This window comes from Loxodonta africana, chromosome 6 (assembly GCF_030014295.1).
Source record: "Loxodonta africana isolate mLoxAfr1 chromosome 6, mLoxAfr1.hap2, whole genome shotgun sequence".
Lineage (NCBI taxonomy): Eukaryota > Metazoa > Chordata > Mammalia > Proboscidea > Elephantidae > Loxodonta > Loxodonta africana.
Window position 1 is genome coordinate 98,159,454 of NC_087347.1, and position 72,089 is coordinate 98,231,542.

Here is a 72,089-nt window from a genome sequence, read left to right on the forward strand (position 1 = left end):
ACTGCTACAAAGTAGAAACATCCTTCCAAGGCATTGTTACAAGTATCAGTGGAAAATCATAATAAACTGAAAAAGCAAAATAATTTACATATTATTGCCTCAGAAAATATCTCTAAGTGCACAATAATAGAGCGTAATTTTATCTGAAAATTCAAGGCACTTCAAAAGACCAATAAAAAGAAAATGCTAAAAATATAATTTCTTGTATATTTTGAAGCTATATACCTATATTCATGTGTGTGTACATTTATATCATTTCTGAACAGTATTACTATACTCATAAAAATACTGCACTCTTTTTAAGGAAGACTTAGATACTAAATTTTGCACTGAACCCTTGGGGATTTGTGCCAAAGCTAAACCAACATACCAAAGCAAAATTCTAGAAGAAGCTGTTTTTAAACAAAAACTAATTGAGAAGAGCAAGAAAGTATTTATCCATTAGGAAGTTAAATATAAAAAAAATATACATATATATGCTCTTCTAATTTGAAGTCAGAATGTTAAGGTTGCCTTTCACTTACCTAAACAAACTATTAAGGCAGTTGGCATATGAATTCTATTTTGGCCCTTCTTGCCAATTGTCTGCCAGAGGAAAACACCCCTCTCAATTTCAGTTACGTATATGGAAAAAGAAAAGTGATAATTTTTGAAATCCTAAGACTTTTTAAGAGAATTCAGAAGAAAAGGACTCTATGTTGCATGGTATTGTTCTACCACAGTTGATGCAAGTTCAAATAGCCTACTAATTCAGAGGATCCGTATGATATCTGTATTTGTCATTTCTTGGGAAATACTGGACTACTTACACATGTACGTCTATATAATCATTAATTTACTGGCTATTGTCTTCTGTCATAAACTCTGGAGTTCTCATTTTGGTGTCAAGAAGAAAAGTATCACTTTCCAGCTCCATCAGTATCTCCTCAGACACTTTTGCTGCAGGTCGAAATGGAGTAAAAATGGCTGGATTTACCACCCTACCTCACCGTCTGTTATAAACCAGATAAAACGTTAAAAACAATGACTTATAGACAAGAGAAAAGAGGCATTACAAGAACATGATCCCTGAGAGAAAGAAAGCAGACAAGGAGCTTGACAGTTACAACAGCTTATGTCCTGGAGGCAGTTTCAAAGCCACAACACAGAGTTAAGCAGGCCCTCTGAGCTGAAGAATTCAGAAAGGCAAGAGGAGGTGGAATTCGTGGGGCATAGAATAGTGCACAAAGAGAGCTCTGGAGATCTGAAATGGGGTCCAGTTAAGACTTTGGTTGAGTACTGTTATACGTACCATGTATTTTCCAGCACTGGGGGAAGAACTACATACAGGAGTAGACAGAAAAATCCCTGGAGCTCATACAGGGCTAGAAATAGCTCATTTTCTTTCCATTCACAATGGAAAGACCGCTAAATACAGAGGGCACCCAGTAGGATCCTCCGAAGTGGATTGCATGGTAAGGCACAATATAATCAAATTGCAAAAAACTAGTGATGAGAAGAAAAATCTTAAAATCAGCCGGGAAAACAAAGCACATTTTGACATAGTCCATTTGGGGCAATAAAGGAAACAAACCGTATAGCTATATTCGTGTGTGTGTACATTTATATCATTTTTGAATAATCTTGAATAGTATTACTGTACTCATAAAAATACTGGACTCTGACAGTAGATTCCTCATCAGAAACTATGTGAGCCAAATGAACTGAAAGAAAAAAACTGTCTACCTACAGTTCTGTACTTTCAAACATCTTTCAAAAATGAAGGATATATACATGTTTTCATTGAACAAAAGCTAAAATAATTAATTGCCCACAGACCTTCAACAACAAAAAAAGTTAAAGGAAGTTCTCCAGGAGCAAGGACTAGAGGCAGGAGGAGACAGGAAAGCTGGTAACGGGGAACCCAAGGTCAAGAAGGGCAGAGTGTTGATATGTCATGGGGTTGGTAACCAATGTCGCAAAACAGAATGTGTACTGATTGTTGAATGAGAAGCTAGTTTGCTGTGTAAACCTTCATCTAGAGTACAATTAAAAAATAAAGAAAGGATTCAGAGCTGTAATCACGGAACATATTATTGGGGAAAACAACCAACTCTTCCCACAAATAATAATAATAGCTAACTCTCATAATTTGCTTTGTCTACTTGTTCTTTGATTATCTTTCCCTCTGAAATGTAAGCTCCACAAGACCAAGGGCAGTGCCTATTTTATTCTCCATCATAATTTCAGACTCTAGAGCAGTACGTAGCATGTAGAACATCCTCAATAAACAGTTGTGGAATGAGTGAATAAATTAAAAAAAAAAAAAAAAGAGGAGGTTCGCTAGGCAGAAGGAAAACAACACCAGATGAAAAGTTAAATTGACACAAGACTGAAAAAAGGCAGAAATGGTAAATACGTGAGAACATTTTGTCTCATATTTTAAACCTATCTTCAAAATATAATTGATTATTTAAAGCAAAAAATGATAACAGTGTAGTGTGGGATTTACAACCTATGTGGAAATAAAATATACGACAACAACAGCACAAAGGATAAAGAGATGCAAATATATTGTTATAATGTAATATACTACACTTATGTGACGTAATATTATTTGAAGGTAGTGTGTGATAAGTTAAAGGTGCATATTTTAAACCCAAGAGAAACAAAAACAAAACAAAACAAGGAGGTATAAACCAACAATATAAATAAAACAGATTTTTTAAAATAGTCAATCACAAGAGAAAGAAGGGGGGCAGGAAAAAGGAACAAAGGCAGATGGAACAAACAGCAAGATGAGTGATTTAAATATAACCATGTGCTAAAAATTCCAATTAAAAGGCAGAACTAAAAAAATGTCTACAAGAAACATTCTTTAAATGTAAAAACATAATTTAAATGTAAAAAATATGGAAAATTACATACTATCCTAATACTAATAAAAAGAAAATTTGAGTGGCAATATTAACATCAGATACCCAGGCTCCTAAAGAAGACTCCAGAAGCAAGAAAGCCACTAGCAGTAAAGAGAGGGATTTCATAATGATAAAGGGATCAGTTCATCAAGAGGACATAACAATTCTAAATGTGTACCCACTAAAAGAACTTCAAATTACGAGATACAAAACTAATACAGCTAAAAACAGACACAGACAAATCTTGGTGTCATAGCTGGAGATTGATACAACTCTCTCAGTAATTAATAGCTGCTTTGTTATCTAGAAAAAAAAACCCCACTGCCATCGAGTCGATTCCGACTCGTAGAGACCCTATGGAACAGAGTAGAACTGCCCCATAGAGTTTCCAAGGAGCACCTGGTGGATTTGAACGGCCAACCTTTTGGTTAGCAGCCATAGCGCTTAACTACTACACCACCAGGGGTTTCCTATAGAGTCGCTATGAGTCAGTATGGACCTGACAGCACTGGGTTTTTTGTTTTTGGTTTGTTATCTAGTGCTGCTATAACAGAAATACCACAAGTGGATGGCTTTAACAAAGAGAAATTCATTTCTTCACGGTAAAGTAGGCTAAAAGTCCAAATTTGGGGTGTCAGCTCCAGGGGAAGACTTTCTCTCTCTGTCAGCCTTCTCGTCAATCTGCCCCCCCAAACTAGGAGCTTCTCTGCACAGAGGCTCCAGGTCCAATGGACATGCTTTGCTCCTGGCACTACTTTCTCGGTGGTATGAGGTCCCCCCTCTCTGTTCACTCCCCTTTCCTTTTTATCTCTTGAAAGATAAAAGGTGGTGCAGGCCACACCCCAGGGAAACTCCCTTACATTGAATCAGGGATGTGACCTGGTAAGAATGTTACAATCCCACTTTAATCCTCTTTAACGTAAAATTACAACCACAAAATGGAGGACAAACAAAGAATACTGGGAATCATGGCCTAACCAAGTTGACATATATTTTGGGGGGACACAATTCAATCCATAACAACAGCAAAAGTAATCAGAAAGTCTGAAGGATATAGAAGACTTGAATAATGCTATCAACCAACTTAACCTAACTGACACTTACAGACATTTACAGAACACTTGTGGAGAATAGGCTCCTGAAAGCAAATGTAGCAGTAAACAACACGTGAAGAAAGGAGATAAGGAAGATGATACAACCTAGAGAAGATAAGCAACCTTATCAACAGAAGACACTGAGACCAACTAAGTCGTAAACAAGGACTTATCAATACCAACCAAATGGGCTCAAAGAGCTCCAAAGTGTATAAAAGAAGGGGCACTAAGACTCAGCTTTGCTTGTAGTCATGACCAGAGCCTACTCAGTCATACGCTGTGGCCTAGGAAGCAGTGGGCTATGGCAGCTCACCGGGGCTTACTCCCAGGTCCTAGAGACGTTGCTAATTTGGCCATACATTGCAGACTGGGAAGCAGTGGGCTGTGGCAGCTCGCCAGGCTTACTCGGTCATACTTCAAGGGTCTAGACTCAGTGAGCTAGGAGGCAGTGGGCTGTGGCAGCTCACCCGGGCTTACTCTTAATTCACTCCTGACCTGATACATGTCGCTTCGGCCATACATACGTAGAGAGCTAAGGGATAATAAGCCCTTGTGCTTAAGAGATGTGACAGAGAGCCACGAGAGATTTTGGGGGATCGAGACTGATTTGACATCTGAGCCATCGATGACAGCATGGTCAAGAGTTGGCCTGGACCAGAAAACAACAACACCCAAACACCATCTTCATTTGCCATAAGCTTGCTTGCTTTCCCTCTTCTTCCTCCTGGTGAATTGAGATCTCTGGTGCCCAAGGTAGCCAAGAACCTGTGTGCCTAATAACTAATAAAGACATTGTGGAAAGACACAAATGATTTGGAGTAGTCGTTGTGACCCCCTCCTCACGACAACACTTTACCCAAAAGTAGCAGAATATACATCCTATCTAAGCACGCATGGAACAATCACCAAACTAGACTATTTTCAGGGTCATATTATGTCTCGATAAATTTAGGAGAACTGAAATTATACCAAGTATGTTCTCTGACTATAGAAGAGTTAAACCAGAAATCAATAACAGGGAGATAAGTTAAAAAAAAAAAAAAAAAAAACCCAAGTATTTGAAAACAAAACAACAAAATTCTAAATAACATGTAAACAAAGGAGAAAATAGGAAATATTTTTTTAATTGAATGGAAATGAAAACAACATTTATGTAATACATCTAAGCAGAGTTTATATAGAAAATTACTGCAAATGCTTGTATCAGAAAAGAAGAAAGGTCTCAAATCAATTACCTAAGCTTTCATCTTAAAAAAAACCCATTGCCATTGAGTCGATTCTAACTCATAGTGACCCCATAGGACAGAGTAGAACTGCCCCACAGTGTTTCCAAGGAGCGCCTGGTGAACTGCTGAACTTTTTGGTTAGCAGCCAAACTCTTAACCACTGTACCACCAGGGCTCCGCTTTCATCTAAAGAAACGAGAAAAAACCAAAGCAAACAGGAGAAAGTAAATAATAAAGAGCAGAAATAAATGGTATTATAAACAGAAAAACAAAAGAAAAAACACTACTAGGAGAAAAATCAATAAAACTGATAAACCTCTATTCAGATCAGGACAAAAAAGAGAAGACACAGATTTCCAAGACTGAGAAAGAAAAAGGGACATCATTATAGAGTGTACAGTTACTAAAAGGAAGATCCCTGTCCCTGAAGAATTTGTAGTCTAGTTGGTAGAACAAACTCTAAGCACAGGAAGTAATTAACAATCTTATACAAGTAATAACAGCAACAACTAACATCTCCTGATCACTTTTATATGCCAGGAAAAGTTGTAAGTACTTTATATGTAAGAAGTCATTTGATCATCACAACCCTAAGAAATAGGCACTCTTATGAACCCCACTCTATAGACATGAACTTAAGGCACTTGCCCAATGTAAACACGATAAAGGTAGATTTGATAAGATGCTTTAATAATTCCAAATCAGAAGGAGAAATAAGGATTTTACGAGCCTGGAGACATTGTCATGGGAGAGATAAGGCTTTAGCTAGCTCTTGTAAAGTCTATACCCATGACTACCATGTTTTTCCCACTAGATGTCAGAGTCTAATAAGAGATCTAGTACTTAAGCAGAGTGGTTGAAACCATTCCTCAGTTGTCTTAACACACATTTATGGAGCACCTATTATGTTCCGGAAACCCCAGTGGTATTATGTTCTGGTTTCTTGAATCACCAATACAGAAGAAAGATGGATATCTATTGAGTATTTATATGCAATATACACTATAGTTCGTTTATACACTATAGTACTAGTTGCCATTGGTGCTGTCCCTGTACTGAATCTAATTATGTGTGTGTGCATGTATGTCTGTGTGTGTGTGTGTGTGTGTGTGTAAAACAATTAGACAGCAACTGACATCAGACTATAATCATGAGCTAAACTGGGTAATACAGACAAAGGAGTTCAGGAAAGTAAGAGACTAGAGTGAATTACCCAGAGATAGCTACTTCACGTCATAGAAAGCATGACTTGGACCTGAATACTGAAAAGGCAGTCACATTTCTACAGGTAAAGGAGGGAGAAGGGGCCTACCACTAGTTAGCAGTAACAAGATGAGAAAAATTCAAGTGGGAATAAGCATAGTCTGCTTGGCTGGATGTGGAAAATGTTAGAAGATAGCTAGAGATAAAACTGAGCATGTAAAGGGAGCAAGAGTGGTAAGAGTTGGGGCATGGAATTAAGTAGAATCCCAGACGGTTGTTGAGAATACAGGCTTAATAATGTTCATGCCCAAAGTCTAGCTCAATCATTCTGCTTCACTCACGCAGGGGAAAGGGCAGAAATACAGAGTGAGAGCAGAGAACACCCAACATAACAGGAAAAAGGTTTCAAAGATCGTTTGATATGCATGTCATTTCCTTGGAACATAGAGATATTAATAAAAATTAAGGAAAAACTTCATGTCATTCAAGATCTGATTGTTTTTTTTTAAAAACCAAAAGCTGTTTACGTTTATTAATAAGCACAACCTGATGCCACCAAACATCCAACCCCATAAAAAGAAAAAAAAAAACTTTTTTTTTTTTTTCTTTTTATGGGGTTGGATTGTTTGGTGGCATCATAGAAAGGTGTAATTACTGAAGAAGTCCTGTTTTATTCCAAGCAATCTTTGGAATAAAATGGAAACCTTCTTCCAAAGAACAGTGTAATCACTGACACTTCTGTAGGCTGGCGAAGCCTCTGCTCTTCTCTAATAACAGGGCCCTGGGCCTTCAGTGGGTTCAGGGATCTTCCCATTACAATCTGTCAGCAGATAAGCAAATGTTCCTAGTGACAAGAGCACACAGCCCAGGAATATATCCTTACCCGTACACACTGCTCAAATCACCTCAGTGCCATGTCACTCTGCTCTCCTAGCTGCCTCTCATGGCCCCAAGTACCAATTAAACCCCTTCACCAGCCCTATATCTAAATTTGGACATAGGTATCAAATTTGGGTGCCTGATGAGACTAATTAAGTACTTTACAGAAGTGGGAAGTAAGCAGTCCTGGAGAGGTAAAGAAAAAAAAGAAGGAAATCCCCAGAGGTGAATCCGACACGGTTCCTGTCCCTATTGAAGTTTCATAAGATCATAGCCGAAAGAACATTCTACCATAAATTGAAGAACTCTGTGTTCACAACAGGAAACAAACCTCGTTTCTCAACTCTTCCTCCACTAATTCAGCGTAACCACCGCAAGGCCTAAAATTGTCACATAGGCCTATATCGCCACCTAGTGTCGAGAGGCTGGTATACGTTAACACTAACCCACCCACCCAGTGCCTTCCAGTGGATAACACTAACCAGTTGCCCTCAAATGGATTCCATCTCATGGCGATCTCATGTGTTTCAGAATAAAACTGCACACCACAGCGTTTTCAATGGCTGAAGATGCCAGGTCTTTCTTCTGAGGTGTGTATGTGTGGATTTCAACTGCCAACCTTTTGGTTAACAGTCAAGTGTGCTTAAATGTTTGCCCCACCCAGTGGCAACTCCACTTTAACAGTCCAAAAAAAAACCAAACCCATGATCCTAGAGTTGATTCTGACTCATAGCAACCCTATAGGACAGAGTAGAACTGCCCTCATAGGGTTTGCAAGGCCGTAAATCTTTAGGGAAGCCGACTGCCACATCTTTCTCCTACGGAGCAGCTGATGGCTTATTATAGCCAACTCTTCAGTTAACAGCTGAGTGCTTAACCACTGTGCCACCATGGATCCTACTTTAATATTAGCTGAGCCCAGACACGACATTTTTCAGCAGTTACCCTCCAAGAGCTTGCTGTTAGACTGTTCATTCATTACATCAGGACTTCTATTGTGAGTCCTCGCTCTACTTCAGGGGGTACCCATGAAAGTGTAATTATGCATTTATTTTAGTGTAAATTTCCATTTGGGGAATTACTTCAGCTTTGCAGGATGACTCCCACTTTTCCTTCCCCCTGCTCCCCTGCATTATTGAGGTATGGACTCTCTATATGTAAAATCTATATATTTTAATAGCATTATTTGATGCAGCAAAATATAATTATGAAAAGGAATCTGTCCCAGAAATGCATCTGGATTTTTCATAACACCAGCACTTGAGTACCTTTTGAATTGTTTCATTTTGGAGTTTCACCTTTTCCCTCCTTTCATTCGTACAACCACATAGAGGAATGAGAAAGAGATGATAATGAAAAATCAAACATTGACAGAAATCAAAAATAATCCCAAGGAGTAATTACTTAAGAGGTCCTGTTTTCTTCCAAGCAATCTTTCAAGTATAAGCTTGAGGTATTTCTAGACGGGAAGTATGAACTCTTTTGAAAAGGTAAGCTTTCAGGCAGTAGTAGTTTCTCTCAAAGCATTGTTAGACCTACATTCTTTGAGGTCTTTGAGTCAGATTTTTTGATACCAGGAAAAATAGAAGATTTGAGCAATTTGATGAGGTTGGTATGTAGAAATATGAACATGGGACAGCCTTCTTAGTTTGCCCTGGTGGTAGGGCTTCCAGAATTTAGGGTTGCCTAGAAAAAAAAAAAAAAGTTTTTCTCTTTTTTTTAGGAGTTAAGAGGAAACCCTGGTGGCTTAGTGGTTAAGTGCTCCAGCTGCTAACCAAGAGGTGGGCAGTTTGAATCCACCAGGCACTCGTTGGAAACTCTACGGGGGCAGTTCTACTCTGTCCTATAGGGTCACTGTGAGTCAGAATCAACTCACTGGCAGTGGGTGGGAGGAGTTAAGAGTTGCCAGATTATCATGCCATCTTTGGGACATACTTATACTAAAAATTATTCACTGTTTATCTGAAATTTGAATTTAACTGAGCACTTCATCTACCAACCCTACTTGGGGTAGAACAAAACAACTAGTTGGGAAAAGTAACTAGTCTCCTAGCAGAGTCATTTTTTTTTTTTTTTTTAAGTTATGAATTGTTCTCTATTTCTGCATGCCCATTGGTCATCTTCCCAGCAAGATCTTGTGCTCTTTGAGGGCAGAAACCATGTCGCGGGCTCTTTTTTTTTTTTTTTATTAAGCTTCAAGTGAACATTTACCATTCCAATCAGTCTGTCACATGTAGGTTTACATACATCTTACTCCCTTCTCCCACTTGCTCTCCCCCTATTGAGTCAGCCCTTACAGTCTCTCGTTTCGTGCCAATTTTACCATCTTCCCTCTCTCTCTATCTTCCCATCCCCCCTCCAGTCAAGAGTTGCCAACACACTCTCCCGTGTCCACCTGATTTAATTAGCTCACTCTTCATCAGTATCTCTCTCCCCCCCACTGACCAGTCCTTTTCATGCCTGATGATTTGTCTTCAGGGTTGGTTCCTGTCCTGTGCCATCAGAAGTTCTGGGGAGCATTGTCTCTGGGATTCCTCTAGTCGCAATCATACCATTAGGTGTGGTCTTTTAATGAGAATTTGGGGTCTGTATCCCATTGGTCTCCTGCTCCCTCAGGAGTTGTCTGTTGTGTTCCCTGACAGGGCAGACATCGATTGTGGCCGGGCACCAACTAGTTCTTCTGGTCTCAGGATAATGTAGGTCTCTGGTTCAAGTGGCCCTTTCTGTCTCTTGGGTTCTTAGTTGTCGTGTGACCTTGGTGTTTTTCCTTTGCCTTTGCTCCCGGTGGGTTGAGACCAATTAATGTATTTTAGATGGCCGCTTGTTGGCATTTAGGACCCCAGGCGCCACAATTCAAAGTGGGATGCAGAGTGTTTTCATAATAGAATTGTTTTGCCCATTGACTTAGAAGTCCCCTCAAACCAAGTTCCCCAGACCCCAGCCCCTGCTTCGCTGACCTTTGAAGCTTTCATTTTATCTCGGAAACCTCTTTACTTTTAATCCAGTCCAATTAGGCTGACCTTCCTTGTTTTGAGTGTTGTCTTTCCCTTCACCCAAAGCAGTTCCCATCTACAGATTGATCAATAAAAAGCCCTCTCCCTCCCTCCCTCCCTCCCCCCTTTGTAACCACATAAGTATGTGTTCTTCTCCGTTTTTTCTATTTCTCAAGATCTTGTAATAGTGGTCTTATACAATATTTGTCCTTTTGCAACTGACTCATTTCGCTCAGCATGATGCCTTCCAGATTCCTCCATGTTATGAAATGTTTCAGAGATTCGTCACTGTTCTTTATCGATGCGTAGTATTCCATTGTGTGAATATACCACAATTTATTTACCCATTCGTCCGTTGATGGACATCTTGGTTGCTTCCAGCTTTTTGCTATTGTAAACAGAGCTGCAATAAACATGGGTGTGCATATATCTGTTTGTGTGAAGGCTCTTGTATCTTTAGGGTATATTCCGAGGAGTGGGATTTCTGGGTTGTATGGTAGTTCTATTTCTAACTGTTTAAGATAACGCCAGATGGATTTCCAAAGTGGTTGTACCAATTTACAATCCCACCAGCAGTGTATGAGAGTTCCAATCTCTCCGCAGCCTCTCCAACATTTATTATTTTGTGTTTTTTGAATTAATTCCAGTCTAGTTGGTGTCAGATGGAATCTCATCGTAGTTTTAATTTGCATTTCTCTAATGGCTAATGATTGAGAGCATTTTCTCATGTATCTGTTGGCTGCCTGAATATCTTCCTTAGTGAAATGTGTGTTCATATCCTTTGCCCACTTCTTGATTGGGTTGTTTGTCTTTTTGTGGTTGAGTTTTGACAGAGTCATGTAGATTTTAGAGATCAGGCGCTGGTCTGAGATGTCATAGCTGAATATTCTTTCCCAGTCTGTAGGTGGTCTTTTTACTCTTTTGGTGAAGTCTTTAGATGAGCATAGGTGTTTGATTTTTAGGAGCTCCCAGTTATCTGGTTTCTCTTCATCATTTTTGGTAATGTTTTGTATTCTGTTTATGCCCTGTATTAGGGCTCCTAGGGTAGATCCTATTTTTTTCTTCCATGATTTTTATCGTTTTAGTCTTTATGTTTAGGTCTTTGATCCACTTGGAATTAGTTTTTGTGCATGGTGTGAGGTATGGGTCCTGTTTCATTCTTTTGCAAATGGATATCCAGGTATGCCAGCACCATTTGTTAAAAAGACTATTATTTCCCCAATTGACTGACACTGGTCCTTTGTCAAATATCAGCTGCTCATACATGGATGGATTTATATCTGGATTCTCAATTCTGTTCCATTGGTCTATGTGCCTGTTGTTGTACCAGTACCAGGCTGTTTTGACTACTGTAGCTATATAATAGGTTCTGAAATCAGGTAGGGTGAGGCCTCCCACTTTCTTCTTCTTTTTCAGTAATGTTTTGCTTATCCGGGGGTTCTTTCCTTTCCATATGAAATTAGTGATTTGTTTCTCTATTCCCTTAAAGTATGACATTGGTATTTGGATTGGAAGTGCGTTATATGTATAAATGGCTTTTGGTAGAATAGACATTTTTACTATGTTAAGTCTTCCTATCCATGAGCAGGGTATGTTTTTCCACTTAAGTGTGTCCTTTTGAATTTCTTGTAGCAGAGTTTTATAGTTTCCTTTGTATAGGTCTTTTACATGCTTGGTAAGATTTATTCCTAAGTATTTTATCTTCTTGGGGGCTACTGTGAATGGTATTGATTTGGTTATTTCCTCTTCAGTGTTCTTTTTGTTGATGTAGAGGAATCCAAGTGATTTTTGTATGTTTATTTTATATCCTGAGACTCTTCCAAACTCTTCTATTAGTTTCAGTAGTTTTCTGGAGGATTTCTTAGGGTTTTCCATGTATACGATCATGTCATCTGCAAATAGTGATAGCTTTACTTCCTCCTTACCAATCTGGATACCCTTTATTTCTTTGTCTAGCCTAATTGCCCTGGCTAGGACTTCAAGTACGATGTTGAATAAGAGCGGTGATAAAGGGCATCCTTGTCTGGTTCCCGTTCTCAAGGGAAATGCTTTCAGGTTCTCTCCATTTAGAGTGATATTGGCCGTTGGCTTTGCATATATGCCCTTTATTATGTTGAGGAATTTTCCTTCAATTCCTATTTTGGTTAGAGTTTTTATCATAAATGGGTGTTGAACTTTGTCAAATGCCTTTTCTGCATCTATTGATAAGATCACGTGGTTTTTATCTTTTGTTTTATTTATGTGATGGATTACATTAATGGTTTTTCTGATATTAAACCAGCCTTGCATACCTGGTGTAAATCCCACTTGATCAGGGTGTATTATTTTTTTGATGTGTTGTTGGATTCTATTGGCTAGAATTTTGTTGAGGATTTTTGCATCTATGTTCATGAGGGATATAGGTCTAAAATTTTCTTTTTTTGTAATGTCTTTACCTGGTTTTGGTATCAGGGAGATGGTAGCTTCATAGAATGAGTTGGGTAGTATTCCGTCTTTTTCTATACTTTGAAATACCTTCAATAGTAATGGTGTTAAGTCTTCTCTGAAGGTTTGGTAGAACTCTACAGTGAAGCCATCTGGGCGAGGACTTTTTTTTGTTGGGAGTTTTTTGATTACCGTTTCAATCTCTTTTTTTGTTATGGGTCTATTTAGTTGTTCTACTTCTGAATGTGTTAGTTTAGGTAAGTAGTATTGTTCCAAGAATTTATCCATTTCTTCTAGGTTTTCAAATTTGTTAGAGTACAATTTTATGTAGTAATCTGATATGATTCTTTTGATTTCATTTGGTTCTGTTGTGATGTGGTCCTTCTCGTTTCTTATTCGGGTTATTTGTTTCCTTTCCTGTTTTTCTTTAGTCAGTCTAGCCAGTGGTTTATCAATTTTGTTAATTTTTTCAAAGAACCAGCTTTTGGCTTTGTTAATTCTTTCAATTGTTTTTCTGTTCTCTAATTCATTTAGTTCAGCTCTAATTTTTATTATTTGTTTTCTTCGGGTGCCTGATGGATTCTTTTGTTGCTCACTTTCTATTTGTTCAAGTTGTAGGGACAGTTCTCTGATTTTGGCTCTTTCTTCTTTTTGTATGTGTGCTTTTATCGATATAAATTGGCCTCTGAGCACTGCTTTTGCTGTGTCCCAGAGGTTTTGATAGGAAGTATTTTCATTCTCGTTGCTTTCTAAGAATTTCCTTATTCCCTCCTTGATGTCTTCTATAACCCAGTCTTTTTTCAGGAGGGTATTGTTCATTTTCCAAGTATTTGATTTCTTTTCCCTAGTTTTTCTGTTATTGATTTCTAGCTTCATTGCCTTGTGGTCTGAGAAGATGCTTTGTAATATTTCGATGTTTTGGATTCTGGAAAGATTTGTTTTATGACCTAATATGTGGTCTATTCTAGAGAATGTTCCATGTGCGCTAGAAAAAAAAGTATATTTTGCAGCAGTTGGGTGGAGAGTTCTGTATAAGTCAATGAGGTCAAGTTGGTTGATTGTTGTAAGTAGGTCTTCCGTGTCTCTATTGAGCTTCTTACTGGATGTCCTGTCCTTCTCCAAAAGTGGTGTGTTGAAGTCTCCTACTATATATGTGGAGGTGTCTATCTCACTTTTCAATTCTGTTAAAATTTGATTTATGTATCTTGCAGCCCTGTCATTAGGTGCGTAAATATTTAATATGGTTATGTCTTCCTGATCAATTGTCCCTTTTATCATTATATAGTGTCCTTCTTTATCCTTTGTGGCGGATTTAAGTCTAAAGTCTATTTTGTCAGAAATTAATATTGCTACTGTTCTTTTTTGCTTATTGTTTGCTTGATATATTTTTTTCCATCCTTTGAGTTTTAGTTTGTTTGTGTCTCTAAGTCTAAGGTGTGTCTCTTGTAGGCAGCATATAGATGGATCGTGTTTTTTTATCCAGTCCGTGACTCTCTGTCTCTTTATTGGTGCATTTAGTCCATTTACATTCAGCGTAATTATAGATAAGTAAGTTTTTAGTGCTGTCATTTTGATGCCTTTTCATGTGTGTTGTTGGCCATTTCATTTTTCCACATGCTTTTTTGTGCTGAGACATTTTTCTTAGTAGCTTGTGAGATCCTCATTTTCATAATGTTTAACTTTGTGTTTATTGAGTCGTTACGTTTTTCTTGGCTTTTTTCTTGAGTTATGGGATTGATATTCCTTTTTGTGGTTACCTTTTTATTTACCCCTATTTTTCTAAGTAAAAACCTAACTTGTATCCTTCTATTTCGCCTTGTATCACTCTCCATCTGGCAGTTCAATGCCTCCTATATTTAGTCCCTCTTTTTGATTATTTTGATCGTTTATCTATTGATTTCCATGATTTCCTGTTGTGTGTATTATTTTGTTTATTTATTTATTTTTTAGAATTAGTCTTAATTTGTTTGTTTTTGTGTTTTCCCTATTTGAGATGCGTTGATATCAGGACGTCCTGTTTTGTGACCTTGTATTGTGCTGGTACCTGATATTATTGGTCATCCAGCCAAACAATCTCCTTTAGCATTTCTTGCAGTCTTGGTTTAGTTTTTGCAAATTCTCTAAACTTGTGTTTATCTGTAAATATCTTAATTTCTCCTTCATATTTCAGAGAGAGTTTTGCTGGATATATGATCCTTGGTTGGCAGTTTTTCTCGTTCAGTGCTCTGTATACGTCGTCCCATTCCCTTCTTGCCTGCATGGTTTCTGCTGAGTAGTCTGAACTTATTCTTATTGATTCTCCCTTGAAGGAAACCTTTCTTTTCTCCCTGGCTGCTTTTAAAATTTTCTGTTTGTCTTTGGTTTTGGCAAGTTTGATGATAATATGTCTTGGTGTTTTTCTTTTTGGATCAATCTTAAATGGGGTTCGATGAGCATCTTGGATAGATATCCTTTCGTCTTTCATGATGTCAGGGAAGTTTTGTGTCAGGAGTTCTTCAACTATTTTCTCTGTGTTTTATGTCCCATCTCCCTGTTCTGGGACTCCAATCACTCACAAGTTATCCTTCTTGATAGAGTCCCACATGATTCTTAGGGTTTCTTCATTTTTTTTAATTCTTTTATCTGATTTTTTTTCAGCTATGTTAGTGTTGTTTCCCTGGTCCTCCAGAAGTCCCAGTCTACATTCTAATTGCTCGAGTCTGCTCCTCTGACTTTCTATTGCGTTGTCAAATTCTGTAATTTTATTGTTAATCTTTTGGATTTCTACATGCTGTCTCTCTATGGATTCTTGCAACTTGTTAATTTTTCCACTATGCTCTTGAATAATCTTTTTGAGTTCTTCAACAGTTTTATCAGTGTGTTCCTTGGCTTTTTCTGCATTTATCCTAATTTCATTTGTGATATCTTTAAGCATTCTGTAAATTAGTTTTTTATATTCTGTATCTGATAATTCCAGGATTGTATCTTCATTTGGGAAAGATTTTGATTCTTTTGTTTGGCGGGTTGGAGAAGCTGTCATGGTCTGTTTCTTTATGTGGTTTGATATGGACTGCTGTCTCCGGGCCATCACTGGGAAACTAGATTTTCCAAGTAGTCGGCTAAAAAAAAATGCAGTCAGATCCCTATCTGAATTCTCCCTCTGGCTCCAGGTATTCGGATGTTAATGGGGTCGCCTGGGGAGGGTGGGGGAGGGATCTGAGAGCTAGGAGTGTAGCACCACAGAATATAGAGCTGAACACCACGTTCACACTCCGCCCCCGTTCGCCAAAATCCGGGCTGGACGGGTCCCTGGCTAGGACACTGCTTTCCTTGCTCGGAAACCAGTCACTTCCTCCTGGGGGCTTCCTCCGGTGCGCGGCACCGCTCGTGGGCACTGGGTGGGCGTTTCCCACACGAACGGGTGGGCCCGCCCCTAGGGTCTATTCAGGCGATTATAATTGGGTCCCGCGGTCACGCCCCGCCCGTGCGCGCACCCAAATCCCAGCGGGATGACTTTCGGGTTGAGACGCTGCTTTCCCCGTTCCGGAACCAGTCACTTCCTCCCGGGGACTTCTCCTTCCGGTGCGCCACACCTCTCGCGCAAACTGGGTTGGCGTCATCTGCACGGCCAGGTGGGCCCGCCCCCTGGGTCAATTCAGGGTAATAAAAATGGACCCCGCGCTCACGCCCCGCTCGTGCGCGCGCCCAAGTCCCAGCAGGACGGCACCCCGTCTGGGACGCTACTTTCCCCGCTTCGGGACCAATCACTTCCTCCGGGGGCTTCTCCCTCCGGTGTGCCACACCTCTCGCGCAAACTGGGAGGGCGTCACTCGCACGACCAGGTGGGCCCGCCCCCTGGGTCAATTCAGGGTAATAAAAATGGACCCCGCGCTCACGCCCCGCCCGCACGCGCACGCGCACCCAGATCCCAGCGGAATGGCTCCCCGTCTGGGATGCTGCTTTCCCTGTTTTGAGACCAGACACTTCCGGGGATTTCTCCCTCTGGTGTGCCGCGCCACACGCGCGGACTGGGTGTGCGTCCTCCCGCACGAACGTGTGGGCCCCGCCCTGGGGTCACTTTAGGGAAATATAGTTGACCCCCCCCCGCTCGCGCCCCGTCGGCTTCTCGCCTAACTCCCGGCGGGACGGCACCCCAGCTGGGACGCTGTTCTCCCCCCTCCCAGATCAGTCACTGCCTCCCGGGTGCTTCTCCCTCAGGCTGCGCATCTACGCCGCCCGCGCCAACCTGCTAGACTTCCTCCCAGGATGGGTTCGGGGGGGAAGGGGTGGGCCCCCTTTCTGTGCCGTCTGCCCCCCTGGGCTCTGCCCCAGATCGGGCTCCGAAGGTCACCTGCCTGGTGCGCTGGCTCCTGGTTCTGAAAACAGTCGCTGTCTGCCCGTATTTGTTCGTTTTCCGTCTCTAAGTCTGTGCTTGTTGTTCAGAGTTCGTAGATTGTTATGTATGTGATCGATTCCCTTGTTTTTCCGAGTCTTTGTTGCAAGAGGGATCCGCGGTAGCGTCCACCTAGTCCGCCATCTTGGCCCCGGGTCCTTCGTGGGCCAGCAGAGTCATTTTTATGGAAAAGGTTCTTTGGTGGGTTTTCAAAGACCAATAAATAGCAAAGCAATGGCCCAACACTGTAGGCATTCAAAAAATATTTTGCATTTTTAATGCTTTATAATTTATATTTATTATATTATCTGGATCCTTCTCATGACAACCTTATGTGAGTATTTTTCTGCCCCCTTCAAGGTTCAGAGGTGCTAAGGAATTGTCCATCATGATCCACATACAGCTGTACAGAAAAGCCAGAACTTGAATCCAGGTCTCCCAATGCAGTGTCTACAGATAAAGAAAAAGTTCACCTTGGACACTATACCAGACTTTTGGTCCTTGAACTCTAGATGAAAATTAAATTTCTGGAAAATCCACTGTGAAACTAACATCATGACGAAAGACCCGGAAACTGAAAGATATTCTCAGAGGGAGTCACTCAGCTGCCTCACATATTTTCAGTCTATAGATTCCAGTTTGGTTTTTTAAAGCCACAAAACCATTCACTTTATTTCTCCAAGTATAGTGAAATATTATTCCTCTGATGTAGGTTTATTCACATATACTTAAAATCTCTAAATCTACAACCATTATTCTCTGAGGGCCATTTAGCTGTCCTAGGGGTTTTTAATAAAATCACAGGATGATCCAAGCCAGTTTAATGCAAGGTTCAACCACTTTCCCTAGATCCTTACATTTCAAATTTAGAAAATGTTCTTATAACAATTCTTTTTACTGTTAGGGATCAGGATCGTTTTTAAATTGACAAGTAGTGACAACTGGTGTTCATAGTGTGTACTGCAGTTTTTGTCTTTTACCCATGGTCCTCAAATTCTACTGTTCAGAAAAATTCCCTGAGGATCTTGTTTAAACGCACGGTCCTTAGCCCCCACTCTCATAGATTCTGGTTAGTACATCTAGGGTGAGTTACAGTTTGCAAGCCCTATCCCTACCACCCCCTTTCTACTTCTTTGAGAGTCTGTATCACTGCTTCTTGAACTTTATCGTGCATGTGAGTTACCTGGAAATCTTGCTAAAATACAGATTCTGGGACATTAGGTTTGGGAGAGGGCCTGAGGTTCTGCATTCTTAATAAGCTACTGGGTCATTTTATACACTTATTTTAAATATAAGCATTTCCAGTTCTTTAGGTAGCCAAATCACCAGAGCTCAAATCCTCTGAGTTTATAAAATGTGACTTATAGATGCCAGAAGCATCTATCTTGTTCAGTGGTTAGGCAAATCTCTATGTGAACCTCTTCTTACCCGTGTTCTCTACTATGCCCGCACGCTTTGAGACTTAAAGGATAGCTACAGTCACCTCAAGCTGAGGTAACTAGGAACAAAGTGGGCCAACACTGTGATGGGAATCCCACCTGAGCCCAGACCTGCTCCTCTCTAGACCAAACCCTTTCTTGGTACCAAAGAGACAGAAAGGCCCAATGCAGCATCGCCCCTTATGAGCACTGTGCATTTGTATGGGGACCAAAGCTCCAGACCTCATTATCACCGCCCTTCAAAAACAGAGGAGTCCCTGGGTAGTGCAGATGGTTAACACACTCAGCTGCTAACCAAAATATTAGAAGTCTGAGTCCACCCACAGGTGCCTTGAAAGAAAAGCCTGGCAATCTACTTCTAAAAAATCAGCCATTGAAAACCCTATGAAGCACAGTTCTACTCTGAACACACATGGAGAATCCATGAACACGGGCTGACTCGACAGCAAATGGTTTTAACTGGTTTACAAGAATGGAGTTCAGAGTTCGGTAATGATGCTTATGGTGATGATGGTGAAGATGATACATTTACTGGATACTTTCAGACACTGTGCTAAATTATTTATATGAATTATCTCATATAACCCTGTTGTTATACAGAACCGAACACTGCTTGGTCCTGGGCCATTCCCACGATCGGTTACAAATTGGACCATTATGATCCATAGAGTTATCATTGGTTGATTTTCAGAAGCAGATGAAGCCTAATCAGTATCCTAGCAGCACACAGGCATCCACTGACAAAGGTGGGTGGCTGCACACAAGGTACCTCGGCCAGGAATCAAATTCAGGTCTACCACATGGAAGGAAAGAACTCTGCCACTGAACCACCACGGTCTCAGGCCTTATCCTTAGTGTCTATAACATACCTGTATTGCCACATACCAATGGGTAGCTAGAATGTACAAGGAACTTCCAGGAAAACCTTGGGTTTTCTAGAAATAGCTAGAGGATATGCCTGTCTTAATACATGAAATGCAAAAGAGTTATTATTGCAACATGCATCCAGGCAACTTACAAAGGTGTGTTCTCAACAGAATTGTCCTGTGACCAAGCCAAAGAATAAAACCCAAGTGTCCTCATACTTTTTCTTTTAGTTATGCCCCTTTTTATTTCTATTAGTATCCTTCCTTTAGATGGTATTTTCTTGCCACTTGGAAACAGCTCCATGCCACCGTTTCTTAAAATAACACAGAATATTGTCTCCAAACTTCTACTGTTTTCATGTGCTTTAGATATGCTTGGTTGAGCAGAAAACATTCCCTCTTGTCTCTTTTGGTTTTATAATCCTATTGTCTTTACGGAAAGAGCTGGCTTCAGTGCCATAGTCTTTCCTGGATGAGCACTTAGTGATGGCTATATATCCCTTAGTTTGCTTAAGTATGCATCCATTGTTGTTCAGAGCCAGTTTCTGGAATAAACAGACACCCACGTGTTTATCACAAAGCATTAACCCAGGTAGCTGTGGGAGTGAAATGAAAAAGAAACCCTTGCGGGTTACATATTGGCCTCTGAATAATCTCCTAATCTGATCTTTTAATCAGCCTTTATAGTTCTATGAAGGCTCTATTTTGCCTCCAAAAATAAGAGCAATTAAAAAAAAAAAAAAAAACAAGCCCATTGCCATCGAGTCCAGCTTGATAGGACAGAGTAAAACTGCCCCATAGGGTTTCCAAGGCTGTAAATCTTTACAGGAGCAGAGTGTCACATCTTCCTCCCTCAGAGCAGTTGGTGGTTTCAAACCATCGACCTTTCATATAGCAGCCAAGCACTTTAACCACTGTGCCATCAGGGCTCCCTTAAGAACAGCTGAAGAGGGAGTGAAAAGAGGAAGGCAAGTAGCTAAGGGAAGGTTGGGAGAACAGTTGAGAGGCAGCTACTCACCCATTTTTCGTCTCCTTAGTTTTATTGTGGTGGAAAAAAAGAGAGATTTTGGAGCCAGACAAATCCATATGTAAAGTTAATATCCATCACTACGCATTAGCTCTGTGGCTTTGGACAATGTACTTAGCCTCCCTGAGTCTCAGTTTCTTTATATATTAAATGTGGACACTTCAACTTCCCCATCAGAGTTGTTGGGAAGATAGATGTTGTGTAGGCATGTTCACTCCGGACATAGAACCAAGAGCAGCTGTTTTTAAGGGTAGCTATCTCTACTTCATCCATTCAACTTTCAACAAATATTTACTGATCACCTCTCTGTGGCAGGTCTGGTAGTGAAGTCCCAGGAATACAGCGAACAAAGTCTCTGTCCTCAAGAGGTTTATGTTTTACCCTTGAACACCCACAAAAATCAAAATTCTACTCCCCACTACTCCACTGGAACTCCTCTGTCAAATCATCACTGCCCTGTCAAACAGCATGGGTCCTTTGGGCCCTTAATAAGACCTTTTTGTAGCATCTAATAATACTGAGCAATTATCTTCACAGCATCTAGAATGTTCTCTTTCTCCTGATTTTCTTCTGTCTGAAACTTCTGTCACCTTTGCTGGTGTTTCCTCTGCTGCTACTTCTTTAATTAATATTTTTGAGTTCTGACTTTCACCCTCTTCCTTTTATTCTCAACACTAGTGGTTCTTGACCTTCTCAGAGTCATAGGCTCCTTTAAAAATCTGAAGAAGCTATGCACCCTCTCCCTAGAAATTCGGATCTACTCACAAAGATACAAAATTTTGCATACATTTTTAGGAGCTTCACAAAGCTTCTTCTCTCCCTCAAATCCCATCAACATACTCTGGGTTAATGAGTTCCTGTAGTTTCCACAGAGCCCTGGTGGCGCAGTAGTTAAGAGCTCAGCTACTATCCAAAAGGTGGGCAGTTCGAATCTACCAGCCACACCTTGGAAACCCTATGAGGCAGTTCTACTCTGTCCAATACGGTCTCTATGACTTGGAATTGGCTCAAGGGCAATGGGTTTGGTGGCTTTAACTATTACCCATATGTCAATGATCCTCAAATCTCTATCCCCCACCAAAAACCACTTTCCTGTGCTACAGTCCTGCTTTTGAAGGACCTACTAGACAACTTGACATGAATATCCATTAGGCCTTATAAACTCAGAATACCCAAAAATGGACTCTGTCTTTCTCCTCAAACCCACTCTCCTCCTGGGAGGCAATATCCTATGGGAAAGAGAACACTATTTTTGAACAAAACAGACTTAGATTTAAATCCAGCCCTGGGAGCTTCAGTAATGTACTTAACCACTTATGCTTTAATCTCCTCATTTATGAGTATAATAATGTCTCCTTTCTCTGGATTATGAGGATTAAAATAGATAATGACAAAACGCCTATCTGAGTTCCTGCCACATGGCATATATCCCATGAATATTAATATTGCTGCATTCCCAATCTCAGTAAAAGCAACTCCACCTACCCAGTATCCTAAGGCAAACATTCAGGAATAATCTTCAACTTCTTTTTGCCTCATCTACCACAATTTCTCAACACCCTTCTCCCCCTTAACTCAGGTGCTCATGTTCTCCCTCATGGATATACCAATAGTTTCCTATTCAGTTGAGCCAACTCTAGTCCCACAGCCCATGTTATGGATTGAATTGCACCTTCCAAAAAGATAGGTTGAAGGCCTAACCCCTGTACCTGTGAATGTGACCCTTTTTGGAAACAGGGTCTTTGAAGATATTATCAGTTAGGTAAACATGAGGTCATACTGGAGCAGGGTGGGTCCTAAACCTATATGACCAGTGACCTTATGAAAGAGGAGAAGAGACGGGGAGACAGAGGAAGGATACCATGTGACACTGCAGCTGCAAGCCAAAGAATTCCTCGAGGTACCAGGAGCTAGGAGAGAGGCACAGAACAGATTCTCCCTCAAAGCTTCAGAAGGAATCACCTCAGCCAAGACCCTGATCTCAGATTCCCAGCCCCCAAAGCCGAGAGACAATAAATTTCTACTCTTATAAGCCACCCAGTTTGTGGTGTTCTGTTATGGCAGCCCTGGGAAACCTATCCTCTACCCTCTGCACTGCAACCAGAGACCTTCTGAAGACACAAATCTAATACCAACATGCCTCTGCTGAAATTTACCCAGTTGCTTCTCATTATTCCAGGATTAAATCTACCTCAGTACTGCATAGAAGGCTGACTACGATCTGGCCCCCATCTACCTCCAACTCAATCCCTTCAACTACATGCAGATTCCTCAAAATGTCCGTAATGTTTTGGATTTTATACCTCTATTCACACTGCCTCCTTTGCTGAAATGTTCTTACTCCTCTATATCTCTTCTTGGCATTCAAACACCTACTCATTTTTCAAAACAGAGTCAAGCATCACCTATGCTATGAAGTCATTCCTGACAGACTGCTGCCACGCCATTGATCACCATCTCCTTTTAGTCCCACCTGTACCTGACAGATGATTTCCTATTATAGCAGAGATGAATAACATATGCTTCCTGGTTTCAAAAAGCTTACAATCATCATCCAATAAGAAACCTTGTTATATAACCTGGAAAAGTAACCTGAATAGGAAGAACAGTTATGAAACATGGAAAAAAAAATGAGTTGTAAATAACTTCAATGCTCAGCTCAGTGGTCCCTATCAGAAGCCTTCTGTGACCCCTGTGCTGTGCTAGGTTCCCCCATATGTGCTCTCAGAGGACCCTAGGTAGACCTCTATCCCTGCTGTCATCTCTAGTTGACCTCACCTGCCCATCTGCCTGCCTGCGACACAGCAAAAGCAGTGCTTAGGTCAATTTACAGCAATAAAGGCACAGATCAAAAAAGGAAACCCAGCCAAAATCAAAACCTTAACCCTATTACATGAACAAATAGAAACAGAGCAGCAAAAGAAGTCCACAGACACCAGAAGTAAGGAAATAATAAAGATTAGAGCAGAAATAAATGAAAAAGAGAACAGAAAAACAATAGAAAGAATCAACAAGATCAGAAGTTGGTTCTTTGAAAGAATCAGCAAAATCAACAACCACTGGCCAAACAGACAAAAGAAAAGCGGGAGAGGAAGCATATAGCCCAAATAAGAAATGAGATGGGTGATATCACAACAGAATCAACTATAATAAAAAGGATCATAACAGAATACTATGAAAAATTATATTCCAACAAATTTAAAAACCTATTGGAAATGGACAAATTTCTAGAAACCTATTATATACCTAAACTAATACAAACTAAGGTAGAAAAAAATTAATCGACCCATAATAAAAGAAGAGATTGAAGAGGTAATTTTTTTAAATTCTAAAAAAAAAACAACCCTGGCCCAGATGGCTTCACTGAAGAATTTTCTCAGACATTCAGAGAAGAGCTCACACCAATACTACTCAAACTATTTCAGAGCATAGAAAAGGAAGGAATACTTCCAAATTTATTTATGAAGCCAGCATAATCCTGATACCAAAGACACCACAAAAAAAGAAAATTGCAGACCAATATCCCTTGTAAATCTAGACACAAAAATTCTCAACAAAATTTTAGCCAATAGAATTCAACAGCATATCAAAAAAAATACATCATGACCAAGCAAGATTCATAGCAGGTATGCAAGCATGGTTCAACATTACAAAATCGAGCAACGTAATCCACCACATAAATAGAACAAACAAATCACATGATCATCTCAATCAACACAGAAAAGGCATTTGACAAAGCCCAACACTCACTCCTGATTAAAAAAGAGACTTTCAGCAAAATAGGAATAGAAGGGAAATTCGTTGACATACAAAGGCATTTTTACAAAACCAACAGCCAACATTAGTCTCAATGAAGAAAGACCGAAAGCATTCCCCTTGAGAATGGGAACTAGGCAAGAATGTCCTTTATTACCGTTCTTATTTAACACTGTGCTTAAAGTACTGTTATTAGGTGCCATCGAGTTGGTTCCAACTCATAGCAACCCAGTGTTCCACAGAATGAAATTCTGTCTGGTCCTGAGCCACCCTCACAATCCTTGTTATGCTTGAGCCCACTGTTACAGCAACTCTTTCAATCCATTTCCTTGAGGGTTTTCTTCTTTTTCCCTGACCCTCTACTTTATCAAGCACAATGTCCTTCTTCAGGGACTAGTTCCTCCTGAGAGCATGTCCAAAGTACATGAGACAAAGTCTCACCATCCTTGCTTCTAAGGAGCATTCTGGTTGTACTTGTTCCAAGATAGATTTGTTTGTTCTTCTGGCGCTCCAAAGTACGTTCAATATCTTTGGTCAACACCATAATTCAAAGAGATCAATTCCTTAGTCTTCTTTATTCATTGTCCACTTTTCACATGCACATGAGGCAACTGAAAATACCATGGCTTGGGTCAGGTGCACCTTAGTCCTCAAAATTATGTCTTTGCTTTTCTACAGTTTAAAGAGGTCTTTTGCAGAAGATTTGCCCAGTGCAATATGTCATTTGATTTCTTGACTGCTGCTTCCATGGGTGTTGATTGTTGATCCAAGTAAAACGAAATGCTTGACAACTTCAATCTTCTCTCCGTTTACCGTGATGTTGCTAATTGGTCCAGATATGAGAATTTTTGTTTTATGTTGAGATGCAATCCCTATTGAAAGCTGCAGTTTTTTATTTTCCTCAGTAAGTGCTTCCAGTCCTCTTCACTTCAGCAAGGAAGGCTGTGTCATCTGCATGTCTCAGGTTGTTAATGAGTCTTCCTCCAATCCTGATGCCCCATTCTTCTTCAGATAGTTCAGCTTCTCAGAGCATTTGCTCAGCACACAGACTGAATAAGTATTGTGAAAGGATACAACTCTGGTGCACACCTTTCCTGACTTTAAACCATGCAGTATCCCCCTGTTCTGTTCAAACAACTGCCTTGTGGTCTAAGTACAGATTCTTCATGATCACTGTTCAGTGTTCTGGGATTCCCATTCTTTGCACGGTTATTCATAATTTGTCATGATCCACACAATCAAGTACTTTTGTATAATCAATAAAACACAAGTAAATATCTTCCTGGAATTCTCTACTTTCAGCCAAGGTCCATCTGTTTGACATCAGCAATATCCCTTGTTCCACATCCTCTTCTGAATACAGCTTCAGCTTCTTGCAGTTCCCAGTTGACGTACTCCTGCAACTGCTTTTGAATGACCCTAGCTACAGCAATAAGGCAAGAAAAAGAAATAAAGACCATACAAATTGGTAAGGAAGAGATAAAACCATTCCTATTTGTAGATGATATGATCCTATACATAGAAAACCCCAAAGAATCCACAAAAAAGCTACTGGAACTAATAGAAGGTTTCAGTAAAAGTAACAGGATACAAGATTTACAAAAATCAGTTGGATACCTCTGCACCAACAAAGAGAACTTCAAAAAGGAAATGAGGAAATCAATACCATTTACAATAGCCCCCCAAAAGATAAAATACTTAAGGATAAAGCTAACCAGGGATGTAAAAGGCTACAAAGAAAACTACAAAACACTACTGCAAGAAACCAAAAGAGATCTACATAAATGGAAAGACATACCATACTCATAGACAGAAGTACTCAAAATTGTGAAAATGTCAATACTACCCAAAGCAATCTACAGATATAATGCAATCCCAATCCAAATTCCAACAGCATTCTTTAATGAGATGGGGAAATTAATCATCAATGTTATATGTAAAGGGAAGAGGGCCCGGATAAGTAAGAAGAAGAAGAACAAAGAACCTACTATACAGACACAATTGTCAAAACAGCCTGGTACTGATACAATAACAGACACATAGACCAATGGAACAGAATTGAGAACCCAGACATAAATCCTTAACCCACGGGCTGCTGATATTTGACAAAGGGCTAAAGGCCATTAAATGGGGAAAAGACTGTCTCTTTAACAAATGGTGCTGGCATAATTGGATGTCCATCCGTAAAAAAATGAATGAGGACCCATACCTCACACCATGCACAAACTTATCACCCACTGCCGTCGAGTCGATTCTGACTCCTAACGACCCTACACAAAAACTAACACAAAATGGGTCAAAGACCTAAATATAAAACCTGAAATAATATATATCGCAGAAGAAAAAATAGGGACGTTAGGGGCCCTAATGCATGGTATAAATACCATACAAACCATAACTAACAATGCACAAACACCAGAAGATAAACTAGATAACTGGGAGTTCCTAAAAATTAAACACTTACGCTCATTGAAAGACTTCACCAAAAGAGTGAAAAGAGAACCTAGACACTGGGAAAAAAAAAATCTTGGATACCACATATAACAAGGGTCTAATTTCTAAAATCTATAAAATACTTCAACAACAAAAAACCAAATAATCCAATTAAAAAATGGTCAAAAGATATGAAAAGACACTTCACCAAAGAAGACATTCAGGCAGCTGACAGACACATGAGGAAATGCTCACGATCAAAATAAAAATTAAAACTACAATTAGATACCATCTCACCCTGACATCACTGGCACTAATAAAAAAAAAACAAAAAACCCAGAAAATAACAAATGTAGGAGAGTTTGTGGGGAGACTGGAACTCTTATGCACTACTGGTGGGAATACAAAATGGTATGACCACTATGGAAAATGATATGGTCTCTCCTTAAAAAGCTGGAAATAGAAATACCATATGACCCAGCAATTCCACTCCTAGGAATGTATCCTAGAGAAATAAGATCCATCACACGAATAGATATGCATACCCACGTTCATTGCAGCATTATTTACAATAGCAAAAACATGGAAATAACCTAAGTACCCATCAACAGATAAATGGATAAACTAATTATGGTACCTACCCCAAATGATAAAGAACAATGATGAATCCTCAAAACATCTCACAATATGGATCAATCTGGAGGGCATTATGCTGAGTGAAATAAGTCAATCACAAAGGAACAAATATTGTGTGAGATCGCTATTATAAAAACCCAGGAAATGGTTTACACAGAAAAACAAAAACAATCTTTGATGGTTCCGAGGGAGGGGAGAAGTGAAGAGGAGAAATCACGAACTAGATAGTAGACAAATGTTAACTTTGATGAAGGGAAAGACAACACACAATACAGGGGAAGTCAGCACAACTTGACCAAGGCAAAGTCATAGCAGCCTCCTAGACACAACCTAACACTTTAAGGAACCAAGTTACTGGGGCTGAGGGCTGGGGACCACGGTTCTGGGGACATCTAAGGCAACTGGCATAACATATTCATAAAGAAAATGTTTTACGTTCTACTTTGGTGAGCACCATTTGGGGTCTTAGAAGCTTGTGAGCGGCCATGTAAGATACATCTATTAGTCCCATCCTGTCCGGAGCAAAGGAGAATGAAGAAAACTAAAAACACAAGGAAAATATTAGTCCAAAAGACTAATGGACCACATGAACAACAGCCTCCACTAGCCTGAATTTAAAAGAACTAGATGGTTCCCAGCTACCACCACTGACCACTCTAACAGGGATCACAACAGAGAGTCCCAGACAGAGCGGGAAAATAATTGTAGAACAAAATTCAAATTCACAAAAAAAGACCAGACTTACTGGTCTGACAGAGACTAGAGGAATTCTTGAGACTACGGCCCCCAGACATCCTGCCAACTTAGAACTGAAGCCACTCCCAAAGTCCACCTTTCCGCCAAAGGTTAGACAGGCCTATAAAACAAACAATAACACGTATGAGGAATGTGCTTCTTAGCTCAATCAACTATAGAAGACCAAATGGGCAACACGTGCCCAAAAGTAAAGATAGGAAGGCAGGAAGGGCAGGAAAACTGGACAAATGGATACGAGGAACTTGGGGTGGAAAGTGGAAGAGTGCTGACACATTGTGGGGATTGCTACCAGTGTCACAAAACAATTTGTGTATAAATTTTTGAATGAGAAACTAATTTGCACTGTAAACTTTCAGCTAAAGCACAGTAAAATTAAAAAGAAGAGAGGTCATCCAAATTCAGTTGGAATTTGAAGCCACAGGAGTAGATGAGATCCATATGGAGGGAGGCTGGAATGTGGACTGTGACAAAAGAATTGAACTACATGACAAACGTTTGAAATAACCTCAGTGAAGGAGTGAGGAGGAAAGATGCTGACCTAAGTAACTTTAGAAATGTCTAAAGGCAAAACTGTACATAAGCACTGTACTCTAGTCCGTAACTTTTCCCAGAGAGGTATGAATTAACAATTCTGATACTGCTATACATGTATAATGAAATTGAACAATAATGAACAGCAAATGGTGGGAGCCAGGTTTCTCACCACAGGAGTAGGACGTTACAGACAAGCAATAGGAAGAGGCTAGAATGATTCATGTATTACTAGATTAGAATTACAGACATCAGCATGAACTCATGTTTAGTTTAATATAGATGGTTATATACAGAAATATCTACATACATGCATATATACTCAGGTTACTATCCAAATCCATTGCCATCAAGTCAATTCAGACTCATAATGACCCTATGGGACAGAGCAAAACTGCCCAGTAGTGTTTACAAAGAACCGCTGGTTGATTCAAACTGCTGACCTTTTGGTTAGCAGCCGAGCTCTTACCACTGAGATACTGGGCCTCAGATACACCCATGTATTTCCTTGTTCTGTCAGCTAAGCGGGCCTAGAAGCAACAACACCCTCAAACACCCGAATTTTGGTTTCTAATACCATTCTCCAATTAAAAAAAACAAAAAAATCTGGGCTCCTTGGAGAAATGTCTTGATTCTAGCACTGGGGCAAGGAATATACAAGATGAGCCTGGAACATTTTGTAATGCCAGGAAGTAAAGAAATATCTTTTAAAAAAGGAATACAGGAGCCAGTTGGAAGAGGTCCCATGACCAAAACTGCAACAATTTGAGCAATAAAATAAAATAGTATTGAATTATATCCCAAAGTATAAAATATATATCCATGAGTCTATGCTGATATAGATTATTGAATAAACAAATAAATGGGGACAAATAGACAACTCTCTCCTGAAAAATTCAAAAAAAATTATGTATGTTCTCTGCCCTCAAGGAGGTGGAGCATAACCCCCACCCTTTAAGTGTGGGCCGCCCCAGAGGGACTTCCTTCCAAAGAGTACAGTATGGGGCAGCGGCAGGTGGACACTCTAAAATGAAGAAACCTGACATTCACCATGTCAAACAGATGATCAGGATTAACTTCAATAGTGATAAATTCTGTTGGTAGATTATGACACAAAGTAATGAAAATGACACTTCTATGAGCTTTCAGAAAAAAAAGAAAAACCCATAGCCTCAGTCCAATTATGAGAAAAACATATCCCAATTGAGGGACATTCTATACAATGCCTGACCATTGTTTTTAGGTGCTGTCCAGCCCGTTCTGACTCATAGCGACCCTGTGTACAACACAACAAAACACCGCCCCAGTCCTGCGCCATCCTCACAATTGCCATTATGCTTGAGCCCATTGTTGCAGCCAGTGTGTCAATCCATCTTGTCGAGGGGCTTCCTTTTTTTTTTTTTTAACCTGACCCAGTACTCCTCAAAACTGTTAAGATATAAAAAACAAGAAAGTTCCAGAAACTACAAGTCTAGAGGCGCCTAAAGGAAACATTAACACTAAATGTGGGACCCTGGAACAGAAAAATACTAAGGAAAATTCAGTTAATTTTTAAAAATTGATAAATAAAAATAACATACTACTTACAAATAATTTGTTAAATATATATTGCTGAGCATATTATGGGCCTGACACTGTAGTGGGGCTTGGGACACAAAAAAAAAGTGCCCTATTCTCAAAAACCAGTGATTCATGCAAAATAAACAACTGTGATACGAAGAACAGTATGCTGTGTCTCCTGGGGGCAGTAAAAACGGTTTCTGCGGGGAGGAACGAACGTACGAAACCACCGCCCAATAACTTCGATCAATGAAACGAAACGACGTTCCAACACATCCTTAGACGCCCCACCTTCGGTCTCTCACGTCAGCCCCACTCTCTGCCCCTCCCCTGACGCTTGCCTGGGATTATCCAATGGAAGGTTGGCTCTTTGTACACCTACTAAGCGCATGCGCATTTCCTGTTCGCTGATTCTTCCCATCGATGCGCTCAGTAGCAACGTCTTCACCTGGTCATCACGCTAGCGTAGACTCTACAACTGCTGCAGTCGCCGCCGCCATTTTGGCGACGGGAAGAGTCCGTGTTTCGGACAGCTGGAGGCGGCGGCGGTTCCTGGTACTGACTGTTTCCGGCTGCTTTAGCGCCTCCAGATTCTCCCACTTTCGGGCCACAACCCTCGGTATTGTCCCTGTTCCCACAGGGCCCCAGTCGCTCACCCCAATCATCCTGTCAGTAGGCACTTTTTTGCTTCCTCATCCTTCAGCTCATCCCGAATCTTTGCTCCAGCTGCTATCAGACAGTCCTGACTTTTGTTGAAGTACCTGCTTTGGCCTTCAGAACTATGTATCTTGGCCGCTCACGCCTACCACCACCCCCCCATTCACCCTTCCTGAGCTGGTGCAGGTGGTTTTCAGGGGCCGTAAACCGGGAGGGCTCAGGGCTGGAAGGCCTCCTCGGGGCAAGAGTCTGCCCACCCGCTTCTGTGCCCTAAGGGGCCGGGGGCGAATTCTGGGCTCCCTGCGGTACCGGAGGGCTTGGGCTTTGGTCCTGTCGTAGTGGAGGGACACACAGTAGGAGATAGTGGACGTCACCCAAGCTTTTTGTTGTTAGAGCTTAATGTGTCACGAGCCTGTTTTTGTTTTTTTGTCCTTTCCCAGGAATAGCTTTTCAAAAGGAAAGATATTTTGCGTCTGCTCTCTCCGCTAGAAATGGCCAATGTGAGTAAATTAGTCTTGTAAGAATCGTAGTAAAACAGTTTGGGAACTTGTTAGGAAATTGAAGGGCGCTTTTATGATGGCATTGGTGGCACAATGTTTATACTGGTTAGATTAATTGAATCAAAATGTCAAGGGAAGCAAGGGGTGTGAAAATATGTTGTGCTTTGAAGGAAGTTTGAATATAAACATTCTATTCACTACACGTCTGCGCCACCAGGGTTAAGAGCTCGGCTGCAGCCCAAAAGGTCACCAGTTCAGATCCACCAGCCGCTCCTTGGAAACCCTATTGGGGCAGTTCTGCTCTGTGCTGTAGAGTGGGTATGTGTTGGATCGACTCAACAGCAATGGGTTTTTGGTTTTGGTATTCACTACAAGGTATACTTTACTCCCCAATTTAATTTTCAGAAACAGAGATTCAATGCAAGCAATCTTTCAATATTTTAAACATTATTTCAGTAAATATTTAGCATCTGTTTTTAAACTTTTTTAATTTTTTTTTGGCTAAACTGAGAATTTTGTGAGCATATTTTCAGTATAAGTAGTTCCTTTTCAGATCCTACAAAATGAGAGTAAGGAGTATTATTCACACAGACCAGAGATAATAATACAGCGCAACACATATAGTTCATGTAGTTGGAAACATAAGACATGTATAAAGAGTAGAAAATACAAAAGTAGAAAGTAAAAATTTTATTTAAAAAGCTGCATCAGAGGTACAATACGGATACAGAGCTTTATGTAGCGGTGAAAGCAGGGGCCTGGGAATTGCCTAATGGGAGAAGCATTTAACTTGAATTTTGAAAGATGGGTAGGACTTAGGTATCTGAGGTTTGGATGGGAAAAAGAGTAGGTATAATTAAAGAACCGGTCCCCTTTCAAAAATTGGGATGTCAGCTTTGCCTGATTGTGTATAAGATGTGTGAAAATTAGTGGGCCATCGACTCGAGGGCAGTAGGTTTTGGGTATGTGAAGTTGGGGCAAAGTAGTAAAGAGCCTTGAATGCCAAACTTAGTGATTTAGACTTTATTTCTTTAAGGTGGGCTAAGTCATTGAGGATTTTGCCCAGTGAAGTAATTTAATTACAAATGTACATTAACCAAAAAAAAAACCAAACCCATGGAGTGATTCTGATTCATAGCAACCCTACCCTATATGACAGAGTAGAACTGCCCCATGGGGTTTCTAAGGAACAGCTGGTGGGTTTGAACTGCTGACCTTCTGATTAAGCAGCCTGAGCTCTTAACCAGTGTGCAACCAGGGCTCTGAAGCTGTACGCTAGGAAGATTAATATGGCAATACGTAGCCAGGTGTGACAAAAGGAATAAGGCATAAGATGGACCAATGTCGGTCATGTTTTAAGGTGAGTTCTTACCTACCTATAACCTGGACAGAAGGGGAATTTTATAAAAGAAGTATGTGGTACTTTCAAAAAAAGAGGCATTAATTAAAATAGAATGGTAATATATTTAACCTAGCTTGATTTAGCTTGATTTTGGTGTAAATGAATAAATAAGTTCAGTAGGGTAGATGTTTTGTGAAAGACACTCCTATAAGTTATTTTATTGTTAGAAAGAAATTTTCATTAAAATGTATTTTAAATTTTTGTATTCAAATGTACTTTAAAATTTGAGTTAATTTGTATGCGTTATAAATTCTGAGTGGATGTTAGTAATGAAATACACAGATATGTACATCTTCAACAATCTGGTTAACATATGTAGCAAGGTTCGTAAATGCCTATATTTCAGGGATTAGGCAGACCAAATTAAGAGGCCTTGATGGGGACTGTGAGGTACTGAAATATACATTTCAAATATAAAGGGAGCAGTCTTGCCTGACCTTAGTGATTTACTACTAGCTAATGCCTTTTTAATGCCCTTTGGGAATGTGAGTCCAGTGCTGCCAGATCTAATGAGTTTTCAAGAGAAGCCAAAAATCTGAACCTTCTATGTGAAATATCCCAATTTTTAACTATTGGTATCCAATTCAAATTTTTTGTAACACTGTGTGGGCCACACTCAGATGTCAGTGGATGGATGTATATGAGCTCCTTAGACCACCAGTTTGCAGTATCTGATACTGACTCATTTTTCCTTTCCCACAGCCAAGAGCAGAATACCATCCTCAGATGGTATCTAAAAGGCTGGGTCTCTTTATATCCTACTAAGGGTTTTACAATTAAATTTTAATAGCCTGCCATCTTCCTGCTTTTAGAATCCTGGGATTGTTTGAAGTTGGTCTTGTATAAAATACATGATTCTCCTTGAACTAAAATAAACTGGTGGTTCTAACACTTTTATATTTACTGGCTAACTTGATGTCATAAAATCTGTAAAGTTTGCACAAAATATTCCCTTCCACAGTAAAGGATTTGAAATCTTACAAGTTTAGGTGACCTCAAACATAGCAATGATTATAAAATGGCGCAGGACTGGGCAGCGTTTTGTTCTGTTATACATAAGGTCGCTGTGAGAACCAACTCGACAGCAGCTAACAACAATAGAGGTTAAAGGGGAGGGTTTAAAACAGATTGGTACTGTCATGAGCTGTCCCATTCAGAGGGCATATTAGTGTATTTTGTTGTGAAATGAAACTTGATCATTGGTTGTCTTTAAACTGGGAACAAAACTCAAATTTTATTATATAGTTTTTGTTAAAATTTTTTACAGCAAGAAAAAAACATGAAAATAAAATCTCAGAGTCCTTGGTTCTCAGAGGCTAAAATAATTATGAATAATATTAGGCAGTTTCTAAAATTATTTGGATACTCTTCCTTTTCTTTTAATTTTTGCTTTTGAAGCAATGTGAAAAAGGATTGTGAAACATTTTAATAATCATACTAAAACTAATGTTAATAGTACATAGAATTGTTGTAGAATTAAATAAAACAATTCATGTAAAACACAGCATAGACCCTGGCCCATAGTAGCTAACATCTATTGCTTATTAACTCTTACATGCCTTCATATGAACATTTTCCCCTTCAGATTATCATCTCTTGTTATGTCATTAACCCACTCAGTGCCGTCGAGTCAATTCCGACTCATAGCGACCCTACATTGCTCAACATGTTTTTGAAATTTAAAATTACCTTTAAATCCTGAGGCATACTTTGTTAAATATTCTTAATTGCGAAGGTGAATTTATATTATATAAGCATTCAGAAGTCTGAGTTTGTCTAGTAGGGAAATAGCTGAGTAATGATCACTTTTGCCATCTTTGGGCGGGTTGAGTGTAGACTGCAAGGGAGGATGGTACTTAAACTTTCAGGAGGGCAGAATGCTGTGGAGACAGGTATTGTGCTTTGGAGACATATATCGCAAAAGAGGTTATACTTATCTGGATCTTGAAGAAAAAGTAGGAACTTGATAAGTCTGGAAGGAGGGAAAAAGGGCATGTTAGCAAAATAATCTGCTGCAAAAGACCTCTTTGAAGTGTTAAAAAGTAGAGATGCCACTTTAAGGACCAAGGTGTGCCTGACCCAAGCCATGGTATTTTCCATCACTTCATGCATGTGAAAGCTGAACAATGAATAAGGAAGACCAAAGAAGAATCGATGCATTTGAATTATGGTGTTGGCAAAGAATATTAAATATACATGGACTTCCAGAAGAACAAACACATCTGTCTTGGAAGAAGTACAGCCAGAACGCTACTTCAGAGTGAGGATGGTGAGACTTTGTCTCACATACTTTGGACCTGTTATCAGGAGGGACCAAGTCCCTGGAGAAAGACATCATGCTTCGTAAAGCAGAGGGTCAGTGAAAAAGAGGAAGACCCTCATTGAGATGGATTGTCACAGTGGCTGTAGCAATGGACTCAAATAGCAACAATTGTGAGGATGGTGCAGGACCCGGCAGAGGTTCATTCTGTTACACATTGGGTCACTATAAGTCACAAGCAGCTTGACGGCACCTAACGCTGACAACAAATAGCAACAGAAGGAGGATGAAGGGCGTTTTAGTAGAACAATCTAGTGGCAGTATAAAAGAATGCAAACAAGTATGGGAAATGTTGGGAAATTATTTTTATGTGACTAACAAATGGAGTAAGAGAAGGGAGAGTAAAATTAGTAGGAAATTATGGCAGAAAGGTAAAAAGAACAGTTAGGGTGTTCTTTTATACTAATGGCAAGAAATGAAGTAAGAAAGAACAAATGAGTTGGATTTCAGAATACTCTGTGGAAGGGAAACAGAATAATTTTGAAATATCAAATCTGGCTGGATTGTTTTTTCAACATCCTGGTAAATAACTTTCTTACTGCCTCTGCTGCCACTCGAGTCCATTCTCTATACTGCCAATAGTGTTACATTCCTTAAAAACATCCCTTATTTTATCAGTTTACTCTGACTCCACCCTGCCTACCAATTAAAATTCTGACTTACCGTGATCTAACAGATGTTTTATTGTCTGTGTCAAACATAAAGCTCTTACTAGTTTGCCCACAAGTTAGCTTTCAAGGCTGTTTTTTACTGTACTCCAGATGTCTACCCTCACTGAACTCGTTACTCTTCTGAATATACAGATCTTTTTTGACTATACCTTTGTTCATCGTAGTCACTCAAAAATGCCCCCTTCTACTAATTTCTTTACTAAATTTCTACCAATTCTTCAAAACTTAATATATCCTTAATGAAACTTGGCCTTCTTCCCCAAGGCTCTTAACAGTGTTTCACATCTTTCAGTAGTATTTCACAGATTGTGCAGTATTTGCCCTTTCATCTTTTACACTAAACCAAGAATCAGCAGATGTTTTTCTGCAAAGGGACAAATAGTAAATATTTTAAGCTTTGCAGGTCTTACAGTCTCTGTCGGAGCTGCTCAACTCTGCTACTATAGTGTGGGAGCAGCCATAGACAGTAAATAAGGGAGTGGGCGTGGTTGTGTTCTAATAAAACTTTATTTTTAAAGACAGTCTGCCAACCACAGCATTAAACCCAGGTATTTTGCACAAGTTTATTCACCAAAGACATTGATAGATTCATCCATGCAGCTGACCTCAGAGTCTAGGAAAGGAACATATGAGCAAAAAATGTACCACAGAGATATGTGAAATGAAGAAAAGAGGGCATTGTCATAAAATTAAGAGGAAAGAATGATGTCGGAGTAATTAGCATGCTTTATAACAGTAAAAGAAGAGTAGAGTTAGAAAGTAAACAGATTTTGGTCCATACTCTCCGTCTTGAGGATAAAAGAATCTTATTAGCTGTGATTCCATTTTAGTGTTGCTAGATAAGATAACTCTTATAGATTGCCATTCTTCCTCGTGTGGCACCCTTGAATTCTTGCCTTCATTGGAAAAGACATATTTTTTACCCAGAGTAATTTATTACTTGTTTCTTGTTTTGTTTTGTTTTGTTTTTAATATTTGTGTTTTGTGTCATTTTTAGGTACTCTGTAACAGAGCTAGACTGGTTTCCTACCTCCCAGGATTTTACTCTTTAGTTAAAAGGGTTGTCAATCCCAAAGCCTTTTCAACCGCAGGATCTTCAGGCTCTGATGAGTCTCATGTGGCCACTGCACCTCCGGATATATGTAAGTTAAAGTTATTGTTGCTTTACTTATAATTGCTTTAAAACATTTTTAATTATGTTTCCTGTAATGTTACTTCTCTTGAGGTTTTACAGATCTTTTAAAGTTGTGTTTATTCTGTTGAGAATAAAATCAGAACTCTGCCTAAATATTTCTGTCTTCAAACATGCACAGTCCTCCCTGAGACAAATCTCCTTTCGATCCTATTAAGCCATAGTACTACTTCTTGATATTCTTTGCCATAAAATATTTCATCCACCTCTCTTCTTTGATAAACTTTGTTTATCCATCATTACTTGGTTATCTCTCATTACTTCACCAGCAGCTCCTAAGCTGTCTTCAAGCTATCGACCATTGTTCAGTGTTAAAAAAAAAAAAGTTCTGCGTGGTTAGATAAGTTTGAGAAATGCTGCATCCCAGATTCCTATCTTGGAGGTTTGTAATACACACTGAAATATAAAGGCTTTTAAAAGCTTAACATAAGATGTCCTAAAGGAATTGCACATGGAATCCACTTTTCATGGAACACTTTACTTACTATGTAATGTAAGTTGACTTGGGCATAAAAAACTTTTATCTTCCCCGTTTTTCTTTCTAACCCCATCTCTAACTACTCCCCAGGTCACACCATCTGAAAACTAACTATTACTGTTAGGTGCCATCGAGTCAGTTCCAACTCATAGTGACCCTGTGTACAACAGAAGAGAACACTGCCTGGTCCTACACCCATCCTCAAAATCGTTAGGTTTGAGCCCATTGTTGCAGCTACTGTGTCAGTCCATCTCGTCAGGGGTCTTCCTTTTTTTCGCTGACCCTCTACCAAGCATGGAAACGCTGTGGCATAGTGGTTAAGTGCTACAGCTGCTAACCAAGAGGTCGGCAGTTCAAATCCACCAGGTGCTCCTGGGAAACTATGGGGCAGTTCTACTCTGTCTTATAGGGTTGCTATGAGTCGGACTAGATGGCGGTGGGTTTTGGCTACCGAGCATGATGTAGTTCTCCAGGGACATCTGTATATTCAAATTTGTCCTCTAGAATACATAAAGGATTGTTTTCCTGGATATAAAAAGAGTTTTTAAACATCAGTAGAAAGTAAAAAAATGATATGAATAGGCTATTCACAAAAGGGAAAACCTAAATGACCTAGTAACATATGAAAATATAATCAAATCCACTATTAATATTGGGTGTTTATTTATTTAAAGACATGATAACTAGAGAATGCTAGCACTGAATAGTCTGTAAAATTCATCTTGTTGGAAATTAACTAATAGGTGTTATCTTGTGAACTTGACAATTGGCTGTCGTTGTTATTTTTTTTGTTGTTGTTAGGTGCTGTCAAGTCGGTTCCGATTCATAGCTACCCTATAGGACAGAGTAGAACTGCTCCCATAGGGTTTCCAAGGAACATTTGGTAGATTTGAACTGTTGACTTTTTGGTTAGCCGGTAAGATCCTAACCACTATGCCACCAGGGCTTCGTTGACTATCTAGAACCTTGTAATTCAACATGATCTTCAGACCTGCAGCAGCATCAGCATCATCTAGGAGCTTTTGAGAAATGCAGACTCTTGAGCCCCACTCCCCATTCCAGACCTCCTAAATCAGAATCTGCATTTTAACAAGATCTCAGGTGATTCTTGAGTACTTTAAAATTTGAGAAGCATTGGACTAGACCGTGTTGACAATTTTGAGACAGTGTCTGGGTTCAGGAAAGAGTGTCTTGATTGATGGGTGATGCATGTTATAGGTGTGGAAGAGGGATATTGTGGCACTGTGATCTAGAGGTGCGGGAGCCATACTGACATGGCCATTTTCAGGCACTCAGTTCTGTCTCAGTATTAAAAAATACTTTTTTTTATAGCCAAGTAATATGTGCAGCAGTTGTCCCTTCCTTTCTATAAACCAAACCTTTGCCTTGCATATGTATTACTTTAATTTTCGGCTTTATTCTTTTCTGGATCTTTGGATTTTTTATGTTAGGATATTTTTTAAGTTTTAGGTGAAAAAATTAATGTGACCTGTTCTGTGTTTATGCAATTCGTATTAAGTTACAAGGTTGATTAAACAGGGAATTATGTCACAATGGCTCCTTCACAGTTTTTCCCAGCCCATTTATGTTTTGTGCCATAAGGTAACAGCAGCTGAGTGCAAAGTACACTAATACAGCCTAACTCAACAATGACAGAGAAATATATTACTCTTCATGGTATCCATTTACTCCTTCTTCTTCACCTTGTTCTTTCTCTTGGTTCAGTTTGGTCATGTACTTTAAGAGGTACTTGATTTTACAGTTCTTCTAAATCTTTGTATTTTTCTTTTGTTTCCAGAGCTCATAAACCTCTTTCTTTTATACACCCTTCCAGTAAATTCCCTTTACCTACCCTTTTTAAGATAAAATCTTAATAGTATTTTTTAATTATGAAATTAACATATCTTTTTAGCTGGGATAATATTTTTATTAGAATCATTATTTTTATTAGTTCTTAGGTTACAGAGTTGATTAGGTCTATTCCAATTCTGTTGTTTCATATAAGCCTTATTATTTTTAGTGCATAATTTTGTTCAACAGGAGGCGCTCCAGAAACAAAGTAGGACACCTTGTAGCAGAAACACCTATGGAAATTAATATTACAGAAGTGTGTTGAATAAAAAGTAGAGTTCCCCATAAACCGTTACTCCAATCCCATTCTCCTCTCCAAGGGTAACAACTATTAAGTTTGGTGTCTCTCTTTTTAGATCTTTTTCTCTGCATTTGAAAGCATAAGGACATAAGTATTGTCATACATGCTATTCTCTGACTTAGCTTTTTCTTTTTTATGCTTTCTGTCTTCTACACGGCCTTCAGATTTCTGGTTCCCTCTTTATGGATGAAGGAGCCCTGATGGTCCAGTAGTTAAAGCACTCAGCTACTAACGAATAGGTCTTTGGTTCAAACATACCGGAAAGATGTGGCAGCCTACTTCCGTAAAAAGATTTACGGTCTTGAAAGCCCTATAGGGCTATTCTCTTCTGTCTTAGAGGGTCACTATGAGTCAGAATTGACTCGACAGCAGTGGTTTTGGTTTACAGATAGTTTTCTTTCTTATTTTCTAGTCTTTGCATGGATTTTTATAGGTTTGTTTTGTATCTTTCCTATAGTTCAGTGAGATTTTTTGGAGGGAGAAGAAGAGGTAAATATTTCCACTCAGTCTGCTTTCTTTAACCAGGAATACATATTAATTTTATAATATTAAAAGTAGTTCGAGAACTTTGTGAAATTTAATTGAGACTTTCTTGTTCAATCTGGTGCTGGAAATGAGGGAGTGTATGTGGCACAAAAATTTTCCTCTTCCCTCCTGACATGTATGGAATAAATAAAATAAGGTTAACATTTATAACTTGGAAACCATCCAAATTAACATAAATTCTGTAGATAATGAGCAAACCTTTTGCTGGCAAAACTAGATTTCTACATGCAGAAAAATGAAGCAAGATCCATACACAAAAACTAATTCATAATGGGTCAGTTTAAACCATAAAGTTCTTGGGGAAAAATATAAGAGCAATGACTATCAAACACAAAAACAAATGTACAAGCAGCAGAAAACATAACTGAGATCCCATAAAAGTTATATACTTATGTTCGTCAAAAGGCTTTATCAAAAGAGTAAAAAGATAACCTATAAACTGAGAAGAAATTTTTGGGAATAATATAACCTATAAAGGTCTAATATCTAAAATACATATAAAATTCTTACAACTTAACATCAAAAAGGCAATAATCCAGTCATAAAATAGGCAAAGGACATGAACAGACACTTCACCAAAGAGGATATTCAAATGGTCAACAAACACATGAAAAGATGCTCAGCATTGTTAGCCATCAGAGAAACGGAAATCAAAACCACAGTGAGATACCATTTCACTCCCACTAGGATGTCCAAGATTTAAAAAAAGGAAAATAACAGATGTTGGTGAGGATGTGGGGAAATTGAAATCTTCATTCATTACTGGTAGAAATACAAAATGGCACATATAGCCATTGTAGAAAACAGTCTGACATTTTCGCAAAAAAATAAAAACTAGAACTACCATATGACCCAGCAAGTTCACTCCTAGGTGATTTAATAGAATGAACAGGAACAGACATACACACACCTATGTTCATTCACAATAGCAAAAAAGATGGAAACAACCTAAGTGCCCACGAATAGATGAATGGATAAGCAAAATGTGATACATATATAAAATGGAATACTACTCAGCCGTAACGAAAAATGTGTTCACAAAACACCTTACAACGTAGAAGAACCTGGAGGATGTTATGTTGAGTGAAATAAGTCAGTCACTTTTATGAAATGACAAGAATAGGTAAATACACAGAGACTAGTGTTTATTGGGTGCTTACCAGGGGTAGGAGTTGGGGGAGAGGGGAAGTATTCCCGAGTTAGTAGGTACTTTCTCTTTATGGTGATGGGAAAGGATGAAGTTTGCACAACTTGACTAGTGTAATTGATGTCAATAATCTGTACATAAGAAAAAAGGATGAATTGGCAAATGCTAGGTTATGTACAATTTTACAATAACAACAACCCAAAAAAGGAGAAAAGGACTATAGATGCTGATACGAATTAGACATAACCAATCACCTCATGTGATCAGTTCTCTTTGTTTGAAGGCTTAGGGTCATGGTCTTGTCAGACCATCCAGTCAAATGGAATAATCTAGTTCTTAAAAGTTTATGTTGTACCTTCCCAGTATAATGAGTAGTGTCTGGAGTCTTAAAGGTTATGAACAGCCATCTAAGATACAGCTATTGGTCTCTGTTCCTCTAAAACAAAAGAAAAAGAAGGAAACTCAAGAATCAGAGAAGGAACCGGAATATACGAGTAATTGTCTCCATGAACCACTGTCTCTTTTACCTTGAGACCTGAAGAGCTAGGTGGTGCCCAGTTACCACTACTGAATGTTCTGATCAGGAACACAATAGATGGATTTTGATAGAAAAGGGAAAAAATGTGGAACAGACTTCAAATTCTTAAAAAATCAGATGTAGTAGACCTGTTGAGGGTAGAAGAGTCCTGAGACTGTTGCCATGAGCTTCTCCTCAAACCTTGAACCAAAACTATCCTCTGAAGCCACCTTTAAACTGAGTAACAGTTTAGCTCAAAAAGTAAAGATTGTCAACCTTGAGTGTTACATTCTTTTAAAAAATTATCTATATAAGACCAAATGGACTACAGCTGTTTTAAAGCATAGATGAGAAGGTTAAGGGGCAGGGAGTTTAAATCAATAGGAGTGAAACAACTAAAATAAGTAGCAAAGATGTTGGCACAATGTGAAGAATGCAGCTAATGTCCCTGATCATTATGCCTGGAAACTGCTGAATGGGAATGGGTTTTGATGTGTATATTTGCAGCAAAAATAAAATATTAATTAAAAACAAAAGCCCAAAAAAAATGTAGGCTGCATGGTTATGGCAGGTTTTTGCTGATTATGCCCAGTGTGTACATAATCCTTGACATCCATGCCATCCCCAATCTCCACTACCTGGGTAGAGGCTAGCAGTAGAATGGGACTCAAAGATAGAGTGAAAAGTGTCTACAGATAATTTAGGAATGTAAAAGTTATAAAAAGGAGGATGCTTAAAGCTTTCTTTTGTGGCCCGCATAAGACAGTTGTATCAGATGGCCACATCAAAATGCATTGTATCTATCTAGTCTTAATACTTTTGTTTTCCAGATGAACAAATTATCAGAGTCTACTTCACTTGATTATGAGCCAGCAACTGGTTGTTTTGATTAGTGTTTTTGAAGTGGCATGAGAGTAATTAATTGACATTCACACAAGAAAGCAGATTTCAAGTAATGTTTGTGTAAAGAAAATCTTACTGTCTTTTACGTCAAAAAATATATAATCATAGGATCATTCTTCCAGTCTACCAATGCTCTTGACTATTAAGGAGAAAATGAATCATTTTGTTGTTCTTCAGGCACTCAAACAGTATGGCCTGATGAAACCATGGGACCATTTGGACCTCAGGATCAGAGATTCCAGCTTCCTGGGAATATAGGCTTTGATTGTCACCTCAATGGGACAGCTTCACAGAAGAAAAGCCCGGTTCATAGAACTTTGCCTGATGTTCTAGCAGAACCTTTATCAAGTGAAAGGCACGAGTTTGTGATGGCACAATATGTTAATGAATTTCAGGTAAATTGTTTATATCATTTATCGTGTTTTCTAATTATTAAGGCTGTATTACTTTCTGATTAATATGAGCATATTACTTTCATTTAAAAAGTTTAAAAAAATAGTTTAATTCCAATATATACAAAAACAATATACATAGTTTTTAAAACGTTGGCATTGGCCTATGTGTGTTTGCTATATAATTTTTTTTATTTCAAGTTATAATCTCTTTGAAATGGTTAATTCTTCAAAAGTATGTTTTTAATACATGTCTCTCACACATAGATTATATAATTATTCCTATATTACTGGAAATTTAGGATACATGTTTTTTACTTTTAAAGCAGTAATTTTTTTTTTTTTTTTAGTTTTTTTTAACTTTTTATTATTGTACATTAGATGAAGGTTTACAGAACAAATTAGCTTCTCATTAAACAATTAGTACATACAATGTTTGTGATGCTGGTTACCAACGCCACAACATGTCAACACTCTTCCCTTCTTGACCTTGCATTCCCTATTACCAGCTTTCCTGTCCTCTGCTGCCTTCTAGTCCTTGCCCGTAGTCTGATGTGCCCCTTTAGTCTCCTTTTGTTTTATGGGCCTATCTAATCATTGTCTGAAGGGTGAACTTCAGGAGTGACTTCATTATTGAGCTAAAAAGGTGTCCGGGGCCATACCCTCAGGGTTATCTGGATCAAATTCTGATGAGTTTTATACTACTCTTGCCATTTACAAGCTTAAGAAAAGGATATTTCCAAAATGCTCAGATACAGTAAACTAAAAATTTTGGAAAGTTATAAATTAACTCATTAAAACCCATTGCCATTCAGTCAATTCCGACTCATAGCAACCCTATAGGACAGAGTAGAACTACTCCATAGGGTTTCCACAGGACGGCTCGTGGATGCAAACTGCTGACCTTCTGATTAGCAACCAAACTCTTAACCACTATGCCACCAGGACTCCATATTATTTTTTTGAATTTTGTCTGCATTTTTAACACTGATATTGACCTTTGTTCATTCGAGTGGAAAGTAACATGCAGTTCAGAGTTTCTGTGAAGCCCTTGATGCTTTTCATTTTTCACTTTCCACGTGATTTCGAGCTGAGTTTTTTATCAAAGTCATATTGTTGGGATCAATTATTGTTACGGCTTGTATGGAATGGCACTGGGACATGGTTCACCGCCCTATGTTATCTTGAATAATTCCTTTTCAGTCATCTTGATTGCTTGTTCCTTTTCTACCTTCCACGTAAATGATTCTTTCCCATACGTTTCCATTGTTCCTCTTCTCATTTGAATTAATCTCTAGTCACTTACTCCCTTGGCTTCCTCCACAAGATAATGTTTTTATTATAATTCGTACTCAGTATTCCTATCTCCGACATTTCTAAGCTCTGGTTGCATATTTCTATCTGCCCCCTGAGCATCTTTACCTGGATGTCTCAGATACTTTCAGATTTTACATGTATGATACTGAAGTAAGGATCCCTGGTGGCACAATGGTTAAAATGATCAACTGCTAACTGAAAGGTTGGTAGTTTTAAACCACCAGCAGCTCTACAGAAGAAAGATGTGGCAGCCTGCTTCCATAGCAGTAGAAACTCTCTGGGGTCACTATATTTCGGAATCGACGCAACAGCAGTGGGTTTGGTTTTTTGGAATACTGAAAGAGTCCTTTTTTCTCTCAAAACTTACTATTACTCTCACATTACCAACAGTATAAATGACTTAGCCATCTACCCACTGTCCCAAGAAAAAGTTGTAATACTAACCCTGACTCCTGTTTCTATCATACCCTCATAAATAACAAGTGACCAATTGTTACTGCTTCCATCTCTGAAATGAAAACCAAACCCATTGCCATCAAGTCAATTCTGATTCATACCGACCCTATAGGACAGAGGAGAACTGCCCCATAGGGTTCCCGAGGCTATAAATCTTCATGGAAGCAGACTGCCACATCTTTCTCCCTCAGAGCAGCTGGTGGGTTTGAATTGTCAACCTTTAAATTAGCAGATGAGTGCTTTAACCACTGGCATCACCAGTGCCAGGGGTTAAAAAAACCCAAGCCCGCTTCCACTGAGTCAACTCTGACTCATAGTGACTCTATAGGACAGAGTAGAACTGCCCAAAAGGCTTCTAAGGCTGTAGATCTTTATGGAAGCAGACTGCTGCATCTTTCTCCTGTGGAGCAGCTGGTAGGTTTGAACCGCTGACCCTCTGGTTATAGCCAAGTACTTAATCACTGAGTCAGCAGGGCACCTATCTCTGAAATAGCTACTAAATTCTTGTGTCCTTTGAGTTGTCACTAATATTAGCTGTCAGAGTTCAAGGCCTCTTAACTTACCTGAATTCTTAGAGGCATTATAGCATGATGGACTTTGGAAATAGGATAAATCTAGGTTCAGGATTAGCTCTGCCACTTGTGATTTTGAGAATTATTTAACTTTCTGATTCTCTGTTTTTATGTCAAAGTGGGAATAATAATTTCTAACCCACAAGGTTGCTGTGAAGAATCAGTGAATGCTGGCTGTTGCTATAGTCTGTCACTTGTTGCTCTTCATTACCATACATCCTCCACACTGGCACTAGCTTTGGCTTCATAGATCTGATCTTCCTGTTCCTCATTGCTCCCAGTCTGATGTCAGAATTTCCTAATGTAGCACAGATGACCTTTCACAGCTCTGATCCCTAGTCTTTCCTACCTTGTCTTCCACTACATCTTACTCCCTCACACTGCAGCCACAGCATACTTTTCACTGTTGTAAATACACCATTCCCTTTCATCTTCACATGCCTTGCAGTATGGTAATCTCTTGCTAGACGGTTTTTCCTTCTGAATTCCTAACCTATATTTCACCTCTTTTTTACCTATTAAACACATGCTTTATAATCAAGATGTAGCTCAGATATCACCATTTCAATCTTTTCCTGATTCCTCCTGGCAAAGCAAGTTTCTTCCCTATCTATACTCCCAGAAGAGTTTCTTTATAGCACTTTTCGTATTGAATTGCATTTATTTATTTGTGCTTATTTTCCTTCTACTAGGTCTGAGATCCCTGAGAGTAAAGACTGGATTTTTTTCTTTAACTATTGTTTCTGGCATAGTGCCTGATGCATAGTAGGCTCCTGATAAATTTCAGTTGAATAAAAGGCTTTAAGCCCTTCCTGTAGGAGAGATTGCATTATTTAATTGCTATTTTGTAAGTTAATGTTATTATCCCCATTTTATAGATTATAGAGCAAAAAAAAAGTTGATACTATCACAAAATATCAGAAAAGGTAGCATTATAAGACACATAGGCATCTTAGTTTCTTAGCTTACTTTTATATCAAGTTTTATGATATCAGTATACTTACACATTATTATATTTTAATCAAAATTTCTTTAGAATTGTAAATCTAATATTCATCACAAAATAGTTTGAGTACATAAGAAAGCGCTATTACCTTTTAAGTTTTCCATTCACCCCAACCCCAATTTGATTAGAGTTATTTAAAAAAAAAAAAAAAAAACTGTGGAAGATAAATTCATAATATGTAAAATATCATTTTATTTGAATTTTAGAGTTTGCTTTTATTTCTTGTTCCCTTTAGAGTAATGGTGCACCTATTGAACAAGAAATTAACAGTGCAGAAACTTACTTTGAAAGTGCCAAAGTGGAGTGTGCAATCCAAACGTGTCCAGAATTGCTGCGAAGAGGTATGTCATGCTTTATACACTGTAACATCAGTGTGTATTAGATAACGTCATTAATCTTTTAACGCGTTGGATAATGTATTCTGTAGGCGTTATGGAAACCCTGGTGGCATAGTGGTTAAGAGCTGCGTGCTGCTAACCAGAAGGTCAGCAGCTCAAATCCACCAGGTGCTGCTTGGAAATCTATGGGGCAGTTCCACCCTCTTGTAGGGTCGCTATGAGTCGGAATAGACTCGCGGCAACAGGTTTGGTTTGTTTTTTTTAATAGGCGTTACGATGCTCTGTGCTTTTTTTTCCTAAATTTTATTTATTTTGTTGTTGAGAATATACACAGCAAAACATACACCAGTTCAACAGTTTCTGCATATACAATTTTGTGACAGTTGATTGTATTCTTTGAGTTGTGTGACTGTTCTCACTCTCCTATTCTGGGTTGTTCTTCCCTCATTAACATAAACTTATTGCATCCTAAGGTTCCTATCTAATCTTTCAAGTTGCTGTTGTCAATTTGATCCCATGTAGATAGTTCTTAAGAGAGCATAATGCCCAAGGCAGACGTTCCTTACCAGTTAACCCAAGTTATTGTTTGGCTTTAAGAAGACTTCAGGGGATATTTTTGGATTAAGGTTTAAAGATTATCTCAGGGCAGTAGTTTCAGGGGTTCATCCACCCTCCATGGCCCCAGAAAGTGTAGAGTTCATGAGAATTTGAAATTCTCTTCTGCATATTCTCCGTTTTGATCAGGGCTTTTCTATGGAATCTTTGATCAAAATGTTTAGTAATGGTAGCTGGGCACTATTCAGTTCTTCTGGTCTCGTGGCAAAGAAAGCAGTTCTTCTTGGAGGCAGTTAGCCACACATTCTATATCCTTCTCCTGTTCCTGACTCTTCTTCTTCCTCTGTTGCACCACGTGAATAGAGACCAATTGTTGTGCCTTGGATGGCCATTTGCAAGCATTTAAGACCCCAGGCTCTATGCAACAAACTAGGAGATAGAACAGAAGGGCTAAACATGTTATTAGGCCAATTAGCTGGGATGTAGGAAAAGTAGAATTTTTAATAACGTTTTTCCAAAGCTAATTTAAAATGATGTACGCTCCTGGGCGATTAGTGTAGCTATAATATCATGAGCTAGTATGTAAATACTGAGAAAAATGTTCAGAATAGAACTGCCCCATAGAGTTTCCAAGGAGCAGTTTGGAGCCCTGGTGGTGCAGTGGTTAAGAGCTTGGCTTCTGATCAAAAGGTCAGCAGTTCAGATCTGCAACTTTCTCCTTGGAAACCCTATGGGACAGTTCTACTCTGTCCTTTAGGGTCACTGTGAGTTGCAATCAGCTCAACAGCAGTAGGTTTTTTGTTGTTGTTGTTTGATTTTTCATTTTTTTATTTAGGATAGCTAAAATGCTCTGAGGTAATTGCATGACCAAAATTAAGGCTTTCAAATGTCCCCTGGCATTTGACCTCATGCTTACATTAGACAGGAAAAGTAGAATTTTTAATAACATTTTTTTCATAAGCCTAATTTAAATCATTTATGTCTCTGGGTAATTATTATAGCTATAATTTCGTGAGCTAATATGTAAGTACTGAGAAAAAATAATAAACTTTTTTGAAAATTATAATAGCACCACTAAGTTGTAATCCTACCTACCTTTCAGAATTGTTGGCAGTAACATTTAAGTTCATCTAACAACAGCAGAATTAAGTAAACCAAAACTAAGTTTACCTTACCCTTTTCAAAAATAATATAGAAATACCTTAGTATCACTATAATTTAACTTAAATATCCATTTTCCTAAAGTACTTTTATGCACTGTTTTTTGGGGGTTTTTTTTTTAACCAAATTCTCTTCTCCTTGGAATTTTTATTGTATTTTCTTTCTAGATTTTGAATCACTATTTCCAGAAGTGACCAGCAGCAAACTAATGGTTTTGACTGTAACGCAGAAAACTAAGAATGATATGACTATTTGGAGTGAGGAGGTAGAAAATGAAAGAGAAATGCTCTTAGAAAAGGTAATTATTTAATTACTGATAATAATTTTTGTGATCTTAAGCATCAGTGACCACAATGTTCTAAAATAATGAGTGTCTTTTCTAGCCTTTATTAATTCTCCGCTAGAGTATTTCAGTGCTGAAGAACTTAGTACCTCTTTTCTGAGAATAAAAACACCACAGTTTTTTTTTTTTTAATATCTTTGAATACCCTAGCTTCTTTCCAGTACTTTCCTCAATCTATTTTTTAAATTTATGTTTCCTTTAGGAAATTTGGAAAGTGCCATTTAAAAAAAGTAAAATTAACTCTTTATACTATTTCTTTTTCTTTAAATCATAAAAAGTAAAAATTACCCCAACCGTCTCCAAAAAGTAAACAGTAACAGTCTACTGCACAATACCATATACCTACATTTTTTTTCTGTGCTTTGCTTTTGATGTAAAGATCTGTTTTTTGACACCTTTCCATAGCCTTATTACACAAAGATCTATTGCATTATTTGTAAATTTTGCGTTGCATACATTACATGGGTAAACCGTATTTTGTTTAAACATTTCCTTAGTGATTTTTAGGATGAGAATGAAACTTTTCCTATTACAGGCAACACAGTAGTATCTTTGTACATATATTTTTATGCACACACAATTATCTGTAGATTACTAAATAGAGAGTTGCTGAATCAAGGGACATATACATTTTAAATTTTCATAGACAGTGCCAATTTGTCCACCCAGAAGATTTAGCCTGGTTTATATGTTCTCACCCCAGCTTACCCTGGATAAAGTGTCATTTTTTTAAACTACCTAGTTCTCTAAGAGTTTTATTTGGAGGTAATACTATGTTATCAGTTTCTTTGTATGATAGAAAGGATTGTTCCTCTGCCTACACGACAGGTTAAGAATAACTCACTTGGGAACCATAGCTAACTTTAGTTGAAAATCCACTCTGCTGATATTCATGCAGAATAATGTTAGGAATTATTTTATATTTTCTTTAGGAATTTGGTGTATGGATCTCTTAATTTGTAAAAAAAAAAAAAAAAAGTATACACATGTATATATGTATGTGTGTATACATATGTGTATAGTAAATGACATATTCAGCAGAGTATTTAATGAAAATGCCTTCATACTTAAACGTCCCATATATAGCTTTGCTGATAAATTTCACGTAGTAGTCAACAAACTGATGAGCAAGTTAATATGCTGATTAAGAAGGGAGTTACAGAGAGGCATAAGACATTGTCTCTACTTTTAAGGATATCTGAATTTAAAGAGTTGGTACTTAAGTAGGCAATAGCTAACAGTAGACGTTTTCTATTTACATATTAAGATAATGCTTAGTAAATATATACTCACCATCACCATCATTTAGCCTCTGAAGAACTCTTACAATGTACATTGCATTAGTGGTCTTAATTTTTGATCAGTTAAAGATTTTGAACCTAATTTGATACTGGCTCCAGTATAGTTGTAACTTAATTTTCCTGTAACCTGTTGCTTTAAAATGGCAACATGTTTTATCATGCAATTTTTAATTTTATAGTGACTGCAGCTATTTTATCTTCTACTGAAGAGAGAGTTTTCTATTTCAGATATGTTAGTGGTTATTTGAAGCTTTGGTAGTGCAGTGATAAAGAGCTCGGCTGCTAACCAAAAGGTCAGCAGTTCAAATCCACCAGCTGCTCCTTGGAAACCCTATGGGCAGTCCTACTCTGTCCTTTAGGGTCCCTGTGAGTCGGAATTGACTCGACAGCAAGGAGAATAATGGTTATTTTGGAAACACACCTTGCTTACTCTCCAAGTAGGTATTTTATGTTTCATGGTTTTATCTATTATTTTTTTCCAGCAGATGCCAGTGTTTCCTATCAATGAACAGAAATCTTACAAGAAATACTCAGTACTTATCATTTGGAATTCTTCTAGTTAATATTTGTAAACATTTGACTGCACTGCTTTGCTCTCCTTGTAGAGTTTTTGTATATGGCAGGGCTATTCATAAAATTGCAATATATTTTAATAACTATTTTCTAGACCATAATCAGTAGTTTTTCTATTTTTTTTTTTTTTAAGAATTATGAGAATTAGTGAAATAGCAATATAATACATATAAACATTAGGGGTGGAAAACAACCTAAAGAATACAGTGTTATTTTAGAGTTTATCATTAGCTTATGAGAAGATAGCTGGAGAAAATAAGTTAGCTTAGGTTTTATACCTCTATAACAGAGTAGCTAAACTTTTTTTGAAAGGGTCAGATAGTAAATATTTTAGGCTTTCTAGACCATAGAGCCTCTACCTCACCTACTTAACTCAGCTGTTGTAGTATGAAAGCAACACAGGCAGTATGCAAAGGAATAGTCATGGCTGTTTTCCAGTAAAACTTTATTTACAAAACAGGCAACAAGCCAGATTTGACCCTCAAGCTATAGCTTGCTGACCCCTGAGTTAGGGCATAGTTGGTATTCCTAAGACTTGACCTTTCAGGGATCTCAACTGAATGTCAGAAGTCCTCAGTGTTTTGTTTTTTTCCTCAAGCTGGCTGGGTCCGAAATCCAATGTTTTCCTGCTCCACAAACCTCTGGTGTCAGCATTCAACTCAGTCCCAGTAGGCAGTCTCTGCTAGGCCTCAGGGAATCTCAGTTTGGACATGTGCAGCCCAGTCCCGGCTGAAGAACCAGGGTGACTCCTCAGGAGCCCCCTTTATGCGTCTCCCTCTTTTCCGGTACCCTGCCCCGCAAATGCTAGATGCTTCACCAGAAGAAAACTCTGCTTTCAGCCTCCTCAACTCAGTGACACCATCACTTTCCTTGGACTCTACCCCTTTGCCCTACAAGAGGAAAATACCCCAAGCAGAAAGCTGGAACAAGTATGGGGATCACCTCATTTGTTTCCCTTCTCTCAAGGATTACAGTCTTGGTCCAGCTGTTGTTCAAGTCTAAGAACAGTTGCTGCATGTATTTTGTTCAGTTTGATAATTTTCACCAGGATGGCAAATTTGATACTTGTTATTTTATGGGTGGAAGTAAAACTGCCCTTGTTTTTTAAGTATTTGTGGACTACTCTTTTTTAACATTGTAACCTGGCCTTAATATATGTTACTGTCTTTTGACTACTTAGACATTTGATAAGACTAATTAAGCAGTCCCTGGGTGACAAAAATAGTTAAGCACTAGAATACTAGACAAAAGGTTGGCAGTGTGAACTCATCTACAGGTGCCTCGGAAGACAGCCTTAAAAACCTTACGGAGCAGTTCTGCTTTGCACACATAGGGTTGCCATGAGTTGGAATTGACTCAGTGGTAGCTAACATTAGGATGGCAAGTCAGGATTGTGAATATGCAGTACATGCATGTGGTATGTAATGAATATACACTATACAAAAGATACAGAGGAGTATGTAGTAAAAGCAAGTATCCTGTCCACCGCTGTATCCCAGGTATCAAGTTCTTCTTCTGTTATCTTTATGTGCTTTTTCAGAAATACTTTATGACTATGAAGCATGTGAGGGGATAAATGTTTTTGAAGGATGCACAAACCAGTAATATGTTTTTAGACATCTTTCATTCAGACTAATGAATGGCTCACATCTTTTCATTATTGAATTTTTTTTTCCCTATCTTACCTTATTTCTAATATCTCCATAGTGATATATGGCAACTATAATTTATAATTCATGATGAATTCAGGAGTTAATAGCACAGAACTGATTAGAAATAGTTCATAAAATGGGAAATAATTTAGAAGAAAAAAATATGGAATTCAGACTTTTTAAAAGCAAGTGTTATGTGAACCATTTTTCTTTTGGAATGGTGAAAATCTTAGGGCTTTGTAGTCTGACTTGTCGTTACTTCTATATTTTTGGGGGGGGGCCCTGGTGGTGCAGTTAAGAGTTCAACTGGTAACCAAAAGGTTGGGAGTTCAGATCCTCCAGCTGTTCCATGAAACCATATGAAACAGTTCTACTGTGTCCTATAGTGTAGCTATGAGCCAGAATCGACTCAGCAGCATTGGGTTTTGTTTTCATTGTTGTTGTTTTTAAGTCCTGTTGAGTTCTCTATCTGAAACAAAAGATAATCACTTAAAAGCCTATTAAAAAAAATAAAACTAAGTCTACATTGATGCTATAGTGGGCATATATTATTTGTGCCTTTTTTTTTTTCAATGCAGTTCATCAGTGGTGCTAAGGAAATTTGCTATGCTCTTCGAGCTGAAGGTTATTGGGCTGACTTTATTGACCCATCCTCTGGTGTGGCAGTGAGTAATTAAATGTATTTTGAAAGCTGGATTATATAAATTGAAGTAGAAATGACTTGAGATTTGTAAATTATAATAATCTTGGTAAAAGTAGATCATTCAAGACTATTTTAAAACCTTACAGTTTTACACGAAGAAGTACTACTCTGAGTCAGTTGGATTCACAACTTTTGAGGAATCTCTTTAACTCAAAGTTAAATTACTCTATCCTTAACTTTTTTTAATTAAAAATACTAATTCCCATAGTCACTAGTAGATATTTGATTTGCATTGAAATAGTATTTACTGTTTGTCGAAAATTAGAAGTAATTCCAAAATTATTTTTAGAATTAAATGAAAAAAACTATAGATGGTAAAATAAATATTTAGAGAAGTGGTTTTTTTTTTTGGAAATTAACATTTATAAAGTTATACTTTCAAGAAAATAATCACTGAGGCCACTGTTGTGGTCACATTTTAAATTCTGGCTGTACCTTTCACTTACAAGTAGTAAATTCATTTTAGACTTTTGAATTTATGATAGTAATATATATATTATTTCTTCTCAGAGTTAGATAAGATATAGTACAGATTCAGAAATGAGAAGCTTTTACTCTGGGCTTTAATTTCCTCATCTTGAAGGTGATGAAGGTGAACCATAGATGGTCATTCCATCCTTAAAAGCCATGTAATGCTATGCGTGCGGTTTTAGGTATTCTGAAATTTGCTGATCATTTCACATTTCCAGAATGCTCAGGTATCGGGTGGTGGGGGTTAGGTGTTCCATGTGACCTTTGTTGTGGTGGTGGTGATTTGATTTTTTAACTATCTGGAATATTAAATAGATATGTATATTCTTAAAATGTCTTTCTTGATAATGACAGTATGACTTCATTTTTTATTTCCTCTAGTTTTTTGGACCATATACAAATAACACTCTTTTTGAAACTGATGAACGCTATCGACACTTAGGATTCTCTGTCGACGATCTCGGCTGCTGTAAAGTGATTCGTCATAGTCTCTGGGGTACCCATGTGGTTGTTGGTAGTATCTTCACTAATGCAACACCAGACAGCCATATTATGAAGAAATTAAGTGGAAACTAGCAGTGTTGTCCGTATATTTGCTGTACTATTTATACATAACATTTGATCTATAAACACTGTCAAAAGCTTATTTTTAAAATACACTTATTTTTAGGTGTCTGTTTCGATATTCATAAATTTAAAATGTTGGCAAGTGATTTGTGATTTTTAAATCACAGTGGTTCATTATTTTATCATTGAGTACATGTTGAGCACATCCACGTTGTATAGAATGTGGTAATTAACATGTAATCAGGGTATGATCTCATGTTACTATTTCTCCCTCTTATTGGAAAAACCTGTTTTAATTATTTTTCTCCAAAAATAAATCACACATTTGGTTGAGGCGATATGTGTTCTATCATTGCAATACTTTTTAAAAATGTGGTTCTTAAACATTTATAAAAAACTAAAATATTAATATTTTTGAAGTGTTTATTTCTTTTTAATATAATTGAGAGCTCTAGATTTACTGTAGATTTTATTTTTTCTTAATGAAGTGTTCTGGCACCAGTCTGAAAGGATGGATGTGCAGGAAAAGAAGAATAAGGATAGCACCATGTCTTTATGTATAAAAGCTTACGAATCTCATCCTTACGCGGTGAAACCTGTGAGAGCTAGAACTTGACAGGACTGCCTTGTTTTTCTGGGTCTTGCATGTTTTCCTTCTCTGACGGGTTTCTGCCTTACACAGGTTCCAGCTTTTGCAGGTTTTACTGTATTAAAAAAGTAATTCCCAATTAACTCCTGGATTGAGATAGATAAATATTGTTTATTTTCAGACAAGATTAGGCCATAGCTGCTAAATCATATTTCTCCAATTTTAACAATACATTGAAACTGCAGTACTTTAAGATACACTTCGTTTGTGACAGAGCTGGTTTTTACAGTATTATAAACTTAAAAAGAATCATCTTCCATTTGGCTATTTATTGCCAATAAGAACAGTGACAAACCTTAGGAGCATAAATAACTTCTACCAAATAAATTAATTGAAATGATTTTTTTTTCTGTGTTTTTTAAAATTAAGTAACTGTATTTAAAAAGGAAAACATAGAGATGACCAACTTTTTTATTTAGTTCACACCTTGATTTAAAACTGCTTAGTTACCATGTAGCTTGATAATAAGTGCTGTTTATGATAAAAATGTGAATCATAACAAACTATAGATAACATTACTGAAGAATGAGAATTCCAGAACACTTAATTGTGCTCATGAGGAACCTGTACATAGACCAAGAGGCAATCCTTTGAACAGAACGAGGGGATACTGCATTGTTTAAAATCAGGAAAGGTGTGCATCAGGGTTGTATCCTTTTACCATACATAATCATATGCTGAGCAAATAATCTGAGAAGCTGAACTCTGAAGAAGGTGGCATCAGAATTGGAGGAAGACTCATTAACAACCTGGGATATGCAGATAACACAGCCTTGCTTGCTGAAAGCAAAGAGAACTTGAAGCACTTACTGATGAAGATCAAAAATTACAGCCTTCAGTATGGACTGCACCTCAACATAAAACAAAAATCTTCACAACTGGACTAGTAGATAACATCATGATAAAGGGAGAAAAGATTGAGGTTGTCAAGAATTTTATTTTACTTGGATCTACAATCAACACCCACAGAAGCAGCAGTCAAGAAATCAAATGACGAATTCCATTGGGCAAATCTGCTGTGATAAAATGTTGACAAAGATGTCACTTTGAGGACATTTTCAGCCACCTCATAACGCATGTGAAAGCTGGACTATGAATGAGGAAGACTGAAGAAGAATTTTAATTATGGTATTGGTGAAGAATACTGAATATACATACCATGGACTGCCAGAACGAATCAGTCTGTCTTGGAAGAAGTACAGCCAGAGTGCTTCTTGGAAGCAAGAATGGCAAGCCTTTGCCTCACGTACTTTGGACATGTTGTTAGGTGGGATCAGTCCCTGGAGAGGGACATTACTCTTGGTAAGGTAGGGGGTCAGTGAAAAAGAGGAAGACCCTCAACGATATGGATTGACACACTGGCTGCAACAGTGGGCTCAAGCATAATGATTGTGAGGATGGTGCAAGACTGAGCAGTGTTTTGCTCTGTTTTACATAGGGTTGCTATGAGTCAGAAGCCACTAACACCTAACAACAACAGGTTGATTACAATGGAATCCTGGGTGGTGTAAACAGTTAATGTGCTCAGCTGCTAAGTGGAAGGTGGGTGGTTTTTAAGTTCACCCATAGGTACCTTGGAAGAAAGGTAGTCAGCCATTGAAAACCCTGTGGAGCACATGTCTACTCTGGCACACATGGGGTCACCATTAATTGGGAATTGACTCCATGGCAACTGATTTTAGTTTATGATTGAAAGAGTAAGAACTACAGTTTTCATTTCATTATGAAAAAGATGAAGTAATGAGTCCCATAGCTTTTTGAAGAAATTTTATGTGTACATGTATGTATATGTGTGTATAGAAAACTGCATATATCATAAGAGCTCAATAAATTTGTGTGTGTATACATGTATATGTGTGTGTAGAAAATGCAGTATATATCATAAATGCTCAACTTTCATGTACGTAACCAGCACTCAGATCAAGACAACATTCTGGGCATTCCAGAGACCCTTTATGCTCCCTTCCAGGCAATACTCCTTGCCCCTCCCTCATCTCTCCCAAGGGTAACCACTGTCCTGATTTCCTACAGCATAAATTGGTTTTGCATGGTTTGATACTTTATATATATGAAACATTGCAGGACGTTTAGCAGCATCACTGGCACCTACTCACTAGATGCAAGTAGTAAGTTCACTTTTGTTCTTAGCTGCTTATCACAACATTGTGACATTCTCATATTATTATTCATAATTATAGATCACCTGTTTGCATAGCATTTGCCTTTCTCAGTGCTTCTCAATCAGGAGCAATTTTACCCCTCGGGAAATCTGGCAATGTCTGGCGACATCTTTGATTTTCACACCTGTGGGGTGCTACTGGCATCTATTAGTAGGTGCCAGTGATGCTGCTAAATGTCTTGCAGTGCTCAGGAGAGTTTCTTAAAACATTTGATCCACTGTCTTGCACCTGGTTTTTATCCTTCCGCCATACTTAATTCAATATGTATGCTTAGCAAATAATCCGAGAAGCTGAGTTATATGAAGAAGAATGCAGCATCGGGTGTGGAGGAAGACTCATTAACAGCCTATGATATGCAGATGACGCAACCTTGTTTGCTGAAAGTGTAGAGGACTTGAAGCACTTACTGATGAAGATCAAAAACCACAGCCTTCAGTATGGATTACCCCTCAACATAAAAACAAAAATCCTTGGAACTGGACCAATAAGCAGCAGCATGATAAATGGAGAAAAGATTGAAGTTGTCCAGGATTTCATTTTACTTGGATCCACAATCAACGGCCATGGAAGCAGCAGTCAGGAAATAAATGACACATTGCATTGGGCAAATCTGCAAAAGACCTTCTTAAAGTGTTAAAGATGTCACATTAAGGACTAAGTGCCCCGACCCAAGCCATGGTGTTTTCAATTGACTCATGCATGCAGAAGCTGGAGAGTGAATAAGGAAGACTGAAGAATTTATGCATTTCAATTATGGTGTCGTTGAAGAATATACCATGGACTGCCAGAAAAACAAATAAGTCTGTCTTGGAAGAAGTACAGCCCAGAATGCTCCTTGGAAGCAAGAATGGTGAGACTTCATTTCATATATTGTGGACATACTATCAGAAGGGACCAGTCTGTGGAGGAGGACATCATGCTCGATAAAGAAGGTCAGCGAAAAAGAGGAAGACCCCTAACAAGATGGATTGACACAGTGGCTGCAACAATGAGATCAAGCATAACAATGATTCTGAGAATGGCGCAGGACCTAGCAGTGTTTTGTTCTGTTGTACACAGTGTCTCTATGAGTCGGAATCGACTTGATGGCACCAAATAACAGCACCTAATAACAACAGCTGTGTACTGCATTGTATGGGGTGGAGAGTACTTGGTTGTGGGACTCCTTTTATCATCTTGCTTTCCAACAGAATTTTCAGGAACAAAGAGCATGACAAGCAGTAACTGCCACTTAAAATTTTTTTCCTGAAGTGTTACAGCAAGATTCAGGTTTATGGAGATACAGGTCAAGGGATTCTTATTTTAAAAGTGGCTTACTGTTTTGTACCGCAGGAAGAAAACACTAAGCTATCGGTTTTACCATGGTCACTTGATCAGGACCCCATGAACAAGAAAGAATCTGTAAAATTATCCATCATAAACATAAATTTGCTACCTTTTCAAATAGGATTGAACCACTGAAATGGGTATTAAATCTGTCACTGAAACAGATGTTCTCATTGTGAAATTTGAAAAGCCAAAACCAAGCCTGCTGCCATCGAGTCAATTCCAACTCATAGCAACCCTAATGTTTGCATAGAAGTGCTAGAGGGATCCTTCAGATCATCTGACCCACATTTTTTATAGAGAAAATGAACACATATAGGTGTGTACATTAGCTCAGACAGCCAATGTTAAGACCTAGCACTGGGAAAGTAGAGCCAAGATGGCGGAATAGACATTTCTGGCGAGCCCTCATTACAACAAAGACCAGAAAAAACAAGTGAAACGAGTATATTTCTGACAAGCTGGAAGCCCTGAGCATCAAAGCTAAGTTTACACAATGAACTGAGGGGGGCGGGGAGAAAGAGACCATTCAGAAGTGGAGAGGAGTTACTGTACCTGAATTGCGGGGAGCCCTCAGGCGCCATTCCCGGAGTGGTGGCGGCGGTGGGCTGCTACTAGCGTTCGGCTGCAGTTTCCTCCAGGAAAAGCAGCCAGCTGCACAGCCTACTCACACCTCCGGGATCTAAGAAGAACAGTGCTCTTGGCAAAAGCTAAGTACTTGGGTATATTTTACCCGCACCCGCCCCCCCCACACACCTGCAAACTGGCTTCAGCGGCTGAATCCCTGGGCCTGACATAGGCCCTGTTGAGCACCTAGAGCCATCCTCCTGGCCTTGGGGAAGGAGAAAATTTGCAACTGGGGGGAAAAGATAAGTTGCTAGCTCCATTAACCGGAGGAGCTCAGGACAGAAGCTGCTCTTGTCCACGCATAAACCATCCATGGACCTTGAGCACGTTTCCCTTCTGCATGGACCTGTGTGGGCCTTTTTCAGGCGAATAGGCCCTTGTTGGCAAACTCCAACCATTTCAGCTACGCAATGGAGAGGTGGGTGTTTGACGTTTGACATTGTTTTGCCTATTGAACAAGGTCCTCACCTACCCACATCAGGGACCTAAGGACTGGTAGCTCCACTCAGGACACCCAGCCACCCACGACAGGGAGCCAAAGATAACTGGTACCTCCCAACCCTTACAACCAAAAACTTTGGGTGCCAATGGTCCATCTGCAGAACCCACCCATCAGCACACTCTAGGGAACAGGGACGTGTTTTCCTCAGAGACACTTGGGGGTTGGTTCTCAGCCCCTTGCCTTGTTCACAGCGTGACCCTCTACTGCAATTAGATACCGGTATATACACCAATCACCCCTGCTCCTCTAAGACTGTAGGACAGAGCCTGTACCACACACTTGATATCAGCTACCTGGAAACCTGAGCTGAATTCATACAAGAAAACTGAATGGACTCCTAGACTGATATCCTTGTAACAGCTCTAGCCAGCTGGGGACAGGACACCGGAACTCCAAAGGTGAAAATAAGCTAGCGCACTCAAGCAACCCACAGGAGTATACCAAAACAAAACAAAGCAAGCAACTACAACACAGTAAGCAAGCATAAACTAATAACTTATAGATGGCTCGGAAACAACAGTCAGTATGGTCACATAAAGAAACAGACCATGATCACTCAACAGGCTCTCAAAACAGAATCCAGGGATCTTCTAGATGAAAGTGCATTCCTGGAATTACCAGAGGCCGAATACAAGAGTTTAATATACAGAACCCTTCAAGATATCAGGAAGGAAATGAGGCAATACGCAGAACAAGCCAAGGAACACACAGATAAAGCAACTGAAAAAATTAGAAACATTATTCAGGAACATAATGAAAAGTTTAATAAGCTGGAAAAATCCATAGAGAGACAGCAATCAGAAATTCAGAAGATTAACAATAAACTTACAGAAATAGACAACTCAATAGAAAGTCAGAGGAGCAGAATTGAGCAAGTAGAACCTAGAATTTCTGAACTCAAATCACTTGGCACTAACATATGTAAAGAAAAATCAGATAAAAGAATTTTAGAAAAATGAGGAAACCTTAATCATGTGGGACTCTATAGAGGGAAATAACCTACGAGTGATTGGAGTACCAGAACAAGGAGGGATTACAGAGAAAATTGTTGAAGATTTGTTGGCAGAAAACTTCCCTGATATTGTGAAAGATGAGAAGATACCTATCCAAGATGCTCATCGAATTCCACGTAAGGCAGATCTGAAAAGAAAGTCACCAAGACATAATCAAACTTGCCAAAACCAAAGATAGAGAATTATAAGAGCAGCAAGGGATAAACGAAAAGTCACCTACAAAGGAGAGCCAATAAGAATAAGCTCGGAATACTCAGTAGAAACCATGCAGGCAAGAAGGCAATGGGGTGACATATTTAAAAAACTGAAGGAAAAAAAATTGCCTGCCAAGAATCATATATCCATCAAAACTGTCTCTTAAATATGAAGGTGAAATTAAGACATTTCCAGATAAACACAAGTTGGGGGAATTCATAAAAACCAAGGCAAAACTACAAGAAATACTAAAGGGAGTTCTTTGGTTAGAAAATCAATAATATCAGATATCAACCCAAGACTAGAATGCTGGGCAGAGCAACCAGAAGTCAACCTAGACAGGGAAATCCAAAAAAATAAGATTATTAAAAAAAAAAAAAAAAGCCCCAAACAGGGTAACAGCAATGTTATTACATAAAAGAAGACAACATTAAAATAATAAAGAGGGACTAAGAAATGTAATCATACACCTTCCATATGGAGAGGAAGATATGGCAATACAAAGAAATAAAAGTTTTAAATTTAGAAATATACGGGTAAATAATAAGGTGACCACAAAGGAGAGAAACTATCTTACTCATCAAAATAAAATACAAGGGAAAAGTACAGACTCAGCAGAAACAAAATCGACGACAACAAATATGACAAAAGAATAATATATAAAGAAAATCTACTCAGCAGATAAAATTAAGTGGGAAAAGGAAACTGTCGACAACACACAAAAAAAGACATCAAAATGATAGCACTAAATTCATACCTATCCATAATTATGCTGAATAGAAATGGACTAAATGCAGCAACAAAGAGACAGAGAGTGGCAGAATGGATTAAAAAACAAGATCCATCTATATGCTGCCTACAAGAGACACACCTTAGACTTAGAGACACAAACAAACTAAAACTCAAAGGATGGAAAAAATATATCCAGCAAACAACAATCAGAAAAGAGCAGGAGTGGCAATATTAATTTCTGACAAAATAGACTTTAAACTTAAATCCATCAGAAAGGATAAGGAAAGACACTATATAATGATTAAAGGGACAATACACCAAGAAGATATAACCATATTAAATATTTATGCACCTAATGACAGGGCTGCAAGATACATAAACTCTATCAGCATTGAAAAGTGAGATAGACAGCTCCACAATAATAGTAGGAGACTTCAACACACCACTTTCGGTGAAGGACAGGACATCCAGAAAGAAGCTCAATAAAGACACAGAAGATCTAAATGCCACAATCAACCAACTTGTCCTCATAGACATATACAGAACACTCCACCCAACAACAAACAAGTATACTTTCTTTTCTAGTGCTCATGGAACATTCTCTAGAATAAGACTACATATTAGGTCATAAAGCAAGCCTTAGCAGAATCCAAAACATTGAAATATTACAAAGCATCTTCTCTGATCATAAGGCCGTAAAAGTGGAAATCAATAACAGGAAAAGCAGGGAAAAGAAATCAAATACCTGGAAACTGAACAATACCCTGCTCAAAAAAGACTGAATTATAGAAGACATTAAGGATGGAATAAAGAACTTCACAGAATCCAATGAGAATGAAAACACTTCCTATCAGAACCTTTGGGACACAGCAAAAGTGGTGCTTAGAGGCCAATTTATGTCAATACATGCACACATCCAAAAAGAAAGGGCCAAAATTTAAAGAGCTATCCCTACAACTTGAACTAATACAGAGCGACAAGAGAAACCCACAGGCACCAGAAGAAAACAAATAAAAATGAGAGCTGAACTAAATGAAATAGAAAACAGAAAATTGAAAGAATTAACAATACCAAAAGCTGCCTTTTTGAAAAAATCAACAAAATTGATAAACCACTGGCCAAACTGACAAAAACAGGAGAGGAAACAACCCAAATAAGAAATGAGATGGGCGATATTACAACAGACCCAGCGGAAATTAAAAGAATCATCAGATTACTATGAAAAATTGTACTCAAATTTGAAACCTGGAAGAAGTGGATGAATTCCTAGAAACACACTACCTACCTAAACTAACACAAACAGAGGTAGAACAACTAAATAGACCCATAACAAAAGAAGAGATTGAAAAGGTAATCAAAAAACTCCCAACAACAACAACAAAAAAGCCCTGGTCCGGATGGCTTCACTACAGCGTGCTACCAAACTTTCAGAGAAGAGTTAACGCCACTACTACTAAAGGTATTACAGAGCATAGAAAAGGATGGAATACTCCCAAACTCATTCTATGAAGCCACCATATCCCTGATACAAAAACCAGGTAAAGACACCACAAGAAAAGAAAATTATAGACCTATATCCCTCATGAACACAGATGCAAAAATCTTCAAGAAAATTCTAGCCAGTAGAATTCAACAACATATCAAAAAAATAATTCACCATGACCAAGTGGGATTCATACCAGGTATGCAGGGATGGTTCAACATTAGAAAAACAATGTAATCCACCACATGAATAAAACAAAAGACAGGAATCACATGATTTTATCAATTGATGGAGAAAAGGCATTTGACAAAGTTCAACACTCATTCATGATAAAAGCTCTCAGCAAAATAGGAATAGAAGGAAAATTCCTCAACATAATAAAGGGCATTTATGCAAAGCCAACAGCCAACATCACCCTAAATGGAGAGAGCCTGAAAGCATTCCCATTGAGATCAGGAACCAGGCAAGGATGCCCTTTATCACCACTCTTACTCAACATTGTGTTGGAGGTCCTAGCCAGAACAATTAGGCTGGATAAAGAAAGAAAGGACATCCAAATTGGCAAGGAAGAAGTAAAAGTATCTCTATTTGCAGATGACATGATCTTATACACAGAAAACCCTAAGGAATCATCAGGAGAACTACTGAAACTAATAGAGTTCAGCAGAGTATCGGGATACAAGATAAACATAAAAAAATCAGTTGGATTCCTCTACGCCGACAAAAAGAACATCGAAGAGGAAATCACCAAATCAATGCCATTTACAGTAGACCCCAAGAAGATAAAGTACGTAGGAATAAGTCTTACCAGAGATGTAAAAGACTTATACAAAGAAAACTACGTTACAGTTTTGCAAGAAACCAAAAGAGACTTACATTAAGTGGAAAAACTTACCTTGCTCGTGGATAGGAAGACTTAACATTATAAAAATGTCTATTCTAACACTGAAGTAAAAGAACTGAACAGAAGATTTCAAAGGGCCTCTCGAGAAGACAAAGGAAGGTATTATAATGACATGTGCAAAGAGCTGGACATGGAAGACCAAAAGGGAAGAACACACTTGGCGTTTCTCAGGCTGAAAGAATTAAAGAAAAAATTCAAGCCTTGAGTTGCAATAGTGAACGATTCCATGGGGAGACTATTAAATGATGCAGGAAGCATCAAAAGAAGATGGAAGGAATACACAGAGTCATTATACCAGAAAGAATTAGTCGATATTCAACCATTTCAAGAGGTGGCATATGATCAGGAACCGATGGTACTGAAGGAAGAAGCCCAAATGCTCTGAAGGCATTGGCGAAAACCAAGGCTCCAGGAATTGACAGAATATCAATTGAAATGTTTCAACAAACAGATGCAGCACTGGAGGTGCTCTCTCATCTATGCCAAGAAATATGGAAGACAGCTTCCTGGCCAACTGACCGGAAGAGATCCATATTTATGCCTATTCGCAAGAAAGGTAATCCAACCGAATGTGGAAATTATAGAACAATATCGTTAATATCACACACAAGCAAAATTTTGCTGAAGATCATTCAAAAACGGCTGTAGCGGTATATCGACAGGGAACTGCCAGAAATTCAGTCTGGTTTCAGAAGAGGACATGGAACCAGGAATATCATTGCTGATGTCAGATGGATCCTGGCTGAAAGCAGAGAATACCAGAAGGATGTTTACCTGTGTTTTATTGACTATGCAAAGGTATTCAACTGTGTGGATCATAACAAACTATGGATAACACTGCGAAGAATGGGAATTCCAGAACACTTAATTGAGCTCATGAGGAACCTTTACATAGATTAAGAGGCAGTTTTTCAGACAGAACAAGGGGATACTGATTGGTTTAAAGTCAGGAAAGGCGTGCGTCAGGGTTGTATTCTTTCACCATACCTATTTAGTCTGTATGCTGAACAGATAATCCGAGAAGATGGACTATATGAAGAACGGGGCATCAGGATTGGAGGAAGACTCATTAACAACCTGCGTTTATGCAGATGACACAACTTTGCTTGCTGAAAGTGAAGAGGACTTGAAGCACTTACTAGTGAAGATCAAAGACCACAGCCTTCAGTATGGATTGCACCTCAACATAAAGAAAACAAAAATCTTCACAACTGGACCAATGGGCAACATCATGATAAATGGAGAAAAGATTGAAGTTCTCAAGGATTTCATTTTACTTGGATCCACAATCAAGAGCCATGGAAGTAGCAGTCAAGAAATCAAAAGATGCATTGCGCTGGGCAAATCGCAAAGGACCTCCTCAAACTGTTGAAGAGCAAAGATATCACCCTGAAGACCAAGGTGTGCCTGACCCAAGCCATGGTATTTTCAATTGCATCATATGCATGTGAAAGCTGTACAATGAATAAGGAAGACCGAAAGAAGAGTTGATGCCTTTGAATTGTGGTGTTGGTGAAGAATATTGAATATACCATGGACTGCCAAAAGAACAAACAAATCTGTCTTGGCAGAAGTGCAGCCAGAATGCTCCTTAGAGGCAAGGACAGAGAGACTGCGTCTTACATACTTTGGACATGTTGTCAGGAGGGATGAGTCCCTGGAGAAGGGCGTCATGCTTGGCAGAGTATAGGGTCAGCGGAAAAGAGGAAGACCCTTAACGAGGTGGATTGACACAGTGGCGGCAACAATGAGCTCAAGCATAACAATTGTAGGGATTGTGCAGGACCGGGCAATGTTTTGTTCTGTTGTGCATAGGGTCGCTGTGAGTCAGAACTGACTCGACGGCACCTAACAACAACAACAGCAACAACAACATTCTATCAAAAGCAACCTATACATTTAATGCAATTCTGATCCAAATCCCAACGACATTCTTTAATGAGATGGAGAAGGAAATCACCAACTTCAGATGGAAGGGAAAGAGGCCCCGGATAAATAAGGCATTACTGAAAAAGAATAGCAAAGTGGGAGGCCTTCTTTACCTGATTTTAGAACTTACTATATTGCCACAGTAGTCAAAACAAACTGGTACTGTTACAACAACAGATACATGGACCAATGGAACAGAATTGAGAATCCAGACATAAATCCACCCACAAATGAGCAGTTGATATTTGACAAAGGCCCCAAAACACTTAAATGGGGAAAAGACAGTCTTTTTAACAAATGGTGCTGGCATAACTGGATATGCATCTGCAAAAAAATGAAACAAGACCCATACCTCACTCCATGCACAAAAACTAACTCAAAATGGATCAAAGACCTAAATATAAAAGCTAAAATGATAAAGATCATGGAAGAAAAATACGGACAACGTTAGGAGCCCTAATACATGGCATAAACAGTATACAAAACATTATCAATAGTGCAGAAGAAAAACTAGATAACTGGGAGCTCCTAAAAATCAAACACCTATGCTCATCCAAAGACTTCACCAAAAGAGTTAAAAGATTACCTACAGACTGGGAAAAAGTTTTTAGCTATGACATTTCTGATCAGCGCCCGATCTCTTAAAATCTACATGATACTGCAAAAACTCAAGTACAAAAAGACAAATAACCCAATTTAAAAATGGGCAAAAGATATGAATAGACACTTCACTAAAGAAGACATTTAGGTAGCTAACATATATGAGGAAGTGATCACGATCATTAGCCATTAGAGAAATGCAGATCAAAACTACAATGAGATTTCATCTCACTCCAACAAGGCTGGCATAAATCAAAAAAATACAAAATAATAAATGTTGGAGAGGCTGTGGAGAGATTGGAACACTTCTACACTACTGGTGGGAATGCAAAATGGTACAACCAGTTTGGAAATCGATTTGGCGCTTCCTTAAAAAGCTAGAAATAGAACTACCATACGATACAGCAATCCCACTCCTTGGAATATATCCTAGAGAAATAAGAGCCTTTACATGAACAGATATATGCACACCCATGTTTATTGCAGCACTGTTTACAATAGCAAAAAGATGGAAGCAACCAAGGTGCCCATCAATGCAGGAATGGATAAATTATGGTATATTCACACAATGGAATAGTACACATCAATAAAGAACAGTGATGAAGCTGGGAAACATTTCATAACATGGAGGAACCTGGAAGGCATTATGCTGAGTGAAATTAGTTGCAAAAGGACAATTGTATAAGACCATTATGACAAGAACTTGAGAAATAGTTTGAAAAGAAAACATTCGTTTGTGGTTACGAGAGGGGGGAGGGAGGGAAGGTGGGAGGGGGCATTCACTAATTTGTAGATAAGAACTACTTTAGGTGAAGGAAAAGACAGCGCATAATACAGGGGAGGTCAGCACAACTGGACTAAACCAAAAGCAAAGAAGTTTCCTGAATAAACTGAATGCTTCAAAGGCTAGTGTAGCAGGGGCAGGGGTTTTGGGGACCATGCTTTCAGGGGACATCTAAGTCAATTGGCATAATAAAATCTATTAAGAAAACATTCTGCATCCCACTTTGAAGAGTGGCGTCTGGGTTCTTAAACGCTAGCAAGCAGCCATCTAAGATGCATCAGTTGGTCTCAACCCACCTGGATCAAAGGAGAATGAAGAACACCAAGGACACAAGGCAATTACGAGCCCAAGAGACAGAAAGGGCCACATGAACCAGAGACTACATCATCCTGAGACCTGAAGAACTAGATGGTGCCCGGCTGCCACCAATGACTGCCCTGACAGGGAACACAACAGAGAACCCCTGAGGGAGCAGGAGAGCAGTGGGATGCAGACATCAAATTCTCATAAAAAGACCAGACTTAATGGTCTGACTGAGACTGGAAGGACCCCGGTGGTCATGGCCCCCAGACCTTCTGTTGGCCCAGGACAGGAACCATTCCCGAAGCCAACTCTTCAGATATGGGTTGGACTGGACAGTGGGTTAGAGAGGGATGCTGGTGAGGAGTGAGCTTCTTGGATCAGGTGGACACTTGAGACTATGTTGGCATCTCCTGCCCAGAGAGGACATGAGAGGGTAGAGGGGGTTAGAAGCTGGCGAAATGGACAGGAAAAGAGAGAGTGGAGGGAAAGAGCGGGCTGTCTCATTAAAAAAAAAATAGGGGGAGAGTAATTGGGAGTGTGTAGCAAGGTGTATATGGGTTTTTGTGTGAGAGACTGACTTGATTTGTAAACTTTCACTTAAAAAAGCACAATAAAAATTATTAAAAAAACCTAGCACCGGAATTTGCTGATTTTTTTTTTTTTTTTTTTTTTTGGCTATATTGGCACTTCATGGTCATTATCAAGAAGCTTACTACATGTCTGATTAAGAATATCAGAGTCACAGAATTTAAGCTGAAAGAACTTTAGGGTTATCTAATTTTGCTGCCACATAGATAAACTTAGAAATTCAGTCCATTGAGTTCTGCAAGAACTGGATTTCTTTGAAAGTTTGCTGAAACATCTAAAAATTCAAGTATACATTCAAGCACTATTTCTCTGGCTTGAGGTTTAAATTTTCATGTCTGTCTTAGATTTCTGTCACTTAAAACATCAACCTAATCCTTACATTTGAACAAAATTCTGCTTTTAATTCAAACTTTATTTCTTCCTGTTATACCTGATTCTCTTGTTGCTCCAAAGTGGGGTTTCTCCACCTTGGCACTATGGACCTTTTGAACGAAACAATCCTCTGTTGTAGAGGGGCTGTCCTGTGCATTGTGGAATGTTTAGCATTGTCCCTGGTTTCTACTCACTAGATTCCAGTAGCAACTACTGGTCCTGACAATCAGAAATGTCTGCAGACATTACCAGATTTCCTCTAGGGGGCAAAATGGGGTTTCTTTTCGTTCGTTTTTTAATTCACAAAAGCTAGGGTTGTCAAATTTTGCTGTTGTAGAGGCTGGAAAGTCCCAAGTTGGTGGATCAGACTGGAGCCTTTTCCTGGCTCACAGTCTGCAGAGATGGACGAATCCTAATATCAGCAGGCAAGATAGCTGCTAGCTCAAGTCCCGAGAACCAGAGGCCAGATGAACAGGAACCAGCTTCAGGGTCCAGAGCAAGCAAAAGCCAGTGAGCCTGGCCAGTAAGTCAGCCTATATTGGATGCAGGCCACATCCCCAAGGAAACCCCCTTTCAACTGATTGGCTACTCACAGCAGATCCCATCATGGAGGTGATCACATTATATCAGATCTCATCATGGAGGCAATTACGTCATTATATGATTGTCAGATTACATCATAACTGCCAAACCACTGAGAACCATGGCCCAGCCAAGGTGACACAACCTTAACAATCACACTTATCCTAAAAATCGTTTTTCTGAAATCTTTTAACCAGGTGTCCTGTATTTGTATATGGCAAATCTACCCCTGATTGAGAACCACTGATCCAAGGCGCCTTCTAACAAAGTAGTCTCCAGCTTTAGCTGGACATCTGAATAGCTTAGGGAAGCATCTTTAAATACTGATGATTTGGTCCCGTACCCACAGATGGTTTCATTAGTCTGATGGTCTGATGCGGGGGGAGGTGGTGGGAGTGGGCATCAGTATATTTTAAAGGCTACCAGGTGAGGTGCTTTCGATGTGCAGCCAGGGTTAGAACCATTAGTCTGTTTTAAAACACTGAGTAATAGTGAATTGGAGGAACATCTAGGGAATTAACAGCAGGGAATAATAATGGATTTAATGTGTGAGATAAAACAAAAAATGAAGGCTCTAATGTTCTGTGTTGAGTGACCTAATAGGGCCCAAATCAATTCAAGGACTCATTTGTGTCCTGCTTTCTCTAAGACAACTCCATGGAGTTCCCTGACTGCTCCTACCCTCACTGATCTTTTCTTTCCCTTAATTTGCATAACACCTGGCCTACACCTTGTCATTTTGCACTTGATTATATACTTGTACACAGTTGTTTTGATTTTTGTATTAAATTCTGTCGTCCATATCTTGCAAAGGGCCCACTTCCCTACTGAATTTAAGCCAAACCTTTTGCCCTTGAGTCAACACCGCAGTAAGTATGCAGTAGTAATCTTCATTTTCATCCTCTTATTACTACAATATTTTAAACTTTTTCACAGGTTTTTTTTTTTTGTCTACCCCCTCCCCACCTTGTGTCAATAGCACACATATAAGCTGTAAGTTAATCAAAAGAGTCAAATTCAGGCTTTGAGTGTTTGACTTTCAATCATATTATTGGAAGCCATAATCACTTCAAATCATGTTGCTACTATAGAAAACAATAGTAAGACAGGGTGGTATTGGCACAATGATAAACAGACTAACGAACAGAATAAAGAGTCCAGAAACAGACCAGCACACACGTGGGCACTTGCTTTATGACAAAAGCATTGAGAAAAGGGTGATCTTTTCAACATATGGTACTAGGTCAGTTGCATATTCATATGGGAAAAGAATGTGTTTTTACACTTATCTTACACCTAACATAAAAATCACTTCCAAATGGATTGTAAGTCTAAATGTAAAAGGTAAAACAATAAAGCTTTGAGGAATAAAAAGATCTTCATGAACTTAGAGTAGACAAAGATCTTTTTTTGAAATAGGACATACCACCAAAGAGGAAAAAAATGAATTGGATTATATTAAAATTAAGAACATTTTAATTCATCGAAAGACATCAGAAGGTGAGAAGGCGATTAACAGTTGAAGAGGATACTTACAATATACATATCCAACAAAGCTAAAACAAATGAAAGACAAATATTCACAAAGCTATCCATTTGGCCAATAAATATGAAAAGGTGCTCTACTTCGTTAATCATCAGAAAAACAAACCCACAATACAATACCACCAGAAGGCTCCCCACCCATTTTGTTGCAAATTGAAGTTTTAGTGGTTTTTGTTTAATAGTATAGAGCCCTCCTTGTCACAAGCATGAAAAAATAGCTGCCAAAAAATGCAGGTTTTATGTTACTGGAAGAATGCTCCAGCACAGTGGCTGTAACATAGATGTTCGTCAACAGATGTTGTGAAATAGATGCTGGTTAACGTAATGACGGTTCAGAGCAGAATCCAGATTTGATGGGGTCAAACAGGAGCCTTGTGTCCACTTTAATTAGAAAACCTTTTGTAGAGAGATCCCAAATTAGTCTCAGATTAGTTCAGCCTGTTTTACAATTGTAGCACTGTTTAATCAGCACCATCAGAACTGTGTATTTAGTGAAATATACTGCCTGTCTCTCAAACATTGCATGGCACATAATTATGCTGAGAAATTATTGGTTTATCTGAAATGCAAATTTATCTGAATGACTCTCCTTGTTAAATCTGATGTCGCAAGTGACAAGATTGCTATCAAACAATAGTTATTTTTAATAATAAGATTGTTGTTGTTCTGTGCAGTCCAGTTGGTTCTGACTCATAGTGACCCTGTGTACAACAGAACGAAACACCGCCCAGTCCTGTGCCATTCTCACAGTCGCTGTGTTTGAGACCACTGTTGTAGCCACTGAATGTAGAGGGATTTCAATGGAGTATGATTTTTTTATCAAACTAATTTTTTTTTTTTAAATGCAAATACCTGCTAAAGTTGAAAAGACAGAAGCTTTGAGCGCCCTGGAAAATCAACACATTTAGGGTTAAACAACGCCTCCAAGGATCATCAGCATTTTTAAATTTCAGGGTTTTTGCCTTTGAATATTTATCATTACTATTGATTGTTATTTTATTTCTCCTGTTTGTTTTAAAATGCTGACTTAGATCCTCAGTGTTGGAGTCAACAATGTTGTTTTGTAGAACAATTTTATTCTCCAGGTTCCTGTTTTATTACAGAGGGTCATGAGATCCATTTGTTATATTTTTACAGAACGTGTGACTTCATTTAGGCTTGTTTCAAATGACTTTAAATAGTGCTAACTCCACCTCTAATGTCACATAATCTTAATTGTAATAAATTACAGGATTGTAGAAGTTCAAACTGAGTTAAATCACCAAATAGAAAGAAATACTTAGTTCTGGCACTGACTAAACAAGCTGGGAAAGAGAAAAGGAAATTAAGGTTATTACGGTGTAGCTAAGCTGTAGTAAAAAGACTTGTCCCCCTTCTTAAACCCGGGTGAGTTAAAGTGCCTTCAGAGAGTCAAATGGTCACTCATGTGAAATAAATTAACTCTGCTGGGACACTGGGGTATAAATTAGCGACCTGGAAGAGGCAATTCATCTCAAATGGATGAGCACTTGGCTTGTAGAGTGCTCTCAATTTATAGTTCATTTAGAATCAAATGTAGACCAACACAGAGTGTAGTTTATGCAAATAAGCTCAAAGCTCTACCTTGATCCAAGCCATTATATGTCTCTGGATGGCAAAAGTCAAGTTACAGCATTGGAAAGAAATTGAAAGTTGATCAAGGAATTTGCAGTATGGACAGAAATAATAATAAAGTTGGGAGTATCAAAAGTTTTATGAATTTTATGAAAGTATTGTTTATAGTAGCTAAACCTCCCAAATTGCTCAAACAAA

General features: G+C 38.7%; 1 protein-coding gene across 2 annotated transcripts; it reads left to right on the top strand.

The window, feature by feature from the left end:
- Nucleotides 1–30,513: 30,513 nt before the first annotated feature.
- On the top strand, nt 30,514–54,322 carry MMADHC (metabolism of cobalamin associated D). 2 transcript variants are annotated; one of them, XM_003405849.4, is made up of 8 exons: nt 30,514–30,711; nt 31,190–31,249; nt 36,640–36,784; nt 42,755–42,972; nt 46,556–46,661; nt 48,542–48,672; nt 52,822–52,908; nt 53,799–54,322. In XM_003405849.4, exons 2-8 carry the CDS (start codon nt 31,241–31,243, stop codon nt 53,991–53,993), a joined length of 891 nt encoding a protein of 296 aa, XP_003405897.1. In that variant the 5' UTR covers nt 30,514–30,711; nt 31,190–31,240; the 3' UTR covers nt 53,994–54,322. The 2 variants fall into 2 exon arrangements, with proteins under 2 accessions (XP_003405897.1, XP_023398728.1); XM_023542960.2 differs by having other exon boundaries at nt 30,520–30,647.
- Nucleotides 54,323–72,089: the final 17,767 nt, after the last annotated feature.

What these genes read in the sequence shown, in the direction of transcription:
- MMADHC (XM_003405849.4), top strand. An exon ending in TCCAGAATTGCTGCGAAGAG is followed by an intron (nt 46,662 to 48,541) that starts GTATGTCATGCT and finishes TTTTCTTTCTAG; the next exon opens with ATTTTGAATCACTATTTCCA. An exon ending in ACCCATCCTCTGGTGTGGCA is followed by an intron (nt 52,909 to 53,798) that starts GTGAGTAATTAA and finishes TATTTCCTCTAG; the next exon opens with TTTTTTGGACCATATACAAA.